Source organism: Melopsittacus undulatus, chromosome 10 (assembly GCF_012275295.1).
Source record: "Melopsittacus undulatus isolate bMelUnd1 chromosome 10, bMelUnd1.mat.Z, whole genome shotgun sequence".
In the NCBI taxonomy this organism is placed as follows: Eukaryota; Metazoa; Chordata; class Aves; order Psittaciformes; family Psittaculidae; genus Melopsittacus; species Melopsittacus undulatus.
In genome coordinates this window covers 7,054,809-7,113,610 of record NC_047536.1, presented here as the reverse complement: position 1 = coordinate 7,113,610, position 58,802 = coordinate 7,054,809, and the positions used below count along the sequence as shown (strand labels likewise).

Here is a 58,802-nt window from a genome sequence, read left to right as displayed (position 1 = left end):
CTATGAATGCTTTTGTGAGAAATGGAGAAAGGGTAGCTATAAAAACTGGGGAAAAAAAAGCAAAGTAAAAGGATACATTACAGCAAAGGAAAAAAAGAATTAGTATATTCACAGAAGCCTGCATGCAGAAAGGAGGACACTGATCCAGAAATAATTATACTGGGAAATAGGATAAAGAGGATAAAAATAGCTGCCATTAAACTGTTATTTTTCCTCCAGTTGTCCTATAACATTATGCTTTCATCCACTGCCTAAACTATTTTGATTCGGATAAACTACATGTATTATTACATACATGGAAAGATAGCAGAGCTGATTAATATGAGGAATTTATATGGCTATATATAAAAATATATTACCTATTATAAGAGAGCTAATAAACACAAAGCTGCCAAAATAGTGGAGAAAAAGTAAACCTTTTAGGTGATCCAAACACATACTTTCAGATGGATTTAATTTGAAGTTGCTGGGTTATTTCACAATTACCAAACTTGAATAAGGCTAAAATTATCGATGGTGAGCTGGAAGGAAATGAACATACTGGGGACAGGCACCATCCCATGAAACTGAAGGTTTAATGGCAAGCATTCTAAGAAATCTGCTAAACTATAACCTCACTTGATTGGAAAAGTATGAAATAGAATGTCCATGCTTATAACTCCTCCCCTATTTGTCTTACTATATGTGACATAATGCAGCTGTTGACTTACACTTTCTCCAATGTTCAAAGTGGCAACACAGCTCTTTCAGTCACTGTGTACCTGAAGTCTAGAGTTCATTGCCATCCCTTCATGCTATTCAGAAAACCCAAGAATCTGTATTATATCTCTCCCTCCGTAAATCTATACATAAGAACCAATGTTTAGGATCAAATTTCAGAATCCTTGCCTGTTTCTTTTTGCAAGAGTCCTAATGATTATAATAGAAGATGGCAGAGTTCACGAAGTTATATGAGCAAGGCTGGAATATTTGCTTGGAATAGCATCTATCTATGAAGAAGTACCAGAAATTCACCTCAATCCAGCTGCTGACACTATGTTTATTTATTTATTTATCTCTCTATACCAAAACAGAAAGAAAAAATATTTTCATTAGAAGCATTAACAACTTGAGACCCCTCTGATGCCTTACCTATTATAATTATTCTAGAATATATTTCATTCTTTCACCATCTATCATGTCAAAGAACATCTGGCAAATATCTGAAGCAAACAATTTCTCTATTTTTTCTGTGTCTTTCATTTCAGCCCCTGCCAGATCCCCTTTCTAGTAAAAGCTATAAATATCTAGAAAGCACTTACTCTAATTAGTGTTTCTGTATTTTAGAACCAGTGACAAATTACTTATTCCAAGATGCTCATCTGAGAAATATGATTTTATCTATTGTAAAAATAGGAGTAAATAGCATATACAGTACCATAAATCTTTAAAGATAGTAAAAATTTGCAATAAATCATTTTTCAGTGCTGTTGCAGATGATATAAAATTCTTAAGAACTGTGAAACTGCTAAACAGTAAATGATTAAAATATTAATAGATTATATGCTTTTTCTGTGCAAAGCATCAAAGTAATTTAGGTTAAATATGTAGCAAATGACATGAGCAATCTACTGTTCTTTTTGATGCACATAATTTTCTGTACAAATAATTCTGCATTAAGTTTTTGAAATAAATCTGCATTTTAAATTCTTTTCTTAGTCATGATTTCATTAGAAAAGAGTACTTACATTATTTACTGAAAACAATTTATGTTTCGATTGTGGTATTTGGCTTTTTTTACAGCTCATGCTGTTGTTTTGGGTAGTTTTAAAAAAATATTTACATGTAAATAATGCTAACTTTTTATGCTAGGAGGTGCAAAAATAGATATGAACTTGTGTTCTAAAACTGTTTTATCACAGAATCAACTAGGTTGGAAAAGACCTTTAAGATCATCAAGTCCAGCCTTTACTCCAGGAATGCCAAGTCCACCACTAAACTATGTCACTAAGGGCCTCACCTACACCTTTTTTGAATGCTTTCAGGGATGATGACTCCACTACTGCCTTGGACAGCCTGTTCCAAGATCCGATTGCCCTTTCTGTGAAGAAATCTTTCCTTACATCCAATCTAAACCTCCCCTGGTGCAGCTTGATGCCATTAACTCTTGACCTATGACTTGTTGCTTGGAAGAAGAGACCAGACACCTCCTGGCTCCATCCTCCTTTCAGGTAGTTGCAGAGAGCAAGAAGGTCTCCCCTGAGCCTTCTCTTCTCCAGACTAAATAACCCCAGTTCCCTCAGCTGTTTCTCATAAGGCTTGTGCTCCAGGCACTTCACTAGCTCCATTGTCCTTCCCTGGGCCCACTCCAGCATGGTAGTTGATAGTATAGATGGATAGTTAGTGAGGGGCCCAGAACTGAGCACAGGGTTCAAAGTGCAGCCTCACCAGTGCCAAGTACAGGGAATGATCACTGCCCTGGCCCTGCTGGCCACACAGTTTCTGATACAGGACATGATGCCGTTGCCTGCATTGGCTGCCTGGGCACAAGCTGCTCATGTTTAGCTCAGTGAGTAAGCACTCTGAGGTTTTTTTCTGCTGGGCAGCTTTCCAGCCACTCTTCCTCAAGCCTCTAGTGTTGCACAGGGTTGTTGTGACCCAAGTGCAGGACCCTGGCAGTTTGTGTTGTTGAACCTCATACAATTGGCTACAGCCCATTGATGCAGCCTGTTCAGATCCCTCTGCAGAACCTTGCTACACTTCCAACACTCCCACGGCTCAACTTGGGCTGCAAATTTGCTAAGGATGCTCTCAATCCCTTCAAGATTGTCAGTAAAGATATCAAGCAACACTGGTCCTAATACCTAACCCTGAGGGACACCACTAGTGACTGGTTACCAACTAGAGGTGACACCATTTACCACCACTTTTTGGGCGCAGTCATCCAGCCAGTTTTTTTACTCAGCGAAGAATGCACCTATTCAGGCCATGAGCAGCCACTTAATTATAGGCTTCATCTGAAGTCTTCAAATACATGTGCCAATTGACTGAGATAGTTAGCTCCTCTTTATAGTACAACAGCTAGGGACAATCATTACAGAAATATACAGCAAAAAAACCTAAAAGGTTTACGTTCTCTGAAGGCTTAACAACAGTTGCTAAAAAAGAAAGAAGTGCAGCACATTGGAAGTTAATATATAGTGATTTAACTGCAACATACCAAAGATCATATAGATTTTCGCAGTATGAGAAATTAGTGCATTCATTTGCTAGTCCAAAATGTTTGCAAACAGGTAAGCAAAATATTTGAGTATAAAATAGATCAGAAGGAGATTTATAAAGACAGGCTACATTTTTCGAGGCACTTGGAAGGTCAGTTTCCTACAATATGGTAAATTTGATGATACTTCAATGCCAGATAGATGCACAATAACAAGTACATTTCAATACCATTGCAAAATAATATACAGGTTATGTGAATACAAAGGTTGAAAGAGAGAAAAGGCTGCTAGATTCATGGGTAAAATCTGTGATTTGTCGTTTGTATTGCTCTTAATGTATTGGGAAAATTGAGACTAAAACTTTTTCTTATGCTTTTTACTAATACAATTCATTAAACACACACCTTAGTTGTTTCTACAGTCTTTAGTAACAGCTTCATCAGCTGTTGAGAATGAGCCTAATTAAGGAACACTTAACCTGCTTATCTTTAAGCAGTTAACAAGAGGAAAGAGTCACATGTCAAAGGGGGTATTCTAGGCAAGCATACAAAATCATCTTCAACACAGGAGGTGAAAGAAATTTCAATATTGAGAAACAAAAGAAAACAAGGAGAAATCTGTAAGGATTAGAAAAAAAATCACCATTAATAATTTGAGAAATCTTACCTCTTCCTCACAAACATCTTTTTTCTTTGGAAGAGTTATAACTGACAGTTATAATTGCATTAAAATTACATTATTTGCCACATTATGAGGGACAATTAAAAGCTTTTAATTTCATGTATTGATCTTCATACATTTCTTAAAAATGATGCTCTATAATGGTCAGTATTTAAAAGATGGTTTAACTTCTGACTGCCAAACAACAGCTTCCGTGAGGTGCTTGCTTTCTGTTTAACTGAGTATGCAGCTAATAGCACCCTCTCAAATGTACAAGGATACAAGCACATACCTTTGGAACTCATGCATTTAAATTACACATTTCAATTATGTAACAGTTTTTGAGAAAATATATAAAACAGAGACAAATATAGATGAATTAATTTTACTAAAGTGCTTAGGTGAGTATCTACAGGGAAGTGACATAAATCCAATCTCTGATCACAGCCAAGGAGTGTGAGCTAGAGAGGATATTACTGGTTATCAATGTATTCCACAGTTACTCTAAAGTGAATCATTAATGTTTTTAGTAGAATAAAATACATATTTAAGACATCCCGCATCCAATGTGTATTGATCTTATTTAGAGCTACTGCAATAAATCAACAATTCTATATTAGTTTGTTAGTTAACATACGTTCCAAAACCAGTGAAACATAAGATTCTGAGAGAAAAACACAGATTCTCTAGACACATAAAAGCAAGATAGAAGTTTTAGTGACTCTGAATAAGAGGTAAACAAGCTCTCTCTCTCCTGCCCTCACCTTTTGTTGTATTTCACTCTTGGGTAAAAGCAAACTTATAAACCTGTCTGAAAATTAAATAAGAATTACATTGTTTCACCTTCCTTCAGCTCTACGATGAATTGAAGGGTCTTAATCATACTTTTGTGAGAAAAATCAAATAAAGAAACATCCATATCTGAGAATTAAGTTTTGTTTAATTTAGAAAATTAGCTATATCCAAAAGAATCACATGAAACCAGATTAAATTTTACTCTAATTCTCTACAATAAAATAAATCTTGTTAAGTAATAGTTGGTAAATTATTAAATACACATCTGAAAAGGGAGTTTATTCCTTTAGGTTGATTTCTAAATGTGTATTCCTAAGGAAACACGCTCAAGGAGAGAACATTAACCAGCACATTACAATCTTCTGAATTACTTGTGTATTGTGCAGCCTTATCCAGGTATTCTTATCCAGGCAGCTTTATACCAAAGACAATGATATTGAATGTGACTATACTTTGCCTGTAAATCCTTGTTAGTCTACCATCTACACAACTGAACAGAAAGCCATCTACTACTACACAACTAATAAAAGCACAGCATGGATTTACTGAGCTTTATTTCATTGTGCATTTGGGCTGAGCATTTTCTCTAGATAACATAGAAAAGGACTGACCTCCAAAAATACCAGAAATCTTGAAACCTAAGAATCTGTGGTCACTGATTCTTGAAAGATGAAGAAGAGTGGCAAACTAGAAACCATAACTGTTCCAACTCCACTGTAAAGAAGGAGCCACCCCCCTCATTACTATTATATAATCACACTAATTCAGATGCAGCAAACCTGCAACTGCCAGGACCTCCTACCCCAGGTGCTGTTGCTGGAGAAGGGTTTGTTCTCAACTGGAGCTTACACCTTACACCTGTGCTGGAAACACACCCAAACAATCATAGGACCAGTGCTCAGCTGACAGTCACATACAGAAATCTTTCTTCTTCTGAATTAGGGCTGGGACATTTGCCAATGTAATCATGGTGGCCAAGTTTATGCAAGATTCAGAAAAATATAGAATGTAAAGTAGAACGTGCTTTGCCCCTACTGTGACTGTCCTGAGACAAAGGACACTATTTTCTTCCTGATATTAACACTAAGTCTTAATTGTTAGTTGTAAATGGTTCTGTAAATATTACTTATATTGAAATAATAATGGATGATAAACACCAAGTACAGTTAGCAATAATCTAGTGAATCAGATTTTTTGTTTTCCGCATAGCACCACTGAAGTATTGAGAGAACATCCTCTTTTAACACACACTACTGAAATAGCATAAGAAAACTGGGAACTTGGCTACATAGATGAGATCATCTGGAGACCCAGTAAGGTTTCAAAAAGTTAAACTTTTCTTCCCTTATTCACTTACGGGATGATCACTCAGCCATCAGCTGATGGTGCTTAAAAAAAAGGTGATTGAAACATGTGAAAGCACAGGATGACACAGACTGTTATGTTGTATTGCTATCACTCTCTTTTCTCTCTGTGACTAAGAATGGGAAACAGTTGCTGCCATGAAATAAGAGCCCTCTTGACAGTAAATACTCAAAAGTGGCTGGTACAGAGATGGCAAAAATGTTGACAAAAGGTCTTCCAAGTACTGAGACAAGGGAGAGCTACACAGCTTACTTCTGCATGGTTCCTACTATCTCTGTTTTGCGGTTTTTCACCACTATACAGCAGGGAAGGAGCCTATGAGCTTCAGTTTGGTTTAGGTTATTTGTAGATGACATGTGTATATAGAGCCATCAGCTTCCATGGAATGATTCAAGGATGCTTCACATTTCCCAGAAAGCTTGAATCCTTATGATGACTGATACAAATCACTAAAAAATAACCCAAACAAGAAACTACACAATACTTTTATCGACTTATACACCATAGAGCCAGTTCTATTTGTATTTCAAAATGTCATTTATATACCTGCATAGTAGGAACAAATACTAACAACTGAACAGCAGTCTGTCCTATATCCTTCAAAAATGTTTAATGAATAATCTGTTTAATTAGCTGCCCAGTAGGTCTGCCAAAAGCAAGCTTTTTTCCTTTACTGAAGTGTTTATGTTAGTCTGCACATTGAATAATGTCAAAGAATCAACCTGAAATTTGGAGCAATATGTTATGGTTTCTGTCTGGTTTTGATTTTTTATTTTCCTAGACATAAAAGCAAACTCAAGTTCAAACTCCTATGTATACAGACTCAAAGATTTAAGTATTTAACATGTAACAATAAGAATATATGTCTGTATATGTGTTTGCAGGTGCATAACTCATATTTGTACATATCCATTAGAAAACAACTTTTCCCTGTGGTCAAGCTCTGTAGAGGACACGGATGAGTAGGACAAAGGCACCTTTATTACTGTGTGCTGCCTCCATTCTGAGAGCTGCTCTGTCCTGTGCCAGCTCCTGTGTATGCAAGGTACCAGTGAGGCAATCTGTGAGCAGATGACTCATCCACGCTGTTCATAGTGGCAGGGTGGGGTGCACAGCATAGGTACCAATATGTGAATATATTGTCCCTGAAGGTTTTTGAAGGCAGAGGAAATATACTGGAAGGGTAAACAGGATAAACGCTGCCCCGTGACAGAAAGATGACCAGGAAGGTATAGCAACCTGGCGTGCATCTCTTGTACATGGAATTGTACAAGGATAAAAGTATTTTACCTATATCTCTGCTGTAAGTCCCCCACAGAATTGATTTCTTCACTGGGAAATAAGTACAGCTAGTAAAAAAAAAAAAAACAAAACCAAAAAAACCCCAAAAAAAACCCAAAAAACAAAAAAACAAATCAAAACCAAAATCAAATGAAGCAAAGAATCAAAACCCTGAAACCAAATTTTTCATTAGGGCACTTTTTAAAGAAAGTTTCTGTAGGTCTGTAGTAATCAAATCCACATTAAAAAGTTTATTTCTTCTTATCTGGTATGTAAATGCTGAGAAAAAGAAATTGGGGGATAAGAGGGAAATCCCTATCAGGAGCTGAACTATTGGCATGTACCAGAATAACTGCAAATACAAGAGATTTAATTGCAGTCTTGTAGCCTTTGTGCCAAATTTGTCACATTTTAACTTGCTATTTGCCACAGAACTTCTATTTTCATTTCAAAATTCCTGTTTCAAGAAGTAAAAAAAACACCTTTCTCGAGAAGTTTTCAGCTGCTGCAAAACTCATCTAATTTTCAGCAATAGGATTCCCAAATTAATCAGAAATACCATCTTTCATCAGTGCTAATGACATCCCACAAGGTGATAAAATTAGCAGCTGGAAAGTGTAATCTTGCCACCACACTTTTCAAATTGCCATTCACTTTTTCCAAGCTGTTGTCCAGTTCATGCCGCTTTCTCATTCAGTGTTCAAATTGTTTGTTTACTTAAATGCCCAAAGCATATGTTACTGACAAGTTTTTTGTCACATAAACATTTTCATTATTCTCATGAGGGTTTTGGCTCCCAAGAAACTTCTCTTGTCTCCATGACCACTATTCCTTTATAAAGCTTGTTCAGACCACTTACTTATAAAATGATGATTTCCAAATAATTTTCTCAGCCATGTTTACTGGCCTGATAACTGCAGTCTCATTAAAACTTGCTGGTAGTTTCATCTTCTCTGATAAAGGAATTTGTGTGTTTGATACTGTGAGCATTTATCTTTATAATTAGAAAACAAATACAAGAGTATAAAACTTCTTGGTTCAAAGAACTTCAAAATTGCTGAGAACAGGAATATATCTGTTTCAGCCTTGAAAATTCCAAAATCCACAAAAAGAAAACACTATTTACTTAGCTTATAAACTAGATGAGTTATCAGGTTTTGAACTGAAAGTTCAAGTTAAACTAGCTTTAAAAAATCTATTCAAAGCCCATTTCAGTTCATGAAACCATTTAGCTCTATGACAGACAGTAAAGTCCCTTCTACTGCCTTTACCATGCAAAGGCTGGTTTCAGTGTTTTAGAAAGCAGGGCTGGAATATTGTGAATGGCTTTGAGACTGTTTTTTGCCATCTCTGACTCTTCTCTGAAAATTCCTTACAAACAATATTGTCATGTCATCTTCCTGCAGGGAAATTCCAGACTGCAATTATACAGCTCATTCAAACACTACAGTCAGTCCACTTGTCTGTTTGAGTTCTCTGCCCTGCCATCTGAGATTCGTTCTGCCATATAAGAACTGCTGAGAGGTGTTAGCTCAGTAGCTCATGAGCTAACAGTAGACAACTAAGGGAGTCTGGGAAGCATTCAAGCTGATGCACATGTATGCTTTCCTCTGGCTTCTTCAATACACACATTAGATTGGACTTGCTTTAAATTCATATTGATTCCCTGCATTTGGACTCGCACCTAGCTCCCAAACTGCAACTTGCATTCCTTTATTTATGGCATTAATTAATTAACTTCAATAGCAGTATAACAACAGAGCAAAGCCCAGTGCTGTGGAACAGTCCAAAAGCTAGCTCAGGGACTGAAAAGGAATAGATGTGTAGCACAGAATCCCTTGTTAATTTACTTTGCTACTGCTGTAAATTATCCTTTTCAGGGTGCAAGCTGGCATCAAGAGATGTGCACTGTGCTCCTTATAATAGTGATACTAAGTTTGGATAACTAAACCCTCGCATTTCTAGCCCTCGCATAACTAGCCCTCGCATTTCTGATGGCTGTGATTCAACACAACTGTCCAGTTTGAGGACAAGTGTCATGGTATATATTTTCATTTTGAAGGCAAATGGTGAATTGTTTATCTGTTGAAATCATCCCTTTAGCTTGCCTTTCCTTGAGTGGAAGGATAAACTGAGTACAGTGAACTCCTAGAACATTTGAATTCATATAGTGGTTCTGTTCTCAGTTTTCTTTCTTTGTTTTCTTCACAGAGCACCTATCTTTCAGTCTAAATAAGTGATGAAGGAGGCTTCCACAGATGGGCATATATCTAAATGCAAATTTCTTAAACCCTGTACTTACACAGATGCTTTATCTATAAGACAGTCACAGATGTCCCAGAACAGCTTCCATGCTGCACGTCCAACTTGGTCCAAAAAAGTAAAGGTATTAATCTCCCCAGATTTCCAGGGGGAAACCCCCAACTATTCCATTTCTCTGACTCACATCCTAGTCTACTCTTAGTGAATGAAACAGATTGTTTGTCTTTTTACACAAGAAAAGTCTAATTTGGAATAGGGGGCTATTGAACAAATGGCAGTTGTAAATTATGTGATTAACAGAAAATGTCTTCTTGTCTAATTCACAACAAAGAAAAGTGAAGTAAAGGAATTAAGGAGTGGTTGGTAGCCCAATGTAACACTGGGCTTTTAATGCTCAGGAGATGCTTATTAAAAGAAGCTGCTAAAATAAACCTTTTAAAAAAAGACAAATAGGATGGGTGCAATTAAGATGAGAGATGCTGAATGGACAAAGCATGGGCTTAATTTTTAAAAGTTTGCCCTTCTTGCACATTTTCTGAATGAAATTAAAATACTCTTGCTAACATAATGCCAAGAATTATTTTTCCTTTCATTTATAAGGGAAAGGGACATTATTCCAGGAGGAGACGTGAGGTAAGCTACAGAACATTGATGTCTTAGAGGTGAACAAAGTGATCCAGTGGAGGCAGAACAAGAAAAAAAAACCCCACAACTTTAAAATGTTTTTATCTGTTCAATACTAATAGAAGCATATTTATAAAAATGGGTATTAGTAGTGTTTATATGCTGTGGTTTTAACATTCTGAGAAGAGTGGTGCACACAACAGCCTCAAAAATCTCAGTAGGATCAAACATATTTGAAAAATTGGGTAAAGTTTCAAACTGGCAGGTTTTAAATCAAGAGCAGATAGAAGATCATAACCCCCAGAAGGTTCTTATTTGCTGATTTCTTTTTTCTACTGTTCCCTTTCCTACCTTTCATACAAGTCTTTGATTTTTTCATGAATGCCACACTATTGTCTGTGAATACATTAATGCAGACAAATGGTTCCAAATATCAACAGATATACAGAACACTACCAGCTCATGATGAAGTCACAGAGATCACATTTGTGTATTCATGAAGCACCAAAGTCTCTCAAGAATTTGGGATCACCACTGTTCAAAGGCAGAGCCAGCACTTTGGCTGTGTGCAGCCAGCCCACCTCTGTGGATTATATAATGCTACAGCCCACAACAATAGGGAAAGGGACTCAGTGACAGAGGACAGCCTGTATTTTTAATCACATTTTTATATTCCATTGGTTTTGTAGCATTACAATCTCTCTTAAACACAAAACCTGAGCACAGAACCTCAGTACTGGACTTTGGCGAGTCCTACTACTGAATAAATACATGATTCTCTTAGTTTCATGCAAATACTTGCTTTCCATTGCTGGATAATTAAACATATTTGCTTAGAAGCTGGTAACACAAATGTGGTTTGTGCAACTAAATTTTATGAAAGCAATTAATTTCCTTTGGTCTAGTTATGTGTTCCTCTGCATTACTGTAAACAAAGACAACTGACCCAATTGCTTTGTTTACAGCGCAGCAAAATGACATAAGTGCTACATTGGCTTTATAAGAAGTAATAAGTTCACAGGAAACATTGGAGCAGCCTGAACTTCTTTTCCTTCAAGGCTGACTACATTAACACAGTTACTGAAGGAAGGAACAGTAATGATCCAGCCAGTACTTACCAGAACAAAATTAGTAATGATCTACAATCCCAGTGGTTTAAAAGCAAGGAGCTCCAATTCTAACAAAAGTCCTAGTAATGCCCTGGTTTAAAGTCCGAGTGAAATCTGTGTATGTAACCCTCCAAAACAGCTTAGCATTAAAAAAAAAAAAATCAAAACGATACCAAAAACCTGAACCAGAACCAACTTTTACTGTTCAGTGTTCATGTAGTAATGTTTAGATATTCAAGTGCTCTGTACATTTCTGAAGGATTGATTATGAGAAGCTATGTTGAGAAACGTCAATAAAAACAGTAAACTGGAAACTGTATGTTGTTTTTTGGTTTGTTTTGTTTTTCCCCAAAGTTCTAATGATGCAGAAGCTGCATAATAATCTCCCCGTGAACCATAAACATAATAAAAGCTGAGGCCATTTCTAACATAATCTCTATCAGCAAGATGCCAGCGCTTTTCCAGATTTCCTAACGGGTCCCTGCTAATTCCATGCCAAAACTAGCAGTGGATTTCTTCCTTTTAATCTCCCCTAATGCCTTATTCGATTATTGTCACTGCTCTCCGGCCACGCACCGTCCCTTCAGACCAGATCTCCCCACCGGAGCAGTCAGAGGAGGCTGGAGCCAAAGGACACCAGCGGCTGCAGTCTCCCCACCTCCCCATCCGGGCAGAGGGCGGCCGAGGGCCACGGGGAAAAGCGTAAACCACCTCACTCTGGGCACTGGCCGGGAGAGGAAGGATGAGCCCCGGCACTTGCTCCAGCTGACGGGTCTGAGGGCACCTGAGAGTCTTGGCACATACCCTAGGTATGGCTCTGCTCATCGCCTGGGTATGCCTCGCTGTGAGGTGAGTGAGCTCCCCCCTAACCCCTTGAGGCTCCCTCAAACCCCGCCGCAGCCTGCAGGAGCGGGAGGGGGGAAACTGTGGGGTCCTCTCCCACCTCAGCTGTCCCAGAGGGCCGGACCCTCGACGGGCGCACGCCGGGCCGAGAGCGCGAGGGGTCTGACTGCGGGACTCGCCTCTCCCCGCAGGTCGGCGGCGGCGCTGGGGGACCAGGGCGGCGGGGGGGACCTCTACTTGGAAAACATCACTCGGATCCTCGACAAGCTGCTGGACGGCTACGACAACAGGCTGCGGCCGGGGTTCGGAGGTACAGGGAAACTCCCGTCCCCTCGGGGAGCCTGGGAGCACACGGCTGAGGGAGGGGGGGAACGAGCGGGTGGCCCGAGCTGGCGACAGGAGGAGGGTCCCGTCCGGTCCCGTCCCGCACCTGTCAGCGGGGAGGCGGTGAAACCCAACAGCGGGCGGCAGAAGAGGACAGAGTCCCGTGCCCGGCCAGCCCCGAGTCCGCCGTCTCTTGCTGGTGGTCCCGGAGCCGCGGTGCCTCGAGGGGCCCCGCTCCACGCCCAGCGTGTCTCCGTGTCCCGTAGGCGCTGTGACTGAAGTCAAAACGGACATCTACGTGACCAGCTTTGGGCCGGTGTCCGACGTGGAGATGGTAAGAGCCCCACTTGCCACCCCTGCTCCCCTTTCCCGGGATTCATTATGGTGCCATCTGAGTTGACCGTCATTAAAGCAGATTACGAGGCTTAATCTTCCTGACAATCTCTCAGGCCCAACAGAGCGGTTTGTCTGGAACTGCATACAGATAGTTCCCTACAGCAGAGTCAGCCAGGGCAGCCCATGGCCCAGGCCCAAGCACGGAATGCAGTACTAGACCCAGGTGAGGGCACTGATGGGAGGTCAAAGATGCCTCTTTAACCTCATTAAGAAGATTGTAAGCATCTGTGGCCCAACACATAGGTTTGCCTGACACCATTAAGTCTGCATGGTAGGAAACAACCTAACGTGTAGCCGCAGGGGCACAGTGCCATGTCTGAAATTGTTGTCCCTTGTCATGCTGGGTGTCCCCAAAGTGAGGTAGCTGCAGACATGGGTTAAGTCTGTCGATGTCAGCAGCAGCAGCCCCCCCGACCCTGCAGTTCAGCTTGCAGGCTAGGAACTATGGGCATCAAGATAAAACCAAAAGCTTTTTCTACCTCTCTTCATCAGTCTATCTAAGGGAAGGCATAACTTTGCCACCTTACAAAATCTGCTTTCGGCCAAGGTTTAACTCCATTTCCTAATTGACTTTAGAGAACTCCTTGGACTAACATTAACCTGACACCATAATCTTACTGTGATGTGACTCATATCAGCTCTTTCTTTGTCAATATCTGAAGAAACAAGCAGAAGAAGCACTGAGCATGTCTTTTTGTTCCTAGCAATTAAACATTAATTTGTTTTGCACTTTAAAAGGATAACAAATTAGACATTTGTATTTTCTTGGACCTCAGTCACTTTGAAATAAATTATTATTTCTGAGAGGACAATTATGTTTTTTTTTTCCTTACTCATAAAATTGTTTACTCATTAACTTGTAGCTATTATTTAAATAAAGAGAAATTAGGATATGTTTTTGTAGACTACATTTTTAATAGCTACTTAATGCTAATAGGATTAAGTGTTTAAGTAGTAAATGAAATGCCATTGACACGTGTGTTAGGTTCTTTCATGGAGTTACTGTATATACAGTAACTTGGGACTGCTGACCCCCACACATAAGTCAACCACCTATTTATTTTCCATAGGAATACACAATGGACGTCTTCTTTCGGCAGACATGGACTGATGAGAGGTTGAAGTTTAGTGGGCCAACTGAAATTTTGAGATTGAACAATTTAATGGTCAGTAAAATTTGGACACCAGACACATTTTTTAGAAATGGAAAAAAATCAATTGCTCATAATATGACAACTCCTAACAAACTTTTCAGAATTATGCAGAATGGAACTATTCTTTACACAATGAGGTGAGAGCCTGTTCTTTCGCTTTTGATTGACCTTTTTGAGTCTTTCAGCAGTGTTCCCACATAGCACTTTTTTTCAATGTCATCTACTATAATGTATTCTAGACTAACCATTAATGCTGATTGTCCTATGCGGTTGGTGAACTTCCCTATGGATGGACATGCTTGTCCATTGAAGTTTGGAAGCTGTAAGTTTTCTATATTTTTCAGTTTTTTTATAGTAATAATTTGGTCTACCCGTATGTGAGAAGATCAGAAATGAGATCCTAGAACACTACTTGATGACATGATACAGCTGAGATACTATATTTTTTTATACTAGAACCTTACTTTCTCTTCTGAGACTCAGACTATTCATAAGGACATTGATTTATTCACTGAAGGGTGTCTGTTGTAGAATATTTTACTGTTTATTATCCTTACATATCTAGTTGTCAAAGTGGATCCTTCAGCAAGTCATAAAAGCTGTGATACATTTACATTTAGTTTTGCAAATATTTAGTTGATCTGTGGTAATTGATTTTGAAAATATTTAGTTGAGCTGTGGTAATCTATGCATGTGTGTCATAGCAAATTAAGAAACAAAAGCTGGTCTCTATCTGGTCCCACCTCAGCCATTCTTTTACTGTTGATGTCTTTACTTTGCATTTTGTCATTAATGAGGTTGGGAAATTGTTGGAGCAGGATACATGTTGCTGTAGGTATTCAGGCCACAAACAGGATCAGGTATTTTTTCAATTGTTTATAAATTACATAATTAATAATTTAATCTCCTCCTCTATAATTCAGATGCTTATCCAAAAAGTGAAATAATTTATACATGGAAAAAAGGACCCCTGCATTCAGTAGAAGTACCACAGGAGTCTTCCAGTCTCCTCCAATATGACCTCATAGGACAAACTGTATCTAGTGAAACAATTAAATCTAACACAGGTAAGACATAGCCCTGTGAGAACTACTGACATTATAAACATCTTGAAAATAAACTGCAGTTCTTTTTCATGTAGAACTGGATTAGTTTAAGTATCATTTGTGGTTTTAAAAACTAAAACACTTGGAAAGACTCTAACCATTGTCTCTTTAAAGATTTTCAATACAGTTTCTTTAAACATACAATTTTTCATGCAATTCTTCAGAATTTCCCCTGCCTTCCTGCCCCAGTAAAAGCAGTACATAAAATGAATATTATTCTCCTCTGTTTCCATAAGGTCAGTTAACTTTTTTTAATCAGCTTATTTTTATTATGCACCAGAAGGCCTGTAAGTGCTTTCCTCAGAACATAGCATGTTGGATTTAAGCCAATAATTCTTACTTATATGTTGCCAAAATAATGCTGACATACTTGTCTCTTAACAGGTGAATATGTAATCATGACAGTTTATTTCCACTTACAAAGGAAGATGGGCTACTTCATGATACAGATATATACTCCATGCATTATGACAGTCCTTCTTTCTCAGGTGTCTTTCTGGATTAATAAGGAGTCTGTTCCAGCCAGAACAGTTTTTGGTATGCTGTGTTAAGGTCTTTGAACAGCTCAGCATCACATATACCATTCATTCATTATTTTCATTGCTTGTTTATTTTAGGCGAATATTCACTTCAGCTGCTCTATTTCCATCTTCAAAGGAAAATAGGCTACTATCTCATTCAGACATACATTCCATGCATCATGACTGTAGTCCTGTCTCAAGTTGTGTTTTGGATCAACAAAGAATCTGTTCCAGCGAGAACCGTGGCTGGTATTTGTGTTTTGTTCTTTTACCATTCACTTCATTCGCTGTATGGAATCCATTGCATCAAACAGCTATTGTAATCCAATGGGGACTGGAAAAGACAGCTAGTAGGTTTCAGTGAACAAAAGTAAATACTAAAATTAAACCAAATAATATTCAACCTGCCCACAAGGGTCAAAATTCTTCAATCAGACCCTAACCCTAATGGTTAACCAGACTTGTTTCTGGTGTTTTTTTTTCCTCCTCAATATATATTCTGTATGCAGGAAGGGACAATTCCAGAGTAAATGTCAACCTTTCAAATTTTTAAAGTGGTATTTTTCTATTGATTTATTAGCTTCTGAAACCAATCTGAGTTAAAGCTTTTGGAAAAAAATAAACTACACGGGGTGGAATTAACCTCATCTGACATAAGGTACCTCATCTAGCACTTTGAAGTGCTCTCTTTCCCTTATCTCCAAACTTACCTAAACAACTAGCAAGGAATTTAGATGAATAAAGTAAGGTGAGATGAATCCTGTCCCTAGCACAGGATGGAATTGTAATGTGAAAGGCATGTCCATATTGCACATTCTTTCCAGTGGTTTGAATTAATGCTCCCAAAGCTGTGAATTTTGTCTCCTTAATTTCTACTGCGTGCTCTGCTGTTAAATTGCACAAACCCTGCCAATTGCAGTATTGATAGGCTCTGCAACTGCAGTCGTTAGGAGGTAACTTTCACTGACTGAATTGTTGTTTCTAGAAAAACTATGAGGAAAATATTAAGCAAAAGTAATAAAACTTGTCAAAAACTATCTACTATCCATACACAAACATTTTGCAACCTTATGGTCTCTTATAGTATTTGTATTAAAAAAAAAAATCCCTTTATGAGACTTGTCTTCAGTAACAAAAAGGCAGCTATATGTTCCCTAAGCATAAATTATACAAGTCTCATAATTAAAAACAAGTCTATAACTGTAGTTAGCAGGCTACAGATTTTTTGCTATTTTATTTCAATTGGTTGGCCTCTCCTGCTTGCATGGAATGGTATAAAAACATTGCAGACTTTTAGGAATGTGAAGTGAGCACAACTTCCTAAAGTGCCTCTGAGGGAAGATCAACACTTTTGTTCTTGAAATTCTCATTAGGAGCTAGGATACAGTTTGAGATCATTAAGCATATAAAAGTATTATTATCTGGCAATTGGGATTTCTTTAAATGCTTAAAAATATAAAAATAACAGGCAATAGATTTTCCAGGATTTTTTTTGCAGTTGAAGCATAAAATATATAGCAGGTTTGTACACCAAACACGATGCCACCTGATTTGACTTTATATTGCATCTCTGGATTTTACAGTTACATCCTCTACATTTTGAGTAAGACATATTTGTTACCTAGTGGGCAGTGGAAGTCAGTTCTATATGCTTAAGTAATGTGCAAATAAGTCTTTAGCTGATTCAGGAATAAAGACATAGATACCCCAAACACTGCAATAACAGCTCTTAGATACCATACTGAAGAGTAAACATAAAATCAGAAACAGATTATATTTTATGAAAAAAGTAAAACAGACACCTTTCTTGGTGTTGTGAAAAATTAGTCATGGTGGCATTTTAGAAGAGTAATTAAATCCTTGCTCCATTCTTATTTCTCACAAGCACAGTCTGAATTTATAGTCCTTACGAATTCAAAATCCCATGGATTCTAAATAGCTTCATCCAAGGAAAAGAGGACAAATTCCATATGACAAAAAAGAATTTTAGTCCCCAGAAGAAAAAAAAACAATAAACACCAGGTTTAAAATGGAGAAGTTGGTATCCTTTCTGCGTTATATTGCAATTACTTTAATTATAAATTTTCAGTTTTACTTCTAAGTTCCCAAACTGTAAGTTTGAGAGAAGAGAAATTAATAGCAGAAGAATAACAACCATGTGCAAAAACCATTTTTCAGAACAAGTTAATTTAGCAACAATATTTACCTTCAAAATGGATGCCAATTATCCTTTGCAGAATGCCAGTTATCCTTTCCAAGTAACATTACAATAAATACTCTGAACGTTTTTGCAAAGATAACTTAATGATCTACTCTTTACAGACCTGCAAGTGAAAAATGGGAGACAGAAATACTTGAAGAGGCACTCTTGTGTTCTTTGTAATTGTGTCCTTGGAAAGAACAGCAGATTGCTGGTATTAAGTTCCTTATTTAATGTGGAGCTATGTATGTAGCTATGCATACACATATATATGTATATATATGTGTGAAGTTTTATGAAGCATGGCATTATCAGAAATAACTTAGAATAAGACTCATGGTTACCGGAGTTCTAATTTTAAGTATGCTCTGACTCCAAATAACAATGGCCTATTACTTCACATTTTTATGTGCCTTTATCTAATCTTTTTTGTTGCTAGCAAAATGTTCATCTGTTATTTTGCAGAAAGACATTAGTCAGCTTCTACCTTCCCAACAGGTCACCCTGGGAATTTTAAATTAATATCTAGTCTCAGACAGCAAAGGTGTTTGGGTTTTTTTTTTAATTGTTTCATTTTTTAGCAGGAAAAGATAGCATATTTAAATATTTGCATTATGTAACAGATTCTTCAAAATTTACCAAGAAGTGTTGAAAGTGGAAAGACAAGGGTAAACAATCATCAGTTACACAGTTTACCAACTGTAATTTGGCATTCAGTTTGATAAAGTAGTTTTCCACAGTGCAGAGCATTTCATCAATATTCACTCCACATTGAGAGAATTCTTATCTGTATCTGCAATAGAATAGGAGTCCTATTCCCAAGTTTAAATTCCCACTGCAGGAAGTTTTTATTCAGACACAGAATATATCATTTTTATTACTAAATAGCACATGGACAGATTCTAATCTAATCACATGTCATATTGAAAGTTAATTCTGGACCTTTGAAATTGAAATATATCTTGGCACACTTGTATTCATATTATAAAATGAGCCTGGCAGATTTGGGAGAAGTAGAGATCCTACGTATTTTTATACCACCTCCTATTTGCATTTCATTAAAACATGTTAAATAATGACATTGGGACGTAGACAGCTGGCAAGCTACATCATGTGAAACAGTTGCAGAAAACCCTCTGAAAATAATCAAGTCACCCTGTCTTGATGCTGCAATATGCAATGACACTGCATCCTTTCCACTGAGCATCATTCATAGCATATTGATTCATCATCACAACATGGCATTATAACATCTTTTACTTTCCCACCTACCCATTTCCAACTGCAGGAGAAAAGCAGAAGAGGCTATTCTCCACCTTAATGCCTTTAAATACCATCAGTTTTCACATTCTAGCAGGCATAATTATAAGTAAACATGAGTCACAGAGGCTTCTATGTTAATGAGTTTGTTCTTGTGCTTTTTGCTTGTATCAAGCAGCAGTGAGAAGTGGGTATATTTCCTACATTATTAATGTTATACACTTCAAAACAGAAAGAATAAATTAATGAATTCAGCTAAAAAACACTATGAGGCCCATGAGCAACAACACAAGCTTTGTGAAAATAGATAAGCAGCTCTAGAGAAGTAGCTTTTCTGTCCTTCCATATTTGTAACAACGGGGGCTTTCAAATCAAGGTACTGTTAGTGACTCTTAAATAAAGTATCCAGTGATGAAAGACAATAGCACAGAGGACCAAACTCTTGGGTTTTTTTGAATATTTGGACCATAGGCTACCACTGAATTTTAATGCAGAATTTGATTGATTCAGTGAAGGTTCTGTAAGCCATAATCTGTCTTGTGCAACAACAGGAGAAAAGAGGGGATCATTTTTGGGAAACTACAGTCTGTTAATTTAGATTTCTGCAAAACAATCCACTTACTAACCCCTCAAGTAAAGTGTCTTTCAGAGTTTGAGCCTGCGTTTTGATATGTCCATGTTTATCACAAGTCTAAGAAGCTGCACCATGCAGTATGTAGTTATCTTAATTTTCAGTCTGCTCAATGTATTAAATTTTGTTCAGAACTTTTAGATGCTTAAGGCAGTGAATTATTCAAGAATACAAAAAGCAGTCTTGTTGGTTAGCTGCTTTGTAGGATGACAGCTAAAACCAAAAAGGAGTTGTTGGATTATTAATTTTTTAAAATATATATGAATTTAAGAGTAGCAGGGTTGAAGCAAAGTTTTAATGTCGCCATATTCTTTCTCTTCTTTTCAAGGAATCACTACAGTTCTAACAATGACCACCTTAAGCATCAGTGCACGCCATTCTTTGCCCAAGGTGTCCTATGCTACTGCCATGGACTGGTTCATAGCCGTGTGCTTTGCCTTTGTCTTCTCTGCACTTATTGAGTTTGCAGCTGTCAACTACTTTACCAATCTTCAGACTCAGAGAGCAATGAGGAAGGCAGCCAGGGCAGCAGCACTGGCAGCAGCACTATCAGCAGCAACTGTACCGGCAGAGGACGAGATTGTCTCGGTAATTGCTTGCTTTTCTGATAATAAGCATCATATAGGAAGAGGCAGCTGAAGTAGTGAATGCAAAACAATATTAAAATGATCTTAACCTGAAAGAGATTATGTAACCAGATCATGTCTACTTATCAAAGATATTGTTCTTATTTGAGAAAATGAAAATACTTCATTTATCCATACTGTCTATTTAAATTTGAGATATGATTTACTAGAAAGATGTTTATTTGGTAAGATATTTAGGGAAAGCCATTAGGCTGTTATCCATAATACTTCTCTTGAGCAATGCTGTAGGCAGTGTGGTCAGGCAGCTGTGACTCTCTCAGTAAGTCTGAAGAATTTGTGGGATGATGTACAATGCAATGAACATGTGCATTGGCCAGATGATTATGGGATCACTGTAGTACACTGGTACACACCATAAGTGGGTCATCTGAAAGAAGAGGAATTAGCCTTTATATAAACTTGGCATCTGTTATTTTCATAAAAATCTCTGTTGATGGAAGCTTGGGGAAAAAAAACAAACCATAAATGTAAAGATTAAGGATAAATTTTAGTACATGCAAAAGACAGCAAGGCTTTCTAGTATCAAAAAAATATGTCAGAATTTCTTACAAATATTATTCCTTGCATCTTAGGATAAATAATGAATGCTGTTTCACAACATATGTTAACAAATGTATCACTATAGCTCTCCTGTTTTCAGGAACACAATTCCATTTTTAGAGGAATAACAGAATTTCAATGATGTTCTGCAAAACCTTTGAGTCTCTAGTTGAATAAGGAAGTCAAGTAGCTGTTGAGTATCATCAGGGTAACACCTTACCCACCATAGAGTAATTTTCCCACATTTGCTTATAAGGAGCAGTTAAAGTTAGAACATTTAGGTATATTTAACTCTTAAATTCATAATTGATAAGTTCCATATTATAGGGAAAGCAAAGCTCCACAGCATCTTGCTACTGGTCCTCATTGGAGCCAAGCAGCAAATGTTCTTCAACTGGGAAGCACTGTGCTTGTAAGCCATATTGTATTTTGCTTACAATTTTATTAATATTAAAAAAACAAATCTGAAGACATTGTAAGCTATATTAAAACAATGAATTTTATTTTCACGAAATATATAAATACAAAACCAAGCAAATCTTTACATATTTTAGCTCAGAACCACAATTTTTAAATTTTTTTTTTAAACCACAGTTATGGAAAAAAATACAAAAGAAAGGCCAAAAAATTTAGAAGGAGCTTGGAAAAAAATATTTGCAGACCCTTGCACTGATTTTGAAGTGACAGCAGAAAGGCTGATTGAGATTTGCAATATTTGCAATGTTCACATCTGCGTTTATTTTAATGCTGGACACTTCCTTATTCAAATTTGAGTTAATCATAAGAAGGTTATCTGAACTAGGAATTTCTGTATGACAGGAGACCCATTGTCCTGTTTTGCCTAAGAGAAGCCCAGAAAGACAGTTTTGCTATGAAAGAAAGTTCAAAGTTATAAACCATCCAGTTAGAAGCTGCTGCTGCTTGAGTGAGGGCCTAAACATCAAGACAGATGTATTTGCAGAATACTTTTTTCATTTCAAATTAACTATCTTCCTGAATGTCGTGGTTTAAGCCCAATTGTAACTCAGAACCATGCAGCCGCTTTCTTATTCCCCCCCCCTCCCCTGGCTTTTCTTCCCCCTGCTCCCAGAGTGATGGGGAGGAGAATCGAAAGAATGTAACTCCCATGAGTCGAGATAAGAGCAGTGCAGTAACTAAAGTATAACACAAACCACTGCTGCTACCACCAATAATAATAATGATAAGGGAAATAACAAGGGAAGAGAACATAACCACTCACCACCTGCCGACCAATACCCAGCCCGACCAAGAGTGATCTAACTCTTCCAGGTAACTGCCCCCAGTTTATATAGTGAGCATGACATGCTGTGGTATGGAATACCTCTTTGGTTAGTCTGGGACAGGTGTCCTGCTTCCTCCCAGCTTCCCCTCCTCCCTGGCAGAGCATGAGACTCAGAAAGTCCTTGGTCAGAGTAAATATTACTGAGCAGCAACTAAAAACATTGGTGTTATCAGCGTTGTTCTCAGGCTGAGTCAAAAACACAGCACTGTACCAGCTGCTAAGGAGAAAAAATGACTGGTACTGCTGAGCTGAGGACACTGAAACAAAAAACTCAAAAATCTTTCAAAATAGTACCAAAAAGCCTCATTCCTCCTTCAGTCTAGTTAATTTTATGTAAAATCTTACTTTATTCAAATTAACAAAACTTTTTTTCACAGACTTTTATATTGTAGCCAAAAAACCTGTGCACTCAGAAAAGAAAGATGGCAGAAGACCAAAATTTGCTCTAATGTACTGATAAAAGTAGGAGAAACTCTACTCAAGTAATAACTACACTAGTTTCAGTAAGAGAGACAATGGTCTGACTGTGTGCTCTGTTAACTGATGACAGCCCAGCATGCCTGGTCTAGTTCCAGGAACACCACTCTATTTACCTCAGTTAACTGACAGCAGAATTTGGCTTGCTCTCTTTGTCAGCTGCAGGCAATCCCTGCATGAAATACAAAACTATGGGTGTTCCACTCCAAAATACGATGGCAACAAGCTGAGTAGTCATCTGGACCTTGACAGAAACCTGGTTTTATTCATATGGTGATCAAGCTTATTCTAGCATGTCAAAACCAAATGTTATACACACACACACACATATATATATAAATAAACCATTATGGCATTCATCTTTTTAATCCATTCCAAATTGCATATTTTCTGTATCAATCATATTATTTCATCATTATGGCTTCCTGTGTCCAGGAATACCCTAATATTGGAAATATGCTGGGGGAGGGAAATTGGTGATACTGTCTGTAGTACACCATTTGAAGCAATGCTCTGTGAGGTGGTCAGGGAGTACACACCATGGATCAAAAGACATTCTTTCTATGTGAGAGGGTACATGTAAAAGATAAAAGACTATTACAGGGTGGTAGTTTGATTGTAGTTATGTTCTGAAAGACCTGTTGTTTTAACAGAAAACAGCAAAGAGCACTGAAAAATACTGCTGGGAGTTTCCTCCCTACAAAGAGCCTTGTCCCGGTGTTTCAAAATAACACGGCTTGGGCAGAAAAGGATTCTTACTCTCTTTAATAACCCTGCCCAACTGCAGAGCAGCCTTATGTCACTTTGTTATAGGGGATTTAGTTTTCTATAATTGTGTCAGAATATATTGAGTATATTTAATGAGTACTGTAGCATACATGAGAGCAAAGCACTTTTATTTGGATTATCAACAATCCTCTATGAGATCATCCTGGAAACAGCTATAAGCAATAAAGTTTTGACTAGAAAATGACGCTTTCAACAAATTAGGGAAATTTCCTGTGCCTTCACAATTGGAGGTCATCAAGTACATTATTTAAAACAAACCTCAACTTTCAGTTACATTGACTTTTTGTCATCCCAACAAGGAAAGTAGATGCTGATTATTTGGTTCCAAGTTAAATATTTCTCTGATTGATAAAGCCAGTGCAGGATAGTAAAAAAGGTTTGGAAGTAGCTAAAAACATGCACCAAAACAAAGAAATTCAAGATGAATTGGATTTAGACTTTTCTTTTGTTCAACATGGAAGTCTAATCCCAGTACCATTTTTGAAGCGGGAGATTAGGTACAAAATGATATTAAGTTACATTTGAGAAAAACAAACAAATCAACTACTTTAGTGCTGTTTGTGTAATTCTGTTTCATTTAAACACTCAAAGCAGTAGTTTCTCCATGCTACACAAATTTAGCAAAGTAAATGTAGAGACAGGGGTAGTTCTGGACTGACACTGGTAAGTTTAAGAGCCAAACATTACTTTGAACATTTAAAACTCTTTAACATGACGCTGACTTGCTGGATGGGCACATGAGGGTGTTAAAGGCAGTGTAAAGAATTGCTCAAGAACCTTCTTAACAATTTCTATCAACTAAACCATCTCCTTAGCAGGTGAAGAGCATTACAAAAAGCTGTGTTTTTACTGAGTGAAATGCACTGATCCTTCCTGAACACTGCAATATGCTATTTTAAATAATAAGAAGTTATCATTATCACTCAGTTGCTAGAATGGACCTAAACTGGCCCCAAAGTGGGAGTATAATCAAGTTAGTGTACCCCCCATGTTCTGAGGATACACTGACTCCAAATGTTCCTATCTCCAAGTTGAGATGAAGTCACAATGAAATAATCCTCCTTCTACAGCAAAACCCTCTTCTACAGGAATGAGATTTAATATTATAAATAATATAGTGACCAGGATTACACTTTTTCCAAGTGCCTATTTAGATGATCACAAAGTATTTGCTACTTCTACATTCTAAATGCAGTCAGTACTGAACATCATCCACAGACCATATGCTACACCTGTTCTGCCTACTTTTAACTTCATCACCTCAGTACAATAACTCCTGATTAATGCTTGAGTGATCCAAAGCAGAAGTTGACCCACCTTATACCAGAATATACCAGATATTGCAGATAAATACCAGAATATTGCAGATAAAAAGGGCTAAGATTCACCTTAGCAGTTGTTTTTTTATGAAACACTCATTCTCCACAAAAGGTCAAGCTATCTTCTAGTAAAGTGAAAAGCAGCTACTTTACAACTCCTACAGTTCAGTTCAAAGCAGGGCATACAAGCAAAACAGAATAGCAACTGTAATGAGAGCAGTAGCCCAGGCTTGGTTTGTCAGTCTGTTTATAGAGTGGGATTATTATGATGATTAGTGCAAGTGGACATGAATAACCCTCTTTCTGTTTCTGTGACACATCTGTAGATCATCCTCCATTTAAATCTGTCTGTTGTTTGCTGTGTTACTGGAAAAGACAAAAACAAACATCTGTGTTCCAGATAGGCACAGCCCCAGAATATGAATGCCACTTAATATCTATCCAAAACATGGTACTAATCATTTAATATGTAGATGGCAAAGTGGATGAAGGAGGGATATGACAAGTTGGAAGTGTTGCTAGGTTATAGAGGAAGAAAAAGAGCAATATGTAAGAGATATATACAGAAAAGTCATTAAATACTTGAAAATTAAATTTCACACTAGGAAAAAAAAACAAAACAATCCAGCATGAGACAATTTAGCATTCCTGTCTTGAATACCTGTAAACCTGGTCCTTTTCTTTTCATGCAACTGTTTTCTAGTTCATCAGCAGATAATTTGAGGACTATTAACAGTGCAACAATTTGACTCCATTCAGTGCATGTCTACTGAAACTCATCAATGGGCTCACACAGTGAAGACTGAGCTTGAGCCAGCCCATATGTGCTGTTTTGTTTAAACTTGATTCATATCGACAGAAAGCTCAGTCATACCAATATACTACAATTTAGATAGATCATTATCTTCTTTTCCTTTTGGCTCCATCTTTTCTTTTTCTTTCTCTCTTCTAGTTTCTGTTTATTACTCTGTTAAATAAGGAAAGCACTTTTTTAAATGTTTTTACAGCAAAACTTTAGGTCACAAATGTATCTCTGTATATTTGCATTATTTCTACGATTTCCTTAGGTTGCTCTGTAGCAAAGCAGAAGCAATAAAATCAGGTTGAGTAACAAAGTGGAAAGAAGCCTAACAATCCAAAACCTAAGACTGTATCCAAAACTCACCTTTTTCTCCCCTGTCTGCTTTTCCTTTTTTTCTTCTGCAGCATTCTGACTCCAACTGTAATTTGAAGAAGCGAGTAAACTCCATAACATCTCAGGCAGATCAGTCTCCTGATGCCAGCATAATATCAAATAGTGCATACCAGTATCAACCAGCATCTGTTCCTCCACCAGTCCCACCACCACCACCTGTTGGAGGCACAAGTAAAATAGACCAGTATTCTAGGATCCTCTTTCCAGTGGCATTTGCAGGATTCAACCTGGTATACTGGGTTGTTTATCTTTCAAAAGACACTATGGAAGTGAGTAGCAGAATTTCTGAATACTTGCTTTAACATGTAATATGTTTACTTGACCAGTATTATTTTCATTGTTCATTTACTCCTGAAATCCAGTTAATTGGTCCTTTCTGAGCAAAGGTTTCTGTAACAGTCTTCTTTTAAAGTTTTCTTTAAAAGATCAGCTGTGGCTTCCAGTAGTAGTGGCACTCAGTACAATGCAGAAAGGCGATCTGAAGATGAGAAATGTAAACATTTATCTCTCTGCCACATTCATGCACTGAGCAGAACACATTGTGTAGAACAATGTATGATGCCATTCTCAGCAAACAAACTAATCTTAAATCTTCCATTTCTTAATCTTCCTATCTGCAGTAAGGAATGGTAGAATTATCTGTTGAAGCAATGCAGTGAAGGAGATAAGAACTTCAATATCTCCTAACGTTTGCTCAGTGAGGTAATAAGATAACAGTCTCCCCAAAGAAGGTTGTTGTTCATTATAAATATTTATACAGTGTGAAAAATTGACAACTACAGTATGCAGTTTGTGAATCAAGAGTTCCTGGTTTTATACACTTTAACACCGATTTTCCCCATTTCTTCATACATCTGAACTGTTTTATGCAGATAAAACTGCTAAATTATTTTAAGTTTGTTTGTATCAGGCAGAGAATGATCATGTCTTTAGATAATCTGGAATGTCCAGAAGAGATGTGTGCCCTGAAAACTGAGCATGTCCATAATAATCAGTCAGTAATTAGTCATTAAAAGCTTGATTCTTATATGTTTTAATTATCTATTTTTTTCCCCTTTTGCCTAAATACATCTAATAGTGTCCCATTTCCTTGGTAAACATATATATACACACATACATTGATTTTCTTAATTGCCACAGAATTTTTGAATCTCACTTTACATTGCAATCATTATGACTGCTACATTTAGCTTTATTTAGGACAGCTAAAGAAATAATGATGGTATTTAGATAGTACCAAATGCACCAAGTCCCTATATCAATAAAACCAGAGGCTGGCAATCTGGTAGGAGTGGTGAGCAGACTGTACCATTATTTCTAAGATTAAAGCAGGCCAAGGGAAATCTCATGGACAGCCAAGAGATGGTGCAATTCTTAGTAAACAAGACAGTGCTGATAAGCTGATTGGTGGCATCTTGCCTCTGCTTGAAGCAGAGGCTACTAGCCTCTAATTTTGCTGATTTTTGCTATTAAATGTATGATCTGAGAATTGCTGTCTCTCAAAGATGGAGTGTGCTGCCAAGCAGCTTATATATGAAATCAGGAGCGCAGGAAGATAGGAGGCACTGTCTCTTACAAATGTTCCTGCAGATGTCTCTCTCAAGAGGTCACAGCTGCTAACTCCCGGCCATTCAAAATCTGCCCAATGCTAAATTTAGCATTTGTGCCAGAGTTACTGATCCTGCTATTAAAATATTGACTATGTGTGCAAATTACTTATCTCAATCAGAGAAGGGAAGTATCTAAAAAGCACATAATCATTACAGCTTCTGTTTAGAAGCCAGTTCCTCAGCTTGTGTAGCTTACCATTACTCCAGTGATTTCATTCAACCATTCACATTTTGGATCTAGAAATATTTGGAACACAGTTGCAATTTCCCTTGGTAGTGATGAAATATTTACGTTTAACCTTGTATATTAATAGTTATAGTAGAACTAAGCTTTTAAAATACTTCTAAAGTCTAGGACATAGTGGTGACTATAAATATTCTTAAATGGCACTTTTGCAAGCTAAAAAAAATGCTCACAAGCTCAGAACTTATGTTCTGTAGCCTAACAGAATGACAGGGATCCAGCATTAAGATTCATAAAACAGGAAAGTATTGACAGTTGGGATGATATGAATTATGAAGAATGTAAGCAATTATATAAAATGTTGATCAAGCTCTTCATAAATTACATTTACTTGTTTGTGTACTCAAGTTGTAACAAATGATGACTGTGATATACATTGCTAGGTTTCTAACTCAATATGTTGTATCACTTTACCAGTTGCTACTTTTAGGGAAACCCAGGATTATTTTTGCTTTAAAAATTTATTAATAGAATGTAAGCCTTTCCATTCAAGCAAAGATACAAAAGTCAGGTGAACAAAGCATGGCATGCTTCAAGGCCAGTTCAACTGAATCACAGGCTCAAGGATAAAAGGCTAAATACTGGTACAGTGTTACTCAGTTAAGAAGTTTATTTTCATTTAGAAAATGCATTTAGTGCACATTAGCTTTTCTTGAGTTACTTATTTGTGCTCATTTCTTTCTGTTTAAAAACAAAATGAAAAAAGAATATTAATCAGTTCATTGAAATAGTCAAATTGCCTGTGCAAAAGGTTTTGTAGTGCAGTTTTCTAGGATTTTGATTAGTGTAGTTTGGAGTGCAGAACATCATTCAAAGTCTGTCATTGTGGAGATCCCTAAACCGAAAAGCTGCCTGTGTTTGGATGGTGCATATAGAATTAATCAAGAAGCATGTCATGAATCTGTAAAAGCAGGATGATAACACCGGAATCACAGGTAATTTTCAGCTCATTATCTTCTCAACAGACTCTTCCTTTGACTATGAAGGAAGTGGAAGAATCAGTTTTTTACTTCCACTTGCATGTTCTGGATTCAAAGCACCAGCTAGAACAAACAGGCTTCTTCCTGTAATGACAGTTGCATGAAATGAGGAGCTCACTTCTATGCTGTTTGGTAGTATTTCTGTGCACTAGAAAGCAGTTTTCTTATGACTTACATAATGGGCTGTATGGTACAGAAAAAAAAGAAGTAATTCTTGTGTATTGTATCTGATAATATTTACAAGAACCTTGGGACTGGACTACTTTTCAAAGTACTCCTTTGAGTAACTTTTTCTTCACCTTCCATTTAATTATTTACATAATTGTCTTTGGACAACCAGGTTAATCCCCTTTCTGTTGCTATACATGTAAATTAAGGGTGTGTTAATTACACAGAAGTTTTAGGATTTAGAAGTCTGTATAATGAAGAAGGCATTTCTAATAACATGCATGCCTTTAAACATTTGGATATTATTTTTAATAGTAACAGGACTAGGCAGATGACACAAGTATCTTGGACTGAACTCTGTATTCGTACTTCCAGATGTACTTAAGTCCATCTTAGCAACCCAGACGTTTAGGAGTAAACTTTCATATAAAATTAATATTTTGCTACTTTTTAAAGCAAAACAGCAACATTATTTGAATGAAAAAAAATCCACACTAAAATTAAGTGCTTCAACTGAATACTTTTTATATGTGTATGGGGCCTTAATATTTAAATAAAAGATTCTATTCTGCAGTGGATGAAATGGGAAAACATTCAGTAGCAGTCATTGATATGTGACTTGATACATGAGATATTTAATTGTAAATTGGTTTGCACATTGCAGAACAGTTATATTGCTAAAAGTATAGAAATGAAGTTACATCACTCTCTGCCTGCATTTTGCTAGACAGCATGTTGTTGGAACCTGATGCAACCAAATGACACCCAAAAGAAAACAAAAGGAGGTACTTGAAAATTCATGTAGGAAAGAATCCCCAGCTGAAATACCAGATGCCAGTTTTCAGATGATAGAAAATGCTGATACTTGTATGATAAGCCTCCCTTCTCTCAAGTGGTTTTATAACTGTAATGCTGACAGATGCTTAACTATTACAATAGTTTATAATATGAAAAAAAAATAAAAGCATTGGAATTACTCTAAGAGGACTTAGTCCCTCACTAAGGTCAGTTTGTAATTAATTTAGATGGAAGCTGTGACATTCCCATCATTTACACATGCAAAATGGAACATGTAGCTTTCTATGAGCACATTGTCTGTTAAGTACAGTAATATGTCATCCATAAAAAGCTCTATACAATAATAAATAATACATATTTGTCTAGATTAACCAAGTAGAGAAGTTCTTGACAGAAGAACAAATGTATTTGGCAAATGAGAAAAAGTTGTTCTAGATTTTTATTTTATCATACATATTTTGGTTTTAAATCTTGCTAAATCCTCGAGCTGAATACTAATTTCTGACTGTGACCTTGACAGGTGAATTGTACACTTAATTTATTTTAATATTTTCTTGATTTAGAACACAGAGAGTGCCCTTTTACTGAGAAAAATACAAGTACTTTGTCAACCTTTGCCATGTCATTCACAATGCATATGCTGTTCTCAAATCTTTTTACACATCTTTCTAAAGTAACCTCTCAATTTTTATACATAAATTTATGTTAAAAATTTTAATGTAATCAAATACTGAATGATGGAGTGAATCAAACTAAAGAAAGATATGATTTTAAAGTTTTAATGATAAACTGCAGAAAAACAAGCAGATGCCAGCCTTTATGTTTGGGAGCAGAGGAAGGCACAACATCACTAAATGTGCTGAGTGCTGCGTATTGGATGCAGAGAATGCATGGTGGCAGGAAGAGAAAAACATAAGTTGAAGGAGAAAATGAGATGCTGATGATTCAAATGGGAATAAACAATAACAGAGAAAAAAAAAGAACTGGAGAAGTATACAGCTTCAGCGTGTTGATATTCAAAAAGCTTGCAGTACGTATTGTTCCATTATATTTCAGTTTAAATACTGGAAAAATTAAGTTCAGGAGAAAGTAGCCACTGCCATACATACTTACAATTGAGCTTTGAGGATCCAGGTAATCAATTTGAGCATCAAATACAAAGAGGATTCTCCCTTGTAATACAGTCTGGTTTTATGTCTAATGAGACAGTTAAAAATTAGGTGATTTTGTTGGTTAATTCCATTGTCAACCCACAGCTTAAACTTCTCTCTAAACTTTTCTTCCAGTTTTTTGAACCTACTGCAATGAACTTTCGAAGTGACCTAGAGTCCGACTGAAGAACAGCTCAACATTTCAAAGAAGTCAGTGGAGCTCATGTGGAGTTGAAGGGACTCCAAAGGATTTGTCTATCCACAGGTGCTCTCCATTTTGAAACACTGGAAATGTTTATAATCGACATTACCTGGAAACAAACTGGACAAATGAAAATGACAGAAACTGCACAGGGTTCTAACAGTACTTTAAGATATCTTACATTGATTCTGCTGTAAAAGTCCTTCTTAATTTATTTTGTTAAATTATCAAAGAATGTGCGTTTGATATAATTCTGTTTTAAAGAGTTAAATGTTTACATTGATATAAAATGTCAATAACAGGATTATTTAATATTTTTTTAATGCAATAAGATTACTAAAATAAGTCTGATTCTGAACTGGTATAACTGAAAGGTTAGGTTTCACTGAAAGGTTAAGAGTTGCACTGATTTGCAGCACTCAAAAATTGACTCAAAATAATGTTAAGAAATCCTATGAAAGGTGCTGCAGTCCCATCATGTCTTCATAAGCCTTTCACAAAAAAGATGGAGGATGAATTCTGATTTTCTTTAATTTCATTTTCATGTCCTTTAATTTGTAACAATATTTATAAAGAACAAGTTAAGAAAAAAGGAAACAGAAACTGGATTTTATGCACTTTAGCTGGCTAGTTATGATAGTGCAACATTTTTTGCTGTGAGTGACCATAAACACAACGAGACTAATAACAAGTAATTTCTTGGCAGGACCTAGAAATACAGGACTGAGAGGTAAGGCAGTTTTTGAAGTCTAAATCTGAATAGACAGAAAGAGGCAGCTACCTATCAGGCTGAATGCAAGCCCCAGCTCCAAGAAGCTTCCTGGAAGAAAGTCTTGATAGGTAGTTAGGGAACAAGCTTCATTTTATCAGCTGATTCTACTGAATTGCCCACAGCAAACTCCTAGAAGTTTTATCCAAAGTGCTGTCAGCATATTCAGAGTTTATAGGTAATATTTTGTCACCACACAAAGGATTTCTCATATATCACAGTCATCTATTATTTTATCGTATATTCACCCTTCATCTCCATAATCCTTCTGAAGAATGTAATTAGGAAAGATATGCCTAATCAAATCAAACCCCAGTCAGATTTGTTGCATGTATAATGGACACTGGGGGAAGTCAAAAAGACACAAGGAAGTCTTACATGCAGCCAAACAAAAATTAAAGACTCCTATCTTGAAATTAATTTTAACACATTAAAATTAAATTAATTTTAACAGAAACATGAAATGCTGCATTGATTCAGGAAATTCAGGGTATTTTCCTTTGTCTAAACACATATCGTAGCCGCTGTGACAAAGTATTTAGGTGCAAACTCACTCAAGTTGTCAACTGCTTTATTTGCATTATAACACTTTCAACTGCCTGGTGACCTAGCTGCAGCTGATTTCCTCCTATTTCAAAAGGAGTATGCACCATTTACTAGTGCAGTAGCTGGACTGAACATGTGAGGTCACTTTTTGTACTCCCTGTTCTTTAACTCTGAAGAGCTTAGATGGGGAAAATTTAGGTAGATATAAGTCAATAATAGCTATTGTTTGCACAGACATGTGATGTTTGCAGGTTGCTTTTCCTGACTGTCTGCAGGCCAGTACATTTGGATGTATTTGTAAGTGCACTGAATTCTATCCTCATTTTGCTTTGAAACTAAAACATGTTAAACCTTTATATACTATTTCTTTAAAAAAAAAAAAAAAAGAAAAAAGTATGGGCACTGGGCAAGTATTTTATAATCTGTAAATACATATTATTTTGCAAAAAGTTAAGAATGCTGTAGGGACCCAGAGGTTATTTTTGAGCATAACTATACTCATTCTTCCTTCAGTTACTCGTTTTCTATTTTGAGTACACTAATATCTGTAAGAGTTGTTAGAATACTTTAAAACTGGTTTATGAACAACATGAAAATGTTTAAAAGCTATGAGAAAACAAATGACATTGAAGAAGTTAAATTTTGTACCCCATCTTTGTTTAAAAGAAATATAAATTTGAATTTTACAACAGATGTGGAGTTACTCAATAGTAACTATTTCCTTAGGGTGTAGTATTTCAGTGTATAAAATAGTGGTAAATTCCTGATTAGAAAGCTGTATCAGTCATTAAAAATGTACTAGCAACTCTTGGTACTTAACAGCATATCTCAATATGACCACAAAGTTTGCTTACCTATTTTAAAGGAGCTTTTCATGTGGAAAACCTAGAGTTGGTTCTTCACATTTCTCCAAATGGTAGGAAGGGAATATGTATTTTTTCCTATCATGTGCTTTGTAGAGACACAAGTGTAACCAATAATAATGTTAATGTCAACTTATATCTTAGAATAAATGTAATTACAATTAATGTCAGTTATTAACAATCCTGATTATAGGTTAGGTTAAACACTAACCAAACAAGCAATACAGTAAGAAGAGCAGATACATAGAAAAGGTTTTTTATATCTACATTTATGTATACATATATATAAACATTTCTGTAGAAAATAAGTTACATATATTTCTCCCTTACAAATTTAAAGGAAACTAGCTATTGATTTTTCCTAGTTTTTTTTCCCCTCTTTTGCAATAGGAAGAACAGGAGGCAAAGTTGCTGTAAAATGGGAATTTGTATGTGCAAAACAGGACACTGTGGGGGAGAAGACAGGCAGTTACCTTGAGCTATTGCACTCTGGTAATACATTATTCAACACTGACCTAACTTTCTATGTATCCCAGTAGAAAAGATACCCTGGTTTTAGCCAGCAAACCCCTCAAAGGGACAGAGTGTATCTTAAATTCATCTTTAGTGCTTTCTGCTTGCTCAGAAGTACAAGAATTAGAACTAATAACACAATTACATAATTATGTCTTAGTACACTAGAAACCTCAATTACATATTAGTCTTATTATTATTGATCTGTGGGTTTGTGTCCCCTCCATTATTTTTTCATAATTCCTAAACCAAATAATCCAGTAGTTTTAAGATACAGAAACTATGCAATGGCATGCTAGATCAGCCTTGAGATCATCTATTACTGTGTTCAAAGGACAGTCCTCACCAGAAGCTAAAGCAAAAGTTGGATAAACCCCAAATACGTGAAGATGAAAGTCCTCATCATTCTTGATATAGTGTACTATCCAATATTTTGATACTTTGATACATCCTGTCATGTTACTAGCAAGGCCTTTCACTTAGTATATATGCAAACAAAATTCAGAGGTGACTTTGTCATTGCTTAGTTCATTACCTTCTTGTTTCTCCTCCAGTTCATGACAAGAAGAGCATTCCTCACCCACCTTCTTTATAGAAGTCATTCTTGAAGGATTCTCCTCCAATCAGTAAGCAATCAAACTCCACATAAATGCTGTCCATCCCCGGCTTTATGGAGAAACCTGTGAAGGAAAAAGTCCTTATCCACCAGCAGAATGGGTAAAGACTTGGGGAGTTAACTACTGTGTTCTGCATCACTGCTTCAACAAAATCATCACTCAGCCATAGTTGGAGTGTGATTGCATGCAAAGAATAGAGATCCACAGTTCACTTCCAGACAGCAGTTTGATGCAGTGATACCAAGTGTCAGCAAAGTATATCAGAAGTAGTGACAAAGGAATACTACTCAACCATGCTTTCCAAAATGCAAGTCTTAAACGAGAAAGTTTGACCAAGAGAAACAAAGGAATAAAAAACAAACCAACCCCAAAGCATCCACATAACTGTAAAATAGGAAACAGATTTCAATACATCTTGAAGAGTCCTTAAGAAAAAAAAACAAAAAACCGCAAAACCACAAAAAAAAACCCAACAAAAAACAACCCTACAAAAAAATTCACAAACTATTATCAATCCTGTCCAGAACTGAAATATATGTAGTCTTTCAAACACAGATTAGGTGAAACCCTCATCATCCCCCCCCACCCCCCAACTCTTGTATTTGATGTACTTATATAAAAGACAACACAAGAAATTGCAGAACTTCATAAACCATGTAACATGCATTTTTGCCAAATCACTTCGCAACACATTTAGGTTGTTATCACAGAGGTCACTAGTTGACATTATCTGACCTCAATTATGAATAGATTATTTTTTCTCCATAAATAAGAGTAATTTTTAATAGTTTTAAGGTACTAAATTCTTTACATGCCTTAAGGAACAAATAAGCATTCTTTAGGCCATATACAGTTACATATTGAAGCACTGCTGCATAGAGTAGACAGATAGAAATATTTTGTAATTTAAAACTAACAAACTGTTTACTGGAATACTTATATCTCGTATCCCTATATATAAAAAAGCTTCATTACCTAATGCCAGTTTTGCTTTAGTTGAAGTTAGAAATATCAGGTGTTAGAAGTTGACTTTTCTTATGGCTATAACTCCAGTGTGCTCAGTTAAGCTACATGGAGATATGGTGCTCCCAACAGAGATGAGGGGAATAGTTACAAGATTTAAAAGTGGGTTCTCAACAAAGAAGTCGCAGATTCTTTCTGTATGTGAAACAAATCATAGTAAAAACCAAATAATAAAGCTCAAGCCATGCCCCTTATTGACTGCTCTCATTCTCATACCAGAAATATCTTGGTATGAAAAAAAAAATATGGGTTTGGTCAATAAATGTAGCAACGTGCATTCTCAAGTTTTAGTAAGATACATTCCTTATGGGCTAAAACTTGGTATACTTCCCCCACAAGTTAGATAATTAAAAGTTTCTGTTTCCTTTCTGACCCAGCCTTCACATAAAAACTAACAGTTAAGTGCTTGGTATGAGATGTCTTCTTGCCACTCAGATCAATTCAAAAGTAAAAATAATTTTTCTGTTGAAATTTCATCAGTTTTAAATTTTACCCAAGTACACTTTACTCTGAAGCATTCTTCAGCCTTCTCACTTGTTTTCCTACACGTTTTTGTGAACTAAATTAATCTACTTGGAAGGCAAAACTTTTAGAACTGAGCAGTAAATAACTATCTGAATAACTGAAGTTTATATAGTACTACTGAATTACACCAGATCAGCTACACAACCCTGACAGAGTAGCTGAATAAGTATTAACAAAGAGTAAGTTTAGTGCTATGAATACATACATGAGAAATCCAAAGTGCAGCCTCCGAATTACCTACTGATCTATTGAATTAATTCCTGCTCTACATGCTGCCAAGAGCAGAATTTCTCTTTTGTTAAGTAATTTAATTCATAACAGAAAATGGAAAATGTTATTACAACAGTAAAAAACATACTTTGCATTAAATCTCCCAATGTGAGCACCAGGGCTCAAAACATGGACTGAGGGCAAGAAATTACCTTATCTTTATATCTGTAAAATGCAGACATAGCAGGAAAAATCAATAAATTTAATGTTACCTTCAGATTTGTCTGAATTTTACTTCATTCAGTTACAGCTCTAGGTAGGTTTTGTTGTAAAGAGTAAACTGCTGAATCACTCACAGGCAGAGTGAGACCTTAATAACACTGAATATTCCCTCTGTAAAATAGAAACATTTCAAAGCAAAGCAACCACAGTATTCCTGTTTTCAAATTATTACTTCCCATTTAAGAAATAACACATCACCTTTGTAGTCTTGGATATGCAATCATTCAGAAATTTATACTTCAAGTATAATTTGTCTACAGATTATACTACATCTATCTCTCCCCCGCCAAATGTTCATTTCTGATAATCTGGACAGAGCAATGGCTGACAGAAGTCAGTGTATGTGTCTGACAGCTGGAATCAAACTTCATGCTTACAAATTAAAGTTTTTTTGCAGGTAGCTTTCTAAATCAACATGACAAAGCAGTAAGTTTTGCCCTTGCTACTTCAAGGGCTTTATTTGGATGTCACTTCCAACACCATAAAAGTGGAGTAATTCTACTGAAGCAGAATGAATAAGACCAAAGTGAAAAGAAATAACTGAGACTAACTAGTGCCATATTTAAGAAGCCATTTCAAATGCCAGGGTTTAAGCCTATGTGACAGCTTAGTTATAACAGTACTATATTATAGTATTATATTATTATATTATGGACCAACCTATTACAAAAATTACATAAATCCATTTACCATAGTTTAAAATGACTTAAAAAGACCAGCTGAAAAAAAACAGTGTCTACAACTTTCAGTAATTACATGAATTAAGGCAAATGTATCCTTAAATGCTATGTTTAGGAATGCTTATTGTTTTTTTTTTCTTTTTAAAGAATGAAAATGTAAAACAAACCATCCTTTATGTGCTCTATGAAGGCAACATGAGGAGATTATAACAGTGAATAAAAAGGACAAAACCCTTAGGGGTGCAGGAATTTAGAAGTCAGAAAGACCACAGATGTCTTTAGAGGAAGTCCCATATAGAGTGTACCTATTTGTACTTTTATTCTATAGGCATACAAAAATTCTGCAGCAGAAAATCACTTATTATGTTTGAGATCTGTTCATTAACAGCTCTTTACAGGGCAGTCACAGGAGTATTATTGTGCACTTGAAATAAATTAAAATCACTGGGTAAATGTGCTCTATTCAGGACCAATAAGCAGCAAAAAAAGCCAAGTGAGTTTAAAACTCAAATTCCAGCTGTACTAGAAGTTAAAAGCCACATGACTCCAACATCCCACCTTTAAGACGGGAAAGTAATTCATTCACTCACAAGGTATTGTTTCGTTGGGGCCTGATTGAGGAGTCATGACTTTTATAAGCACCTTAATGTTCTCAAATCACCAGGAAATACTCATCTCAGTGATGTGCAAACTAATACCTTTTGTCTCCACAAGTTCCATTTAAAGGTGCAGCAATCTCAAAACATCTTCCAGTACACCCTCACAAGAAAAAATAACTCCTGGAGACACCAAATTGAAAAAAAAGTAATTTTCAGCTCTGATTTTAATGCTAAAAGGAAAAAGCAAAACTGGATTTTGTTACATATTTCTGCAAGGGACAGCGTGGCCATTAAAACTATTCAAGCAAAGGTATGCTGATAATAACAGAGTAAGGCCCACATTTACCTTCTGCCTCATATTCCTAATTGACCACACTACTCACATTCCCTTAAAGCCTGTAGAGATAGTAAAGGTGTTGGCGTGATTACAGAGAAAATATGTATCAAAGAGCAGTTCTTTTTATGGTGTGAAGGACAACGGGACTTCTATTTGAGTGCAATCTGAAAGCTTGCTGCAAAATGTACTTGAACTGCCATGTCATGATTCGTGAAAGCCAAAACATCACATGAAAATTAGGATAAAAGAAAGTGGTAAGAAGACACCATTCAAGTCAGCACAACTCTGCCTGACATGTTTTTCTGGGGGAGGGCAGAAAGGAGGGGATTAATATCTAGAGCCAGTAAACAATTTACTCAGAAATTGTCAAAAAACTGTCAGTTTTTCTCTGTCAGTTCTCATATTATTCTGCATATATTTCTAGAGAATTAAATAAAAACTCAATAGGTTAGGTCAGTATATGGCCACCAAGAGTGATATCACTGATGTGTTATGCCCACTTATGCTATTATTAGTACAAATGCTTTCTTTAGACAGAACACAGGTTCTAAGTAGGGTTTTTATTGCTGTGCAGTGCAGTGTGTCCCATGCCAAGGCTCAGTTTACATCTGCATGACAAGACTGCATAAAGGCTGGATGGATTCTCCAGCAGGGATTAAAAAAAATTTGGTCCTTGCACTAGAACACTTAAATGTAGAACTAGACATAAAAATTATCCTACCTTACATCCCTAGGAGATTTTGGTCACCATAGATTAAACCAGTACATTCATACAAGTTATTTTGTCATTTTATTAAAATCAGAACATTAGTTTTCCAAATCAACTTTTTTCTTCATTGTAATCCTTCTGGGTAAAATGTATTAGATTTGAGTGTAAGCAATATCCCCATCCCCACCATAGCACCCCTAAAACAGGTGGATGAGTTGCCACTGAAAACCAAACCACTCTCCCATAGACAAAACATTTTTTTTGTTGAAAAGACCAATTGAAAACCCTAATGTCCTAATTTCAGAAAATGGTTATAGCCTGTCTTAAACAGTCAAAAGTCTTCTGTTCTAGACACTCCCTGAAAGGGAGTGAATGCTCTCTTACTGATGATGAGCTGAAGCTAACTGGGATGAGAGGGTCATGCAACTGACTCTCCCACAACAGTGAAAGCAAGCACCCTCAACTATTTCAGTCAAATTATCTTGATGAGTCTATCTAAAGTTCATTTCTGTCTTAGAAGGTAGGTGTTTAGGGACATCCCAGTCCTGTGAAACTGTCTGGTTCACACACTGCCACATCCCTGGCAGTGTTCAAAGCTAAGTTGGACGGAGCTTGGAGAAACCTGTCTAGTGGAAGGTGTCCCTGCCTGTGGTAGGGGGTTGGAACTGGATGAGCTTTAAGGACCCTTCCCACCCAAGCCATTCTGCGGATTCTGTGATTCTTTGGTTGCTGAATATCACAGCAGTTAGTTGTTTTTCTGATTCATTTGAATAAAAGTTATGTGAAGAATAGCAAACTCTGCTAGTGACTCGTTGGTTTATATGTGATACATATGATTGTGGCTTTTCTGAAAGACTGTAGCCATCACCTGCTGTCATCCACTCAAGACATGGCAGGCAGTATCAGCATTTCCTTCTCATTTCTATAACATGCAGTTCCCACAATCACATTTTCACTATTTCAAACAGCACTAACAATTTTCTTCCAAAGTATCAAGCCTATTTTCCTTTATAACTCCACCCCCCCCCCAAAAAAAAGAAACAAAAATATTACTTTATATAATTATTTCATCTACTTTTCACATTAAAAAGCCCTTCCACACATGGCTGAGTAATACAAATCATTATGACATTTTTGTCAGCTGCTGAATACATTATTCAAGAATATGTGTAACTGCTGAACCAGTTCTAGAAAGAGTGAAACAAGGTGCACAAAGTAGTTTTATCATGCCTTCTGTTTTCATAAACTAAAATAATTTAGGAGTGTGTTACTTCTTTAATACTACATGCTCTGTTCACTTTAGGGATAGTGTACTCTTGTTACAAAGCATTTTCATAAATGCATTCCAGTGAGGAGGCTGGAACAGATCTCCTGGTAGCTGTTCTAAAAGCAGAAAGAAAGCAGTCCAGAGTATGGTGCCATCCATGTAGCTAAGGGCACCAATAACCCTATGCCTAAATTCCACAGCCCTTTTTGGGTGCAGAGTTCAAACAAACCTTTATTTTATTGGAAGTGCTATGGGTGCATTTCTGCAGAGACATGATGGTACACAATAACTGGACAAGCTAATTTAGCAATAATTACTTAGAGACCTTAACTACGCCTTTTATCATTTTACTACTAATTTAATACCAATTTGTACCCAAGAGTGAAAACATAGTTTTAATAGGACATATCTGTCACATATGTCAGTGTTTTATGCCCACCTTAAAATGCACAACTGTGGAAGAGAATTTACCTCTTTGGTATTATTTAAATATAGTACTGTTTTCCTTGGGCAGAAAGTGAGAGGAGTCCCTAACTTTCATAGCATATACAGTTGGGGGCAGAGAAGAGGAAAGGGAGAGAGACCTTGTTTAAATTCCCTCACTATCTTAACTATTAAAACGTGTATTATCTGCTACTAGAAACTGTATCATGTGGTAGCTATGATACTTCCAATGAACTTTTCTTCATCAGCACCATACATCCCAAGTCTTCATTCTGTTTCAGGTCCTTACCTTTACTCATCTTACAGCAGGTTCAAGTAAGAAGATTGGAGACTTAAAAGAGGATAATAGGTAAAGAGATTTTAAATTTTCATAAAATAGGAAAAAGCCACTAATAAATCCCAAGATTCTAAGAAGTGCCAATCCAGTGCATAACTATTCACAGAAATCTGTGAAAGTCACTTAGTGATCAGATCCAAATACAGACATTTATAGCAAATCAATATTAATTTACTATTGCATAACCTTGTACATGTCTCAGATCCTGTGGATGTTGTCACTTTGTTTTACAATACACTAAAAATGGCTCAAAGATACTTTTCCACAGCAGTTTCTTCAAGAATTTATTTCTACCTTTTAACTTTTAATTGCTTTGATTAAAATGCTTATGACGTCCCTGTAATTTATAGGACTTTTATTTACCTTCTAGACACACTTGTGTTTGTCTGTTGTTTCAGTGTATGCAATTAAAAACCCATAATGCATGGTTTATTGACTAAATGCCAGTTGTTTGCTGGAACCCAGTGTTTCAGGTCAATAAGAGAGCTGGTGCTCTTCAGTAGTAGAATGATGTTAAAGTGGTTTTCCTTACTGTATGTGCCAGGCAAATCCACAGATTAATTAGCCTCATGACTAAGTAATTACACAGAAATGTGTTACTTAAGAGATGCTTCCAGTCAGAACAGTTGCACAGGCAAATGTGCTGAGAAGCCTCTAAAACACCTCATCATGCTACAGCTGGATTAACAATTGGAATTAAACTCTTCAACACTTTTTAGATGAATATTGCACATATAAAGTGTGTACTAATCTGTGGTGAACAGGTTGAAGAGAAGAGAGGTGGGAGAAAAAAGGGTACTTTTCAGCAAAGAGCGAAAAATTTGAACACATACTATTTTCTGTAAAAAATAACATCAGTTACAAGATCATCAGAAACATATTTGTAAGTTTTAAACATACCAAGGTTATCTAGTTCTAATACTGTGATTTTATGTTATATAACGCAGGATATAAAAGTGCATTCAAGTATGTCATGAAGCATTGATGAGTCAAAAGTTCACCACTAAGGTATCATCTAATTTTCAGTCTTGTTGAGCTCCCAGTCAGCCAAATAAGGTCAACTTAAACTGGGTCTAAATAACACCCATTGACTTTACTTGGCCTCTGTGATCAGTATTTTCTCATGAGAAATACTATAGAGAAATAACAAAATGGATTTGTCATTTTCTATTGCTATGAGCAAAGTGGCTTTCTTCAGAAAGAGATTCGGGTAACTTACTTGCCTCAAACATCACTTTGCAAGTGACAAGGTCCAAGAAAATATTTCTTAAAACGTATCTTTTATACCTTGTTTTGATCTATTTGGCATCTATTTTGCACATTTCTTAACCAGACTGCTTTATACTTTAGGTGCAATTGGCATTCTAGAGAAAGTGCTTTTGTACCCACAGTTTACCACTCATTTTTCCTGCTTCTGTTTAGGTACATTGAAAATGTCTCCATAATGCTAACAAAACGGCAGAAAATATTCTGCAGTCATCCTCATCTACTTCTAAATCTTTAAGCAAAAGTTAAACATGGGACATTTCATTCCCAGTGTGAGCCCATAAGGACAATGAAAATAGATCATTAGTATGTTAGTTCCTTAAGTCTTACAGGGGAAGAGTGAGGGGGAGGAAATGGGAGGGAGATGGCATCATCATACACACAAAATGAAACAAACAAACAAACCTACCAAAACAAAGAAAGTTCATAAAAATCTGATCTGGGAATCAATAGCATTGCAGAGTAAATTATTTCATCATCTCATATACTGCTTCTGAAAGGTGACTTTCCCTGTCGTCGTAGGAATGGAGCAGGTAGCGAACTGTATGATAATACTCAACATCCCTGTGGAGACCCCCATGGCAATATTGTTCTGCCATTTGGAGTAAGACAAAGGGTTCAAATTCCAATATTTCTAAGCAGATCAGGCTGTATTAAAAATTTCCAAGCCAAACAAGGACTATTTAGGAAAATAATTCTCAAGCAATTCCCAAGCTCTCTAACCAATTCAGGTTACAAAACATTACACAGAGCTTCTTGAAGAGAATAGGGTTCCTGCTTTAGGCTTGTTGGTCTTATATTTCCATCTCATTACTTCCTTGCAACAGCTGCAAAATTTGCAGTTGCCTACTAGAAGCTAAAAGCTGGTATAAAAGTCCTACTTTAATTAATGGAAAACAATGTTCACAGAGCTCAGGGGGCTTTACTCATTTTGCTAAATATAAAAGTTGTCAGAAGTGCTTGTTAACATGAGAGGATATTTATGGGAACTCGTATATAAACGTACGTTTCAGACAAATTTTCATTTTGTGCCCTTATGAAAACTACATTAGGTACTAGTAAAAGAGGTGCAAAGACTGAGGGGTGGTTAAACACCTATATGCTATCTCCATTCAGCAGTTCTGAGATTTAACTGCCACATTTTTCAAGGATTAGAAGCAGCAAATTTCATATATTCATCAATAACTTCTAACATAATGTAGGTCACATTCACTGTATCCTTACAATAGGTCACTTTCTAAAGGCTCCAGCAATGTCAAGTTCATTCACCTATTTCCATAGAGCATGAGAACCCCATATGGATTTAGAGGAAGCTGGCTGTATAGTTCACCACCTAGTTTCCAATGGCACAAGAGAAAAATGTGAAACTTTCAAACCTAAGTTCTGCATTCTATTGAATTACTTTTAAGTAATTATAATCTGTCTCATAATTGGCTGTTTTCTGTTTCTTTCTCTTCCTGACATAGCTTTTGGTATGTAATTCTGAAAACTTGCATTTGTTAAAACTATTTAAAGATGAGACTGTTAATGAGAATACAACATTCCATGCAAAATTATATGTGTATTAAATATAATAGCAATTTAAACATATTGTAATGACAGGTAGCACCAGACAGAGCAGTTAGAGGTAGTATTACTTGTTCATTTTCAGCTCTGAATGATCTATTTAACTAAATAAAATGTAATGATTTGTTTTCCAGTCCAGATTCTACTGGTCACTTGTTTTGAAAGAAAATGGAAGGGTTCTCTGATTTTTTATCTCTACCTTTTTAATAGGTGGTCTTGGTATGGAATTACAGCCCCCCTCCTTCCCTGCCAGCCAATAAATTAATGTTTGTACTATACTTCTTGATTAAACAAAAAGGGAAAAAAAAAGCTATGCATTTATTCTGTTGATGAACATCTGTTCAAAGCAATTTTATGCACATTCATGTCTCTTGTTTAATTTGCTGGGCGGGCTTAGCATCACTGAATGCTCTCCCCATGGGAATACTGTACCTATTGATATTCAGATAGGCTTGCATGGTTCACCCCTCACCCCATTCAGCATATCCAAATATTGAGAGTTTTCTTTAACCACTACCACACCTGTAGCTGCACTGAATAAGCAATGCCCTTTGTAAAAATAGCATTAATTATGTCTATAAATCAGATATAGGAATGCAAATTAATATCCACTTTGGAAACAAGGGGCTTTGGAAACATTAAACTTGAAAGATTTAGGTCCAAAGTGCCTGATGTTTTTTCATAATATGTATCTTTAAAATTAGAGTAATCATTTAAGAGCTTTTTTTTTTCCTTCCCTGTTTCACAACAGTTATTATTTTTAGTAATAGATTCTTTCAGATGAATTTTCAAGATAACTACTTAATTTTACACCATTCCTGTGAAGTTAATGCAAAATTGCTGGGTTTTCTTGTTAGCTTTGTGGTTTTTGTTTTTTATTTTGTCATTGGGTTTGGTTTTAACTGATGAGAAAACCAAGATGTCAGCGTCATCAGCTCCATATGGTGGAGTCACCAGCACCAGACGTACTGGAAATTTCTAACTCTCAGTAATTTCATTTGAGATTGTACATACAACTCAGCTGATACAAGGCATTCAAAATTACAGACTGCTTTTAAAGATCTCAATGCAACTTTCCAAGGTCAGATGAGTCAAGTCAGAACAAAAAAGAGAATTCATGTTTCCTCTTCTGTGGCATGTTTTATGATTACCTATAGACTAGCTATAACCATACAAGGAACTCTGAGTGCTGTACAATTGCAAAATAATACACTCTGCAGAAGGATAAAGCCCACCTGATTTTTTTTAGCTAGGATTTTCTAACCTTCTTTTGTGTGCAGGAATTCAGGTTTTGCTGAAATCTATTTTAAAGAGACAAAAGAGAGCACTCACCTGCCCAATAGGAGGATTTGCTCAAATATTCAAAATAGTGAAGAGTTAATGTACAGTTTTCAACCACAATCCAGGTACAGGCACAACAACAGGGACCAATTTTCAGTTAATGAGAGGAAACCAGTAAGATACGGGACATTATAGCACATGCACTAAACCAAGATTGAAGGTATTTATGTTTGTTCCTTGATGCTGTCGAAAGTCTTACATATGACCTTGAAAATTTCACATTCTCTGTGGAATTTACATCCACACAAATGACTTCTGTCTTTTCTACATATATTGTTAACTTTTCAAATCATGGTCTGCCTTATTACACACTTCACACAGCAAAAATCGCCAGTTAAGTACCAAAACCACCATTGTTCTCTGGGTTTCCACAATATATAAATGCACTAAGAATCATTTGAGTATTTCAAATCATGCAAGTCGATGTCAGGAGACATTCTGTCTCATTAAAGAGAATGTCAGGAGCCTCTTCATCCCACTTATTCTGCAATTGGTGAACATTCATCCACCTCACTGTGGGTAGAAACACCTCTCACTTTCAGAAGATATGATATTTTTATGCACACACTTATATGCAGCTGTTAAGAATGCAGTCACATCATTTTTTATTCTAATAGTGGGAGTACATAATCAGTTCAAGTGCTGCACTACTGAGGAGAATTCAAGACAAATTATAAGTCATAGATAATTACTATTAATAGAAAATATGCCTCAAGGAGAATGGAGTTATTAGATAAACATCATTGCAGTGCTTAGTAGCTCAGGAGTGGATAAAAGAAAAGAGAATGAGCTGCTGTGGGATTCCTCCACCCTGTCGTAGTCAAAGGGAATTTTTCATTTTTTTTTTTTTAAGAATCCTCTGTGTTCCTAGTCACATAAATCCAGATTTAATTTTAGGAGAAGCATAAGAAACTACAGAACGGTGCCATTATGAAATAGTGCAATATTTGGTATTGTTACAGGAGATTTAAGAGCAACTTGGCCAAAGCAAAGGCTCACTCTTACTCTTCCACACCTCTCCTGCCTCAACTGATCATGGTTGAACCTCTTCAGAGCAGCACTGTTGAAAACAGGAATTAATTATTGAAAGCAAGATTTTATGTATAAGACCTGGCTGCTTCAATTTGAATTTGCATAGGAGTAACATAATTTGCTTGCTGCACCAAGTTTCACACCTTGTACTGGAATAAATCTTTTCAAACCTGTCCTCCTACCTCTCAACCTTATTTCAATTGGACAGTTGGTGCCATTCTGTCAGACAGTACCTACTTTTCCTATAGTTAGTATTAAAAAAAACCCACCCAAACAAGAAACCTAGGGGAAATATCCTTTCATCTTGAAGCAAAGTCACACCAAGCCACCTTACCTTCAGCTCTGAAGTGGCTGGCTGCAGGAGCACACTACTGGATCACATCTCAGGTGGGAGACAAGATGCCAGAATGGCAATGTATTCGACAACCTGGAAAAAATAAATCAATAGTTTACTAACAGGCACCCTGAATTGTCTCAGTGCTGATAAAGGACAGATTATTAACCTGACACATTCTAGCATTACTCTCTTTTCATTATATTGTCCAAACTACTGAAAAAAATTCCTTGTTTAAAATCTCGTTTACAGAGCAAAAGAGGAAAGACAGCTCTGCAATATTTCTTTTTTGACATTGGATGTATCTGGATTTATTATAAATCATCCCCCTTCTGTAGCTAAAAGGAAAGAGACTTTTCCCCAGCTATTTTTAAAAGTGACCTGCAGTTGTTTTAAGCTAATCCTTTTGTGCTATTTGAAATCAACATGTTTGCTGCAGATGGTAAAGGTTTTCTTCAGTTTGGCCTCTACGTAAAGAGAGGAAAATGGAAGGCAAAGCAGGAAGATGGGGATTGAGGAATATATGTGTAGGCTTTCCTGGCTGATACAGAGGGACTACGAAAGGAAGGTGTCTTTGGTAAGCAACAGCTATCCTCAGCTGCTCCCTTTGCTTGTTCAGCTGAAGTAAATAGAGCAAGATTATACATAATTTCTACTCTTAAAAAGAAGTTCTTTTCTAATTAAGTTCTATCCTTAAAAACACACTTCCAGTATTTCTGGAAATCAGTGACCTCACACTTCATAACTTTTGATAAATTACCCTGATTTCACACTGCTCTGCAGTCAAGGACTGCAAAAGTGAAATGTCTGGCATTTTTTAGTTTGTTTGTCCATAGGCAAGGTAAGCATACAGAATATTTCCCATGGAAAATTTCCTTTGCTTACAAATATTTCACATTTCGCAGAAGGCTGATGCATTATCAATTTACAAGCCCCATTCAGTGCAATTTTTGTAAAAGCAGAAGACTAGGTAACTGTAGAAACAAACATTGTACAGGGCATCTAGGAAAAGTAACATTACAAGTGCTCATGCTTGGAAAGATGAAACCATTGCTGCTTACAACACTATGGATGTGTAGCTCACAGAGAGTGATGCAACACATGTTGGAGAAAGGCTATTTTCCACATTATCATCTTTTAAACATTGGTTCTTTCTGGAAAATACATGGGGAAGGATTCACAGCCTCAATGTATCACACGTACATCCAGATTGTCTTTTTTATCCCTGAAGTGTCTCATAAGCCTTTCGCTCTTCCTTTCCACTTCACCTCCAAAGCTGGATAGGGTGTGTAACTGAGTTGGTTCAAACAGTGGGGAGCTGATCTCTAAGGGATATTGGCCAGCACAAGGCTGTTATAAGCTGAGGAGGAGCACTCAGGCAGCAGCAATGTGAAAGTTGGCACAACCACTCTCTTCTCTGTGTTTTGTGAGTGAAAAACAGTCCCCTAGGGATTTACAACATGAATCACAGTCCATGTAACTGCTTGTTTGAGTCTGTCACATTATATGTGACTCCCCAGACACAGTTCTGTGGCTTTTTTATCAACACATTAACATAAGCTCGCAGACACGTAACTCCCCCGTTGTATTGAGCGACAGGGACAAGTTTGGCACAGTCTATCTGATCCCCTGTGTGTAAAGACATGTCTCAGAAGGGACATCTGTGAACTCAAGTGGGAGGCAGTCAGGGACCTCTCCTGCCAGCTGGCCAAGGGGCAGCATGGATGTCAGTGGTGAAACATCTGCTATTCCACCTGCAAGAGTCATGGTGGCAAGCTGCTTTCAGAGCAGTGGGGGAAAGATAAATGTATATTTTCTAATTATGTAATTGCACTCTCCTGCCTATTTTCCATTTGAGAAAGGGAGAAAATTGGCACAACTGGAAGTTTTGCTTCACTAATACACATGTGGATCAAATGGGAGTCTGCATTACAGATCAGAACCAATAGTCAAAATAATTCTGAGCTACTTACTGTAATGACAAGATCTAGGATGCCTAGTAATCTGATGCAAAGAAACTTCACAGTGCTGTAAAAGAAGAACTGACATGAAGAAACATTTAAAGTTAAAGGTGAGACTCCATGATACATAAGATTTTTTCCTTTTATAAGTTACAGCAGTCAGTAATTACATGAGACACTTCACTGAAAACAGAGTTCATCCATTCGGAAACCACTGATAGCTTTATTTATTTGTTTATTTATTGGAGGTATGCCAGAGCAGCCATGTACATCCCTGCTTATTGCTTTCATTGACCACAAGCAAACCTGCACAGAAGTTTCATGGTGCTTTGCAGTTTTACTCTTAAATCCTTGGCATTCTGCACCATGACACTGGCTAGGTACACAGATAGGTACTCCAAGTAGAACACATAGCAGCTGGTTTTGGTCCTTGAAGCATGAATATTCTCCACCAAAATACAGGGCACTGAGAACCTCTTATTCGTCAAAGACCCAGCAACTTCAGCAAGCCTTCTCAATCACAATGTGATGTTCAGACTCTGTCCAAACAGCAACCTAAAATTTGCAATTGGTCATTGCTCTAATCATTTGAAACCAAATGCTATATTAAGAATAGCCACATAGTAATAAATTGCTTCCTTTATCCCTTTAGTAATTTAAAAACCAGGTTCTAAATAAGCAATAGTTTTCAAGTAAAAGAAAACCTTTTGAGACAGAAACCTGGGCAAATAAAACACAAAAAGAAAGCACATAGCTCTTTCTGCCAGTGCCCTAGATCAAAAGCCTGAACAAGGTGCACATGTACAGAAAGTGGAAGGATCCATAACAATAAAAGGTGAAGTGGGAATCATTAGATAAGGACTTAATATTTCTCAATTACTCCACCCTTTGAATCAGGGGCTATCCACAGTCAAATCCATCTGTGGAGCTGAGCTTGTCAGAAGCTCTCAGAACCAGATTTTCAAACTCTCTCTGTTGATGTTTGGAGCTGCATTTCCAAGAGAGGACAGCTAACAATGAGATGCCATCATTAAGACCATAATACTAAACTTTTCTTTCAGGAAAAAACAAGCTGTGTAACATACAAAAATAGCTACAGATATTCTGGATTGTTTTGCTGTTGTTTTATGTTTATTTTGTTGGCTTTCTTAAAGATGGGAATATCTCTTCCAAAACCAATGTTTGAAAAGTGTTCTCACAAGGCTGACTAAAATTAGAATGAATAGAACTAGAATAAACACAATTTCATATTAGTTTTCATCTGTTATTATTTTCAGCTCTCCATTTAACTGTGAATGATCATGAACAAAATTTGTTTCTCTTACTAATGATACAGTCCTCTTACTCTTTCATGTGGGATCACTCAGATTGAAACACACTAATGAGGCTTTCAGAGCTGAGCTCCTATTTCCCACTTTCTTTGAGCATTGCTTCAGAAAGCAGATTTGCTATTCATGGAAGCAGGGAAAAGGAAGAAGCTTTAGAAATGAACCCAGGACAGTTCCAAGGGATGATCCTTAGGATGCCCTGGTGCCTTGTAATGTAAGGAGGCTGAGGTGGGATGATGAATCTGAACTACCTGCACCCAACAGCATTCCAGCAGTTCTTAATTAGTAGTTTTTCAAAGGTGTACAGCAATCCTCAATTCATACAGAATCAGGGAGGTGATGAACAGTGCAAACCCATCCTACACCTAATTAATTCTGCTGTGAACCCAACACTTCCAACAGGCTGAGAAGCAGACACACACGATGAACAGCCAAGAAAGTCTACAGGAGCTCACTTGTGCACAGCAGTGACAAAGCGCTCTTACTCCAAACAAAAACAAACCTCAAAACAGTCAGGTGTATACCTGGTTCCTTAGTAGGCTTTTGGTCAAGACAAAACAGAAATTAGAACTATGACGTCGTGTTTTAAGTAGTGTCTTAAGACAGCAAGAGTCGATGTATTATTAATAAGAACCTAAACAAGGCTGAGCTTTTTCTACTCCTAGTCATACACTGCAAATACATTTTTAAAGCTAGAGTGATTAGAAATCAAGAAGCCTACAGTAACAGCAAACTTGAGAATCAGAAAAACTTACTCAGAAAAAGCATTAGAAGAATGCAGTTGTAAAAATAGGACAAAACCAAAAACCTGCAAATATTAACAGGAAAGCAGGAAGGAAAAAAAAAAATAAATGAATACCAAACATCATTCCAAAGCTTGAGAAGGTGATTTCAAAGGAAACAGGGAGATAAATGGATGACAACATGAATATGAATGAGCCTAGAGCAATTCTCAATTACAGTTCATTATCATTAACCATTTGAAAAGTAAAAACCAGATAAACAACTCAGCCTACTCCAGCAGGAGTTGAAAATTGCCTAGCAAGAGATGCTTCCCTCTCAGGAATTCTAAGTAAAAGCAAAGAGCCTCTGAATGTAACACTTAGGATTCAATTCAGATAATGAAAAAGACTTGGGGAAAGGGGAATTGAGTTGCATTAGCCAGAAGGACAAAAAGTAAGCCGCAAAGACAACACGCTACTCAATATTCCAAATGCTCTGTTAAATACATCCCCCTCATGCTGGCTCGCATTAATACTCCAGTCTGAGCACCAGGTTGCAGTGCAACTCCCCTGACCTCTCCACTTTCATTTAACCTTCTCTCACATCCAGCCCTGCTCATTCTGAAATAATGCCCTGTCAGCAGGTTTTGGGCTCTGCTGATTGTTTTTTTGGTGCTCACTACTGTGAAACCTTCCCTGAAGACTGCTGACTAAATACAATTCTCATGCAACTGCATACATGCAGGGGTCTATTCACAGCACACACATTATAGGTTCAATGTCAAGAATTTCTTGACTTGTAAGTAGAAAACAAGTCACCTGCCTTGTTTGATTCTGAATTAAGTTTTGGAAGGAACAAGGATATCAGAAGGGGACAGGATTTAGAAACTAAAAGAGCAAACTAAGGCTGGCAGAGAAACTTTGGGAGGCAAAGATTTACCATACTTGCTGAAAGGAGTACAACAATCTCATCACACTAAGGTTTTAGAAACTTCCCTTCTCCTCTCAGAATCTGTGGCTGACCACTGTGATAAGCCTAAACCATCACTCAGCCTCCTTGGGAAAACTATCTAGAAACTGACAATCTGCAGAAACCTGAAGGCGTTTTAGTGACCTTCTGAAGCTGGAAACGAAGGAGTGGAGAATGCATTGCTCAGCAGCTTTTCATCTCTGTCATCTACACAAGCAGGATGCGCTCTTGAGAGTCTAGCATTGAGTATATAACTCACAGACCAGATGAAACACCTGCAGGAAGGTGCTGGAGCACTTTCAAGCAAGTTGAGAATGTGGTACTCTGAAAAGATTCTCAGGGTGCTGCCTTGGAGTCAGCTCCTCTGCTGACAATAGGGGTGTAACTGTGCTTCTCCAGGGAGAGAGAGTGCCTTCACTTGAGGCATTCTAGGAGGATTTGCTTTGTGAATGCTGTGAGTATCCCTGTGAGGCATCATCATTCATGCACCATCTCCACTGCCCCAGCTGCATTGCCTATGCATGGTAGGGCCCCACTGTCATAGCTCAGGCAGTGTCTACACATCCAAGACTTTATCAGTAGTATAACCTGCTTCAAACCCCTTTCATCTGCTTTCTAAATCTATTTCACCTGTATTAAAAAATAGTTACATCTACTCCAAAGCTTCTTCAATTGACAATACATTAGCTTTTCTACCAGGCTCTGGACCATTGAGAGTTGGGACTGTCACAACAAAAAGAAGCTGTTTCTGTCAGAAGGACATTATTTATGCTCTCTCTCTTTAAAAGTCTGTCAAGAAAACAAAGGTAAAGAGGCAGGCAAAGAAAGAGAAATTTTGCATTAATTCCATATTAAAACCAGAAAGCTTCAATGGCATTACTTTCCCCCCCCCCCCAATTTCTTTTACTTAGTCTATCTTACTTTCTTTTATTTTCCTTTATTTCAAACTTTTCACTTTGGTAAACTTTATCCATTCTATGTAGTTTCCTCTCTTTTGAAGTTAGGAAATCTTCCACTTTTATAGCTCCCTTTTCTGCAGAGCAGGAAGCCATTTTGCTAGCCTCCAAATTTTTTAAAGACATGTATAATTGGAGCTAGAAAAAAATTCATATCCTGCCCCCAGGTCAGTAGTAGAAATATCAGGGATTCCCCTGAGGTCAGAAACATTCAGTATACCTTTTCTGAAGTATGCTGCTTTAGACTTCTATTGCCACCCAGCATGTAGTAGAGAGAATAAAGCATTTGTTGAACACTAAAGCATTTGTTGAACACTAGATAATTACAGTTTCTAGGTAGGTTTTAATTGTTAATAAGGTGGGAGTTTGTGCATACCAACAGAAACAAAGTGGACTGGTTAATGACACTGTATGAAGAAGGTAAGAGACAAAGAATTTGTTCAGAAGTTCCTTTTCAACAGAACATCACACTTCTTGCTCTTTGCACTGAAATTCGGCATTAATCCTGTTCTACACAGTACAAACTTCACACTGCTTTTTTTCCTGGTATTGCCTCGTGCTAGTCAGAATTTTAAAATGAGTGCTAATGCTTGGAAACCCACCATTTTTAAACCTTTTAACTATTGAAATTAGACAAACTGATGCCCATTTCTACACAAATACTTCCAGCACCTCTAACTGAAAATATTTTTCAAACTTTTACTACAGTAACAGGAAATACACATATATATTGTTGTTCAATTTGCATTTGGTCACTAAAATCTAGGAATTGTATCTTGTCATTAAAAGCATTTGCTTAGTTTAAAAATATCCTTTAGAGAAATAATTGCACAACTTCTGTGTAGTACAGAAATGTGATTATTTTTGAATTCAGTGCTGGAGCATTGTGTGATGCTTTCTTACTCTTTTCCAAAACAATTATTCTTTTATTTTCTTGAAATGTACATGGTCACTAAAGGCTTTGGGAAAACAGAGCAGAAGTAATTCATCTGGACAAAGAACTCCAAACTGTAAGACTTCCCCATTTCTGTAGACATCCTTCAAAAACTTCACCAGAGTTAACTTATCATAAGCTCTTTGACTGAGAAAGGCTCTAATGACATATCTTTTAGCAATTAACACACCTCTTCTGTATTCAAATGTCTTAAAGCAGGCAGAGTTAGGGTAGAAATTACAGAATAGAAAAGCACACAACAATTACAAGACCTATTCAAATATCTTTTGGTACCTCCCTACACACCAAGTCAATGATGTTCATGTAACAAGTGAGAAGAATGTTCTAAAATTACTTTTGCAAGCAGAAATTTTTACATACAAGTATCACTCTTTTGTATTTGTTCATTAAGCAATTTTCCACTTCGTTTACGGGAGACCTACACAGATTTACATAACACACTGGCTTCTCACATGCTAATGAAGTTTCATTTATTCTTCATAGTGGCAGTATGATTTGTATGACATCTGGTAACATGGAGACATCACAAAATTACTTATCAAAGGCCCTGAAGAAGCTTCACCAACAGCTGCTATTCTCCTATTCTTAAAGTCACTTCATACGCAACATTAGGAAGAAGAAAAAAGCCCATGATTTATTCGGTATTCATTCTCTTCCCCATGCCCACCCCCCCCAGCTTTGATTAACAAAGTTTGTTATTAAAAACATCTTTTCCTTTATTGTTCAAAACTACAACAATGCTGTACTGTTCAATTTCTGAAAGACATTTCACTGTAACATCTACTATTTAAAACTTCCAGCAGACTACCAAGCCAGCAAAAGTGTCACCATTAATTTCAATAAGCAAAAACTGTCAAAATCATATTAAGAAACATATATTGCAGATGTGCCAGTAAGCAATGTGATTACAGGGGTATTTTACCCATCTACCACTTCAGTGCATTGCTACTGCAATAAAATACTGGGTTTAACTAAATGCTTTGATGTCATCAGCATCTATGAAAATGGAGCATAACGAATGTATGAATGGGAGACCTCTCCAATCTGGAAGTTAATTTGCATGACATTATGACCTTGTTTGCATTGCAGAATATCAAAATATTCCTTTTAGAAAACACTGTCATTTTGAATACCCAGGAAATGCAGTCCTGAGATCTTAACAGGTAATTAGTTAAATTTCAGCTTCCCCAAATTTTTCCAGATGGGTGTAACATAAAAAAAAGGAAATTCTTATTGCAGGAGAAAGGGTAGGGTTTTTTTCCTTTAAATATCCAGGAGAGGTTTTACGTGTATTAAGGGAACAGTATTAAGCTACTGTCAGTCCACCCTGTTAATATTGCACTACATTCTGGAATAATTCACACAATACCATTTTCTCTAGGAATTTATATTGTTCGGGATAAAATTATTACCTGTATTTTCAGCTTCATAAAAACCTGAATACTGTTTTTATTATTATATTCATAAATAAATATAATGAAATAAGGTAGGAATACACTTATTTTCATCCAGCAGCACAAAAACTTCAGCACTTACAGCTTTAAGGAAGCAATAACAATTTATTACCCTCAAAACCAACTAGAAGTAAAAAATAAACTGGGTGCAAAGCTCTAGCCCTTAGTTATTACTTGCTTTGGCTTGCAGGGATCAGGACCAGAGCAGGTTCTGTCCTGCTGCCCTCCCCTTCCAGATTGTTGACTTCAGGCACCCAAGTCCAGAGATGCTCAACTGAAAGCAGTGAAAGGGAGCCTGTGGCCAAGAAAAGACTGAGCTGCTCTGGGCTCCTAATGATGGCAGCAGCTGACAACATTCTCAAATGGATCAGCTCAATCTGTGCTCCATCCTGCATTAGATGCTGACAAACCCGACTTCTCCAAGAAAGAGACAAAGCAAAAAGACATACAGATGTACACTCATGTTTTGCATTTAGGAAATTGATATTTTGATGCATCATGGAAACTAAGCTCCAGAAGTTTTGGGTGAGTATCATAAATCCTGTCATTGCATATGAATAGAAAACTGCTGGTAGAAAAATATTTGAGAATTCATCATGAGGTTTGGAATGCAGCACATTTTCCCTAAATGCCCAACTTCTAGACTGGCTGTTCGGAAAGCATTCATTCATAACATAGCTTAAGTACTCCAAACTCTACTCCATAAATATCCTTAGGGCAGAAAAAAGATTATCTAATGTCAGTCCACAGCTAAAGACTTCTATTTTCATACAGAGCTATCTACTCCTCCAGAAAGCACCCAAGAGCAACTCCTCTGTGCTGGAAAATGATACTTATTAAATCACAGTCTGATCTCTTAGAGATACAGAATCTTCCAGCAGCTAGTTTTCTGCTTATTCTTTTGCTTGCATTCTCTCCAATATGTTACTATACTGCTCTTAATGAAAATATTCCCAGAAATACATCTGTGAGAGCAGAGACAAGCATAGTCAAAAATCAGCTGGGTCATTCACAGCCCTTGAATTAGAGGTGAATGCAGAGCCCAGGGCAAGCCCATGAGCACACATATCCCAGTCCCTGGGGCATGCCCATTCCTACTCCTTTAGGTGGGATTCACACATCATTCAGACACACAACGCACTATAATCTCCAACATTAGTTATGTATCTGACATACTCCCAATATTTTCTCCAGCTATGCAGTTATTTCATCTGTAAAACAACTATTAGCTCTCTTTAGGGAAGAGGGTGGGCATTTCATTCAAAAATACAGAGGACAAACTGGAGGAGAAACCTAAAGCTCTTCTCAAAGCAGTGCATTTCTAATGCCAGAATGGTGGCCCTACCCATAGCCATGCTGCTGACAGACCTGCAGGGGAGTGCAGAGATGCACCAGTCTCTCTGCTTTCCGTTGTTGCTATTTTCCCTTTTCATTCCTCCTATATTGTTCTTTCCCTGCACTTCTTGCCTTTGCTCTTTCTGCACTGTTTATACCTTGTCCAAACTGCCAAGTAACATAATCACTTGACTCATATCGCTTCCTCTCTGAGGAAGTACAGAGCCTAGGATACTTCCTCTGATCTTTACCTCAGAGTTGACTCAGTTACCATCATGTGCTAATTGGCTGCAAAAAAGTAAAAAAAAAAAAAAAGTATTCTTTAGTGACTTCATTTTCAGAAGACGTTGCCAATGCCCCAGAACCATGAGTCACACGTAGGACATGGAGCCTTCAGTCAAAGAAAGAGAAATCCTTTCTATTCTTTGTGGCAGAGATGAGCTCTGAAATCTGTGCAGAAGTTTTCTGCACTGGCTGACAGCTTGTGCCAGAAGGTCTGAGTTTATGTAAAAAGAGTGATATATCCAAAACACACCACTTCACAGCACAGACATTACCTTTGAGGACTGCTGGGTGCATAGCAGGAGTAAGCACATGCTGGCTATATCTGAACAGAACAGGAGGTGTGATTCACAGCATATCTAAAAGTGCTGGTCTTCCCCCATCATCTCAGAAGAACTTCAGCCTTTATCTCCACTCCTGCAGCACAAGGGACTGGAAAGTTGGCCAGGAGGATTTGCATGTCGATTTTTGCCACCGCCTAGGGACACCTATGCCCACCTAGTGTTGTGTTCTGCAGTTCAGGCATAGTCCACTTGATTCATTCAAACAGATGGCACTCAACTGCTGCAGTGGACTAAATACACACATTGTTTCTGACATCTGCTGCAACATCTGAAGGATAGGAGTAAGACCTCTTTTATTATTTTTGATAGGGGAAAGCAGTTCAACCTGAAAAGGAGCAACTAGAGAAATTCTAGCTACATGACAATATAAAGAGGATCTACAAGATTTGCAGATAAACTACAGAAAGTTTGCCGAGTAAATTTCCAAGAGTTGGATGCTTTGTAAAGCCTCTGAGGTCCTGTAGAGTATTGACCCAGCTACCTTCAGAGAAAATACACTGACTGAATCAATCCATTTTGAAAAGATACCTTGAACAGAGTGCAATGTTATACTCTTTTATCAGTGACCTGAAAATGGAGTCATGGCTACTGCTTCCTTCAGTGCTATTGAAAGCATTATACTCACTTCAGATGAAAATGGGACAAACTAGATGGGCTGTAAGGGCAGCTACACCCTGAAGCAGTTTGCGTTTGGTTTGCAGGTATGGCCAGCATGCTTGTTTTAGTAATGTTCCAGGCACAGCCCAGACACTTTATAAATAAAATGTCTTCTTTTATTTATTTATTTATTTTATTTATTACTGAAACCATAACTTTCAGACAACTACAAAAATAATTTGAAAAATTTCAGCCATGTGAGTGCTGGCAAAGCACTTTGAGTTCAGTCACACATACATACCCATATGTAGATTTAGCTTTATACAAGATTATAATTTAATGCATTTAGAAGGAGACATTACTATTTTCTCTTAGAAAAAAAGACCTACCAGTCATTTCTTCCTTCTTTGCCTATTTCTGCAAACAGCATAGTTGTGTCTGATATGGACAAGAAAGAATATGCCTCCTTTAGCAGCAGATAGAGGCTACTTGAGCCTGTTTTAGAGAATGAAATAAGAATATCCTTATTTTTAATGTGCAGATATTTAATTCCTTCTGCTGAGCAAACCAGTCATCAATTTGATTGTCCACTGTACAGGCTAATCCTAGACTTTGCCTGTGACAGGCCTGTTATACCAAAGGGCCAGAGATTTAAGATGGTCTTTGCTGAAAAAGATGTAATTTCAGATTTATCTGGACTCACCCAGCAGTGCTGTTGGCAGCTTAGATCACATGAGGTTTTTCTTTTGAGTCAACACATCATTTTATCAGTACACTGCATGTTGTTGTCATATATTTTTTTCCTTAAGGAAGTAACCCCTGCATTTCTCTTCAACCTGTCACAATTTCCTTCCAGATGGTGGCAATGCACTTTCCCAAAAACTTTCCAACAAGGAAAACTTTTAGGGAGGTACACTAGTGTGCTTCATGGAGTTGTGAACAAAACTCAGCTAGGAAGGGGGTGTGTGGAGCAAACTAAAGTTCTCCATCGCCTTCTGTTATGACTTAGAATCACGTTTTAACAAGGGAAGCTTCATAAACTTGGGATAGCCTCTGTTTTGATTCAGAGACCTTTGTGAAAACACCAATTTCACCACTTTGAAGGGTACATGAGCCTGAGGGAGGCAGAATCTTCCTCTGAGCATCAGTTACTTCACTTGAACAGGTGCATCTGATTTCAGACATGAATTATGCCCATGGTCAGATAACACATCTGAAAAGGAGATGCTCTGTTGCCTTGATATGGCCATCCTCCCCTCCCCCAAAGCTTATATATAGCAAGAATATTTGTGTGTTGTGAATCATTATATTTCTTTGAAACATCTAAAAATACTGTTGCTAGAGGAAGCCAGCCATTTGAACTATGTATATTTAGTCTTCTCCAGCTGCTGGAAATGCTGATAGGATTTGAATTTAATCAGAATTTTGGTTTAGGCTGCAGGTTTTTTTTCTTAGCAACAGTTGCTATGCAAATTATTCAGAGA

The 58,802-nt window shown here is 37.0% G+C and overlaps 1 protein-coding gene across 1 annotated transcript; it reads left to right on the top strand.

Moving 5' to 3' along the window:
* The first annotated feature begins 12,107 nt into the window (after positions 1-12,107).
* GABRA6 (gamma-aminobutyric acid type A receptor subunit alpha6) lies at positions 12,108-31,177 on the top strand. Its single transcript, XM_005144969.3, has 10 exons — positions 12,108-12,145; positions 12,331-12,449; positions 12,730-12,797; positions 13,930-14,150; positions 14,253-14,335; positions 14,937-15,080; positions 15,504-15,656; positions 20,060-20,319; positions 26,013-26,270; positions 31,088-31,177. Exons 1-10 carry the CDS (start codon positions 12,108-12,110, stop codon positions 31,136-31,138), a joined length of 1,395 nt encoding a protein of 464 aa, XP_005145026.2. The 3' UTR covers positions 31,139-31,177.
* The last annotated feature ends 27,625 nt before the right edge of the window (positions 31,178-58,802 follow it).

What these genes read in the sequence shown, in the direction of transcription:
- GABRA6 (XM_005144969.3), top strand. Translation starts at nt 12,108, where the DNA reads ATGGCTCTGCTCATCGCCTGGGTATGCCTCGCTGTGAG. An exon ending in ACTATTCTTTACACAATGAG is followed by an intron (nt 14,151 to 14,252) that starts GTGAGAGCCTGT and finishes AATGTATTCTAG; the next exon opens with ACTAACCATTAATGCTGATT. An exon ending in TCCAGCCAGAACAGTTTTTG is followed by an intron (nt 15,657 to 20,059) that starts GTATGCTGTGTT and finishes CTTCTTTTCAAG; the next exon opens with GAATCACTACAGTTCTAACA.